This window comes from Gracilinanus agilis, chromosome 4 (genome assembly GCF_016433145.1).
Source record: "Gracilinanus agilis isolate LMUSP501 chromosome 4, AgileGrace, whole genome shotgun sequence".
Classification (NCBI taxonomy): domain Eukaryota; kingdom Metazoa; phylum Chordata; class Mammalia; order Didelphimorphia; family Didelphidae; genus Gracilinanus; species Gracilinanus agilis.
The window spans coordinates 61,042,954-61,110,325 of NC_058133.1; the positions used below are offsets into that span (position 1 = coordinate 61,042,954).

General features: G+C 39.2%; 1 protein-coding gene and 1 pseudogene across 2 annotated transcripts; one reads left to right on the forward strand and one right to left on the reverse strand.

Annotated features, from left to right (window-relative positions):
- Nucleotides 1–36,138: 36,138 nt before the first annotated feature.
- Nucleotides 36,139–48,115, reverse strand: CREG1 (cellular repressor of E1A stimulated genes 1). 2 transcript variants are annotated; one of them, XM_044676870.1, is made up of 4 exons: nt 47,771–48,115; nt 43,930–44,049; nt 42,755–42,939; nt 36,139–37,676 (listed from the first exon to the last, which is right to left on the reverse strand). In XM_044676870.1, coding segments are annotated over exons 1-4 (603 nt in total). In that variant the 5' UTR covers nt 48,068–48,115; the 3' UTR covers nt 36,139–37,675. The 2 variants fall into 2 exon arrangements, with proteins under 2 accessions (XP_044532805.1, XP_044532806.1); XM_044676871.1 differs by lacking the exon at nt 36,139–37,676 and having other exon boundaries at nt 42,754–42,939.
- LOC123248285 lies at nt 41,026–41,206 on the forward strand (annotated as a pseudogene).
- Nucleotides 48,116–67,372: the final 19,257 nt, after the last annotated feature.

Genomic DNA, 67,372 nt, shown 5'->3' on the forward strand with positions numbered 1-67,372 from the left:
GAAGTGTACAGGGACCTATGATTATTATTCGAGCACCAGACAAAACCTCTAAAAAGGGCATCTATTCAGTTGGCCTTGAGATTCTAGAAAAGTTGATCAACAAAAGGTCACAGTTCCTAGCACCTGCTCCTCCATGGAATCAGCCAAAATAGTCCTGGCTAAGGATTTTTCCCTAGGACAGTTACTAGCTAGTGAACGAGGCTTGCAGATGAGCACACGTCCACAAATTTAAAAATCGACTAAATCAGTTTGAGATCTTGAAGAAATCCATTTGTAGGCAAACTGAGACTTTGGCAAAAATTGCCACTATGTCATGTGGCACCAGCAGTGCCTATTGTTGGCTTCTGGCATCTCTCATCATTGAATTTGGCTTCTATATAACGTTGGCCATGTCAGCTTGGTTGAATGGAACAAACAGTTTGCTAGGCTGTTTCCATAGTGCATAGTCAATAATCAGTAATAGATATGGACTGATTGCTGAGCAGGAGCTCAGATTATTGAAATGACTAGGATGTCTGAATACTCAGATTGCAGAACTGGGAGCCTACTTTTTAGTAATCTCAGTGACCAGGTTGTGTCTTCTATGGAACTGGTTTGCCATTGATTAACTTCACATGATAGAAAATTAAGTGTTTTTTGTTTTGTTTTTATAGAACTACAAAGAGTCATAGGCATAGCTATTGGAGACAATCATTGAACATTTTATAGTCTGATCATGTATTTTTTTTTAACCAGCAGAGAGATTTAGAGTTTGTTTGTTTGACATTCTGAGTCTGACCTAACCCTACGCTGGTGGCTCACTCACCATGGGAGATGACATGTGGAACTTCAACTCCGAGTTCTGAGAATTATCATTTTCCATTACCCCCCTCTCTAGCAACTTATAAACCAGATGAACAACAAGCCAGGGAAATTCCCATGTGCCTATAACTCAGCTCTTTATGTTCTATGGATTCCCAAACTCAATAAAATTTTTTTTCTCCATTCTCTTCTTTATAGAAGGGAATTTGTTGAGGTTTACTAAATAACATGACACATTTGCAAGAGTGAGATCAAGCAGAATTCATCCTCCTTCACCAAAGAACATGAATATACACACAAATACACATATGCACTCACAACAATGGCTGAGAGCTGTAGAAATGGTCTGAGGAGCCCTACAATTAAATGTGATTTAAGGAACAGGCAGGGATTCTAGGACATTTCCAGATGGTCCAGATTCCAGATGGTTCACGGTTCAGTCTCTCTCCTCTTCTGGCCCTTGTTAGCAGCTCTGACTCGCACCCATTGCTGGAATTAAGACACCACTGGCTCCCGAATCTTCAGGACTTGCCACCTTCTTTCATTTCTCCCTATCTCCAGACCAAGTTCTCTGTGATCGCTTCTCTTCCAGGCAACAGAGATTGTTTTAATGGAGCCACATATGGTGGATTATGGTTCCCATTGCTCAGAGATAAGAATATGCTATCTACGAGATATAGACAGTCAATTCTCAATTATCCACATTGATGGAGAGGAGTAGTGTTTCATTTAATCCTCTAATCAGTGGAGTGGATTTGAATTCTGAATTCCTAAGCAAAAGTTGGCAAAAGATTTTTTGTGACCTTATAAATGCCTTCCAATGCTTCCTTCCAATGGAAGCCACCTTTAATATTGATTGATCTTCAACTGTGTTCTATACATTATTAGTTTTTCTTTTTTGTGGCCTTATTTGTCTAAAGTGACATTAAAATGGCTTTGCATTTGTTGAGTGTGCATCAGGGACTGGTAGTATGACTGAAAACACACAGTTTGGGTGGTATAGAAGAGCTAATCTGGCATTCAAATTGGGCCAGACTAGGGTTTATCTGTTTAAATCCTAACATTTGTTATTCCAAAATAATCCTTCTCACAAGAAGGGGGAACCAAAAATTGAAATAATGGTCTTTTAAGTGCAGGAATTCTTGGTTCTATGAAAGCCTGTATTAGTGCCCACCTTTAGGAAACATACCCAATTAGGAGATAATTGCTCTTTGCTTTACAAAGCCATTTATTGGAAAGTTTCCTCATATAATTAAAATGTGAACTGATTTGCAAAAAATGTGATTTACATGAAAATCTTCATTAACAAGGGACATGTATGTATATATTGATATGCATATAAATGACAAACTAAAATAAGCAATACTTCATAGCTATACTTTAATGGGAAACCCAGATTTTGAAAAGGACCCATGATCTCATCCATGTGGATGTTCCTTCCAACATTACAGATCATAATCTACCCATATCTGTTGATTCAGCAGACTCCTTTCCAAGTCCTCCCATAAACTTGCCACAGGCGATCCCACCTAATGTCCTGACAACCTTCCTTATGTATTTTTGGCTGCCATGTAAATAGACAGTATAAATAAAGTTCTGGACCTGAAGTCAGGAAGACCTGAGTTCAAATCCAGCCTCAGACACTAGCTATGTGACTGGACAATCATTTAACTTCTACCTTGGTTTCCTCAACTATAAAATGGGCATCATAATATAATTTACCTCCCAGGGTTGTTGTGAGGATCAAATGAGATGTTTGTAAAGTGCTTACTATGGTGTCTGGCACAAAATAGGTGCTTAATAGATATTCATTCTTTCCTTCCTTCTATAAGTGGTTCTTTGATCACAGCAGGCCAAAATATTTGTATATTAGATATAAAATACGAGAGCTTCTTGGAGCACTAAAAGGTTAAGTGATTTGCCGAATATGAATCTGGGGTAGGAATTGGTCTAACCACCTTTGGAGGTCTACTCTCTACTCCCTATGTAACATTATCTCTTAGACCCAAACAAGTAACTCTTTCAAACTAAGTTTGAGTAAAAGTTGCTCCACCTTGTAGAGAAAGTCTTTCAAAGAAAACTCCCAACACTAATGAAGTCTCAAGCTAGGTAGAGGAAGAAAAAGACAAATAACACATAAGCACACACACATACACACACATATACACACACACACACATATAAAATAATCTTACGTATATCATCTATACCTATATGCACACATATATGTATGTACAGTCATTTAATGAGTGTATTTGTCTTTTAAGCCCTGAAATATGGCGGGCCAGATAAAGTGGCTGAATTCCATTTAGTCCATTCAAGTCAATCAACTTTTATTAAGCACCTGCTATGAAGGCAGATTTCACGAGATCTAGTTGATTATCCAGTCTTTGTTACTCCCTCTGACCCCCTTTACTGAATTAGCAGATTGATCGAATGGACCAAATCGACATTTGTCAGCATTTTATAGATGCTGCCTTTGTTCCTACCAAACTGAGTAAAGGAATTTAAATTCACTGCCAATTTATATCGCCGATTTATAATCAACTCATAGACCCGGAACAGATTCTCAGAGTGATATCTCCAAGTAAATTTATCAAGGGTTCTCTTGGACTTTCATTTGGTCTAAAATTTATCGGGTAACACTGGCTCATTAGATTAAAAAAAAAAAAAGAATAGGCATTACAGGGGCAGCTAGGTAGCACAGGGGATGGAATGCCAAGCCTTGAGTCAGGAGAACCTGACTGGGGTTTCAAATATAGCCTCAGATACTATGTGACCCTGAGCAAGTCACTTAACTTCGGTTACTTAGTCCTTACTTCTCTTCTGCCTTAAGAAAGAAGGTAAGGATTAAAAGGGGGAGGGGGGAAGAACTATGTTGAAAACCTCATTTGCCAGAATTGTAGCAAAAACTCTAAAGGACAATAATATTTTAGAAATATTTTAACTTCAATTTAACATCAACAATGAACTATATATAGGATATATATATATATATATATATTTATAAGATTTAGCTCTAGCTGGAACCTCAAAGGTCATTTACTCTAAATTATTATTTATATCATTATTTCAAGCAAACTGAGAGCAAGAGAAAGGAAAGTGATTTGCCCAACATCATAGAGTCATGGAAAGGAATGCGCAAAGGGCTTGGTATAAGAGAACCTCAGTCTGAGTCCTGCTCTTACAATATAACTAGCTGTGATTTGGGGGAATGAATCCTTTGCCCTCTATGGGCCTCAGTTTCTTCCTCTGTAAAATGAAGGACGTAGCCAGATAATCTTTAAAATCCCTTCCACCACTAACATTCTAGGATTCTGCAATTTCGCCTAAGACTAGCTGAACTTACTGGTCTGCAGCAAATGGGCATAACCGAGATCCAAAATCTAGGGTCCCGGGCTTCAAACCCAATCTACTAAACCATAATCAAAGTGGGGAGTTACATTAAATGAAAATACCCAGCAAAGAACTAATCATCTCTAACTTTTCAAACAGGAAGCCATGTTTGTCGAAGTAAATTCTTCATAAGAATCTACTTCAAAAATCGGTCCTTATAAATTACCTTATACATCGATTAATAACTAATACATTGATTAATAATATAGCCAAGGGTCCATTTGACTGGACTGTGCAAAGAAGCAAATCTATATTCTTTTTTTTCCTGCTCCTTCATTTCTTTCTTTTCTTTTCTTTACCTCGAGTTTAAGAATGAACTGCCCAACTGCACAATTATTAGCTAAAGACATAACATGCAAAACCAATGCAGACAGTGGCTATTCACAGCACTGTGGTACCCTTGACCACTTCCTATATTAGCATGCTCCATATTGACAGGTCTCATGCACTTCAAGTGCCTCCCCTCCCCCCTCACTCTCATTACACCTCCTCTAGCCCAACATTCACTCCTTTGATTATCATGATAAATACCTACCTCCTGTAGCACAGGATGTGATCCCACTGCCGTGCCACAGTTTGGGTGGTTGGGTTTTTTGATTGTTTTTTATATATTTTTTTAACAGTTCCAAAGTTTGTCCTAAACCAGCATCCTTGTATGGAATCCTAGCATTGGAGTAACAGATTTCAGGGGTCTTCTGGTCCAGTTCCCCAACAAAAGCCTGAAATCTCTTCTACGACGTCCTTATTAAATAGTCTTTAAGCCTCCTTAGAACTTACCTTAAGGGACGGGGAACTCCTTATTTCATGAGGCTGCTCGTTTCATGTTCAGAAATTCCTCTAATGATTAAGAATCTATCTGGCTATTGAGCTGAAATCTGTTTTCTTGTCATTTCTACCCTCTGCTTCTAGCTCCTAGATTAATCATCTGATCACTCATTGGTGCATCCTCAGTACCCTGACTTTTAAAGACAGCTATCATGCCCTTCTCTGAGCTTTTTCTCCGGGTGAAATATCTTTAGTTCCTTCACCCTCTCATGAAATGACTTTAAGTTCACTCCCTATCGAAGGCACAAGGAAAAGGAGCCTGAGTAAATTACAGTCTAAATAGAAGCTCCCTGGAAAGATTCGTATCAACGGGTAGAGTGAAATGAGTTGGACCAGGAGAGCAATTTACTAACTGACCACATTAATTTCAAGGAAAATCCCTTTGAGAGAGTATGGAATTTTGATCAATGGAGCAGCCAGTGGTGGCTTCAGAAGGTCGGTGATGAAGCACGCCACTCACATCTTGGCAGAGATCACCTTTGCCTGCTTCAGTTTCCTCAACTACAAAATGTGCCCCTGCTTCTTAGGGTTGTTGAGAGGATCCGATCAGATAATATTTGTAAAGCATTTAGCACAGTGCCTGGTACACGGTAGATAATAAATGCTTATTTCCCTCTCCCTCCCCTTTTTCTCCTTCCTTCTTGGTAATGCACTAGGGGTGCAGAATGATGGAGGCAAGAGATTAAGAAGACCATGTCTGAACCACAGACAACTCCAGAGAGTAAATTAACCTCTACTTAGAAAAGAAAGGAAAAAGCTCAGAGAATGACCCAATTGCAATCCTGATACCCATGTCCTGGTAATAGGCTTGCTTTAAAGAATGAGACATACCTTTTTGGTCAATGCCGGCGTATCGGTTAGTTTTGCTTAGCGATATTTGTTATAAGGGAGGACTGGGGGGAAAAAGTGCCGATGGGGGAGAAAGGAATTACCTCTGTCTGGCCTGATTATCTGGCTCTGAGGTTATTTTCTAGATTTTCAGGAGGTAATGATTTCTAAATCAGGAGGGGGAAAATGTATATTTAGGATATATTCTCTGTACACCTTTCATTTGGAGGCCAATATAGCTAAGTTCAAAGAGGCCAACTTTCAGACATTTTGCTGCCAGGTGATTATTTTGGCCTAATCCATTTGTGACCACCCTTTACTATGGCATGGCAGCACTGAGATCTGAATTGGTTCAAGGGGCATCCACACAAGCCATGAATCCCTTAAGAACTGAAGTTTACTTTTCCAATAATTTCCCCCCAAGCTTCTAAAAAATTATTATTTTATTATCAATTTTTATTTTGATATATTATTATCATTTTTAGAGAACACTCCTACCTTTTCTTTAACTAATTATGGCCCACTTTTAGAGGGTGCTTTAAGGTTTACAAAAGCCCTTTCTTTTCTGCAGAAGAACTCAAAACTTATCACCTGATCTTATAAAATTATTACTTTTCCCTTCAGAGGGAATAACAGAATAGAGGAATGGAAAAGAATCATAAACACCATTTGGTGCAACAGTCTCGTGAGATTGATGTATCAGAGAATGCCTCATCCAAGTGGTTCATAGTATAGGCAGGACAGTAATCCACGCTACCCAATTCCCAGTCCAGTGACCCTTCCATTCTACTGTCCCTGGGTTGGGAGGAGGGAGAGAGAAGCATTCTGTTTGTTTTTCTATTGGAGAAACTGAGGTACAGAGTGGGAAAATGACTTGAGTAGAAGAACATGGAGTCAATACCAGACCCCCATTTTTCTAGCTTGTAGCCCATTGCTTTGCCGCCTCAGTGAGGCATAGTTTTCCTCAAAATTTACTTAAATACTTAGAATCTGGATTAGACTAAGTAGACCAAAGTTAGTCTATATGGATCAAGAATTTGCTCATGTTTTCTGATTCTTCATCCTGTGGTCTAGTTCAACTATAAATCCTAGTTATAGACCTCAGAGTCTAAATCTAGAATACCGAATTTAGAATTCAAGGACCCAAGTTAAAATTCCTCTTCTACTTTTTACCATCTTCATGATGCTAGACAAGTCTCTTCACCACCTCTGTGGGCCTCAGTTTCTTCATCTCAAAAATAAGAAGATTGAACTGGATGACATTTAAAGCCCTGCTTGAAATCTAATATTATGAACTCACACTGGATGGAGTCTTAGAGATCATCTATTTCAAAGTTCTCATTTGACAAATGAGGAAATCAAGGCCCAGACAAATCAAAGAATTTGCCCAAATTCATATAGCAAGCCAGCGGCAGGCTCAGCTGAGATCAGGTCTCCTCCCTGCCTATACCAAAAATATATGAGCTAAGTTGCTACCCGCAATCTTCTTTCCTTCTCCTCTGGAAGATTTCACATATTTATTCATATAATAGCCATTAAATCATGAAAATCTTTTTTGTTGTTGTTTTCCACTAAGGATTTTTAAAAGGCTGCTGGGTAGTGCAGGGTATAGAGCACCAAGCCTGAAGTCAGGTTGACTCATCTTTGTGAGTCCAGATCTGGTGTCAGACACTTAATAGATGGGTGACCCTGGGGAAAAAATCATTTAACCCTGTTTGCCTCAGTCTCTTCATCTGTAAAATGAACTGGAGAAGGAAATGACAAGCCACTCCAGTATCTTTGCGAAGAAAACCCAAAATACAATCACAAAAAGACAGATACAAATGAAACAACTGAACAACAACAACAAAATCGTTTTTTAAAAGCTTTCCACTGATCTGGTGTCTTTCAGTTGTTTTCAGTTGTGTCTTTCCACTGATCTACTTTAAAGTAATATAATGAGAAAGAGACAAGTCATAAACATGCTTTCCTTTTCCATGATGGTTTAGGTCAAGTTGGAGAATGTACTGGATGCCCTTCCCTCCCCCTCCTGCCATTTTGATTACTTTAATAACTGTCAGTTTCTTCTCATTAACACTTTCTCTTGTCACAGGGGATGGTATGAGTTGGGTCCTTTGTATTATACTCTTTGACCCGCCATCTTAACTGCTTCATTTTTTAAGGAAATATTATATAGCGTCTTTATGTTCTTAAGAGAAAAAAGGTCTGATAGAAATTTTTTTAATCCAGTCCCATAGAAAATAAAATCAGAATTATTTTAACCTTATGGCTATTTAATAAGTATGCTTATTTTTTAGGCCGCAGCTGAATAAAATGACTGTATTTGATTTATTGCAATTCAAAAAACTTCTATTTATCCCCTGCTATGAAAGCCTGGTTAGTACGGTTCAGTTAACAACGCAAACTAAATTTAACTGATTGATCAAATTGACAGAATCAACTAATTGCCTTAGTACTATAGTATATATAGTATAGTATATAGTATATACATTATAAATGCAGTATTTAGACCTAATTGGCCAAAGAAATTTCAGTCCATTGGCAGTTATTTGCCAATTTATAATCAATTCATAGATCCAAGAGAATAAGAGTTCTCAAAGTGAGATCTCCAGGCTGCTCTAGATCCCAAAATGGTTCTCTTGGACTATTTTTCAACTGGTCTAAAATGCAAGTCACACTGTGAAGAATATCTTTAAAAAGTACATTTTCTTTTTTATTGTGAACTTACTTGTCAAAGGCACAAACATTCAACAACACAAAGGATAAAAAAGAAGATTATATATGAAATGGTGTATTTTGGTTATGTACATTGGTTTAAAAAGAGCATATATTTAGGGGGCAGTGAGGGAACTCAACAAATTGAGAGCCAGACCTAGAAATGGGAGATCGTGGGTTCATGTCTGGCCTCAGACACTTCCTAGATGTGTGACCCTGGGCAAGTCCCTTAACTCCCACTGCCTAGCCTTTACTGCTCTTCTGCTTTGGAACTAATACATGGTATTGATTTTAAGGTGGAAAGTAAGAATTTAAAACGAACAAACAAAAACAGAGCATATTTTGTTTAAGAGGGTAGTAGTAAATCTGCCATTTCTTTCTATGTCCCTTAGTGAATTTCTTTATTTTTTTCCCATTTTATTGATGGGTTTTTCTTTTATATTTGAGTTTTTTCAAACAGTTTTTCAAAGCACACATGGCATGTGCATATATTAGTTTTTAAAACAGTCATACTCATTGTTACTTATTCAAGCAAAAACTCCACAAAACTGTTACGGGGTTTCAAGGATTTTGGAGGGGACTCGACAGCACAGTTAAGTGCCCGAGCAGATCCAAAGAGATTTTTGCCTTGCTCCAAGGAGTTCATGGGCCAAGAAATCTGATAGGTTACAAGGAGAGATTGGTTTTTATATGTCAATGAAACAAGAATGTTTAGGAACATAAGCAAGATCCCATTCTTGTATCATTTTCATTGAGTATCCCCCTTATACATAAACATTTCTCTTAGCCCAGCGGATGCAAGTTGCTTATCCTAGGAAGGTTGTATAATAATTGCTCTTAAGTTTATTTAAAAGTGTTTTTCTTGGAGACCCAGTTAGGTATTACACATACAAACATTCTTATCTATACCCCGAATTGCATATATATATATATATATACATATGTATATGTATATATATATATGTATTTGTTGATACATAATATATTTGCTGATATATAATTATATATAATATATTTGCACATATATATAAATATAACTAAATTTGAAGAATCTGGTCATTGAAAATCAGATGGATTCTTCTTTTAAATATTCCTTGAGTAAATTCTATGTAACAGTCTTAGGACAATAAATTTACTCAAATAGATTTTTTCCTGAGGACACTTCCCTAGAAAACAAATAAATAATAATAAGATACATATATATATATATATATATATATTATATATATATTATTGTGGAACCAGCCAAATCCTTGACATTTAGGGGTCAAGGTAGAGGGATTAGTATTAAACTCCTAAATTTGTGACTAGTTATGCTACAAATCTCCAGTGAGATTTATGAGTAGAATATTATTGGATGGACTTAATCACTCATTACTTGTTTTATGATATAGTTAGATGCTGATGAGCAAAGAAAAACTGTGAATATTCATATCCCTTTTCTGCAAGTCTCAAGGATATATTAGGACCAGGTTCAGCTAATCTCCTGAAGTCAACCATAAGGCAAGGTCCCTTGGCTTCATTTACAAAGGTTATGATAGATCACTGCCTATAGTCCTTCGAGGCTGTCTGTGGGACACACATGATATTCTTAGTCTCTTGTCCTAATTCTCCACCTTGGGAAAAAAGGAGCATCCCTGGGGCATGGATGAGAAGCATTAATAAGGATACAAATACAGAACTGATCATCGCAGTGTGAATCTGTATATTATGTTAAATGCTTCTAGACTTAAGTTTGTTCTCTTCCCCAAGAGCCAACAAAGGGTATTTGGGTAATTATTATTTTGTTTTTGTTTTCTAATTGCTTGTTTGGTTGCTTTGCAGAATTACCTACATATTGTAGCTTTAGAAAGAAAATTTGAGGTGGTGGCAATGCTGTGACAATCACGGTAAAAATGAAACAATATAATTTTTAAGTTGCTTTTTTTTTTCTCCTCAAAAAGGTACAACAACGAAAGACCGTCATTCCAATTCCAGCTTGTGGCCATTTCATGGGGCCATAGCTTTAAAGACAGAAAGGACTATTTATTAATTAATTTATCTATTAATTTGATGCTCTTGTTCTATAGGTAAGGAAACTTGAGGCTCATGAAGATGAAGCAACTCGCCCAGTGTCTTATGGGTAGTAAAATGGTCAAACCAGGCTTCAAATTCAGGTCATCTGACTCCAAATCCAAAATTCTTTTCATCATTTCACACTGCTAACCTCAATAAGGACATTGTACAGACTTGGCCTCTGGGACTAAAATAGCTTTTTTTTTTTTACTCTTTCACAAAATGGATTTGGAGTGTGTATTCAAACTCCCCAGGAGCTCTTCTATCAGGGCCTGGGCTGCTATGGACACCATTTGAAAAAAAAGTCCTTTTGCCAACAGACTTAAGTTAAATCATTTTCATTTGGGCAGTTACAGTTATCGTTCAGACGTTGAAACAATAGGGATGAAGAGAAGTGGACAAGCTGGCCCACACTGGCTTTCTGTTTTGTCTCTAAAAGACAAAGGGTTCATCTCTCTGTTCTGTCCCCATCAGGCAAATCTCAGTTTTATTCTTCGCCATCATTGCCCTCTAGTAAAACGGCCTGCCTTTCCTCTCTACTTTCTCTAGCTTCCCTAGTGATACTGTCCCCTAAACATTTGTCCATCAGTGTCCTGTAGATATTGCGCTTTGGGGTTATAGCTAAGCTTCTCCCTAGTTTGAGGAGGAAAGGCACAAACCAGGCGTAGTGGCAGTATCTGATGGGTAAGATCTTTATAACTCCATCAGCTTAGCCCTAGATCCTGTCATGGCTGCTATGTGCCAATTGATCCATTATTCCCACCCACTAAATTCAACACATTTTTACTCTTCGCTTGGGGATCGTGGAGCTTCCATAAGTCACCTCAATCCGATGTGGCGCTTTCACAGGAAGATATACAGGCAAACAGCTATGCAACGTGACTCATTCACAATATGACAATGTTAAACAGAAAGAAGATTGCTCTTACAGAAAATGTCATGACGCCCAGTTTCCCCTTAACCCTGTTCCAAAGAAATGAAGAGAACTTGGGCCTCCTCATAGAGGCAGAGGTGCCATGATGTTCTCCTAATATCCCAAACTTTCTCACTCATCTCCAAGATACTTGAGAGTGTAGAGTTGGATATCTGACGATGTAAAGTGGTGGCAACTAGATATTTCCAGCTTCCTTTTCCACCTCTCTAAGTTCAAACCTGGCTCATCCCACCCTTGGCAAAAATTAAAACCTTAAACCTATGAGATGGGCAATACCAAATCTACCCATTCACCTTCTTCCCTATGCTCTGAGCCAGAAGCGAGGGCAAACTTAAATAATCCTGGATATTGGAATAAAGTTGCTTGATGGTTTTTTGCCAACGGTGTCTCTAGAATAGGCCATTACCAAGTATCAGGGTGGACATCTGTTTGCCTTTACAATCCCGCCTTGTCCTCTAGCTTCCCAACCCTTCTAACCCCCTTAAGCCTAGGGAATGATAGGAGAGGCTAAGTTATAGGGGGCATGTTGTATTTCTCTCTCTCTCTCTCTCTCTCTCTCTCTCTCTCTCTCTCTCTCTCTCTGTCTCTCTCTCTCTCCCTCACTCTGTCTCTCTCTCTCCCTCTCTCTGTCTCTTTCTCTTTCTCTGTCTCTCTTTCTCTCTCTCTTTGTCTCTCTTTCTTTCTCTGTCTCTCTCTCTCTCTCAGCTGTGGATCCAAGGGGCCAATGGTGACAAAGACTTTAAGAAGTCTAGTCTTTTCATAAACACTTTTTGATAGCACCCAAAAGGAGGCCCTGGTCTGGCTGAAGTGGCTGGCTACCCTACTGAAGACTCAGGAAAAACTGACTGTAAATGAAACACCCTCCCCAGCGTACTACTTCGCCCTTCAACTCTCAACTCTTTCTCTTGACCCATTTAACCTTCCTTGTTCACCCTGAGAATACTATTCACAAAGAAGAACCCAAAGAGGATTGATGACAAGTAGAAGACCCAAATCTAAAGGCAGACCCAAAAGATACATGGCTTCGATGACATCTTCTGCCTTCTCTTGTCCCTTCCCAGGGCCACCACTATGGAGCTCCTGTGGCTTGAACCCTGCTCATTTTCCCCTGTGGACTTTTTCTATATGTCTAGAAAAATAATCTATATCTGGGAGAGGCAGGAGACGTGTAGGAAAGCTCCCTCTTAGAGTGGCGAGCTCTGAAACAATGCCCAACTCTCCTATAATGAGAAGCATAGACGGAGCCCAGGTAGCATCCCACCCTGTCTCCTCCATCACCATTCCCCTTCTCTGATGCCAGAAGGATGGCGATTTGATGCGGAGACTTGTTTCTCTCCCCGCCCTTCTCCAATGGATTTCTAAAAGAGTCCCCCCTGCTATCTGAAAACCTGGCCTTACCTGTAATTGGGACCCGTGCCTGCAGGATGGCAGCGATAACAATCTCCTTCCACTTCATCTCTTTCTTTCCCCCAGGATGGTGCTGGGGGGGACAGGAGGCCAATTGGCAGCCGGGGCTGGGACGATGAAGAGAAAAGCTACCTCCGAGGGCTTTGTTCTTCTGGCTGCCTCCTCAGGAAGTGTGAGGACTAGAAGATCTTTCAGAAAGCACCTGCCAACAGGGAGGCTGCATAACACACGCTCCCCCTTTCGGTTCACAATGAGGAAGCTTCAGAGGTTTGAGGTTTTGGGGGGTGTGTGTGTGTGTGTGTGTGTGTGTGTGTTCTTTTTCTCTCATCTCAGGATTGATGTTTCATTTTCCTTTTTTCTGGAGGGGTGTCAGAAATGGCTAATTGCACACTCCATGCTCTAGGGATCAGGCAAGTTTGGTTCCTGGACAGACATGACCCAGCTGCTTGCTAGAACTGAGAGCTGCCTCTTCCCTGGCCCCCTCTTTTTTTTGCACCTCCCCACACCATTGCCCATCTGACTGACAGAACCTGCTGGGTGGCTAGGAACTAACGGACATGAATAAATCAGGTTTTAGATTTTGCAAGGTTCATTTTGAAGAAAAGAGTTGGCCACTTCAAGGATGAGTCCCAGAGATGCTGTTTCCACCCCAGTGCCCCAACCATGTTCACCAACCCTTTGCACATTTTCCAACATGACAACAGGGATGCTGGTGCCCCCTCGACTTTGTGGCTTAGATCTGAAGAAATGTCCTAGTTTGCTGGTACTGAACGGAGGCAGGCTAACCCCAAGTTTCTTCAAGGATTTGTGAGAATCGAGTGTTCAGCAGGACAGGGGAGTGTTTCATAGACTTGTACATTCCAGCAACATTAGTCCTGATTTCATATTGGAGAGGGAGTTCAGCTTTCATTGGATGTATTTATCTAGACACATCCTGGGTCCAGCTCACTTTTCACACTAGCTAGGATGAGAGGTACATAGTACAGTGGGCAGAGCTCAAGGTCAGAAGCCAGAAAGACTTGAATTCAAATCTGACCTCAGGTACTTCCTAGCTATGTGCCCCTGGTCAAGTCACTTAGCCCTGTTGGCCTCAGTTTCCTCATCTGTAAAATGAGCTGGAAAAAGAAATGACAAACTACTTCAGGATCTTTGTCAAGAAAACCCCAAATGGGGTCACAAAGTGTTGGGCACTACTGAAAAATGGCTGAATGAGGATGAGGTAAAATGGGCCATTTGGAGGTACTCTTGAAAGTTATTGTTTTGAAGGCAGAAGCAAGTCTGTCAAAGACTTGAGTCAAAGGACCTGAGATTGAATCCTGACTGCTAACATAACCTATATTACCTTAATTGGGTCATTGAGCCTCTTTGGGAATCAGACATTCTGAACACTATCTTGCTGAGGTCATTTACCCCAAGACTATTCCAATGATCCACCCTTCTATCTCTTAGCCAGTACCATATTGTTGTGACGATCACTGGAAATCAGACATTCCTTATCTTCAAAATAAGAGTCTTGGACTAGAGAACACGTCTAGGGGACAGATACAGGTTCCAATTATAAACAGAGACTCCCAGCCCTAACTCCATGGTTCTGTTTTTCTTCTTCAGTAGAATGTCAGCTCTTTGAGATTTCAGTTTTGTTTTGTTATAGTGTTTATGGCGCCAATACCCATTAAGCACATAAAAACAATTTTATTAAACAACTAAATAAAAAACAAAAAAATTAATAATTGTTGCGTTAGGTTGGATTGAAGTTGAGTCACAACATGCCACAGAACTAAGTTGTTCTCCATCAGATCTTTGGGACTTAGAAAGGCCGAAGGTCGATTTGACCAGAACATCAATGGCCTTGGGGATGTTGCAAATTAAACAGCTTTTGGAGTCCCTGGAATTAGCTTCATATTGATGAGCAACAGCAATAATGGCTGGGTTTCAGGCTAGAGATATGTCACGTGGGTAGAAGGTGGTAAGGCCTTCCTGGGTCACTTATGTGACTAGATTGACTCCTTGTTAACAAAATGAACATGGATAAGACCTTGGCACTGGCAAGGATGACATCTCCTTGATAAGCCAAGAACTTGACCCCAATGCTGCTTGGTATCGGTGAGTTGTTGCTAATAGATGAACTCTAAAGACTTTGGAATTAGGAAAGCTAGAGAGCTAGAGAGTTGTAGAAAGGAATGAAGATTTAAAAAGCCAGGGAGAGGAAGTTCTGGGTCTCCGGATGCAAGTCAATGCAGCCTTCCAGCGAACAAAGTCTCTCATGGATCCCATTTCTCCAACAGAAGAGGGAACCATGTAGGACCTAGGATGGGGGCAGATGGAGACAAGGATGGAACCCAGAAGAGAAACCAGGGCCAGCCAAGAGGGAAAAGATCTCAACTGGCCTCCATGTGGCATACTTTTTTTTTATTCTTGCCAATTGACCTGAAAACTTAATTTAAAAAAATTAATTTCCCCTTCTCTCTCCCACCTCAAATAGAACACCGTGGTCAAAAAACACCAGCGTCAGACAATCGAGCATCTGAGCTAGAAGGGACCCAACCAAGATGCCGAATCTCTAGCTTCCTTCAAGACTCCCTGGGTGTACTATCTCACACAGGAAGTCGTTAGAGCTTGCTCCTTCCTCCTCAAATCACCATGTACACACTTATCTGTTGACACGTTGTGCCCCGCCTTCCCATCCTGCCTCTGGCAAGTACTTTAGTGGTACTCTGGGCAACTCACCACCTCGTTCTTTCTTCTCTTCCCTAGTGGTGTCAAACTCAAACAGAAACCAGGGCCACTAAACCGTACATTAGGATCCCTGCAGGCTGCATGTTGGTTTAGAAAACCATATATTATCATTATCTTGTACTTTTGTTTATTTTGTTCATTGTTTCCCAATTTAGCTGGGGCCGTATGTGATGTGCCAGCTGGGTGTTTGATCCCTTTGCTACAGGTGACTCTATAAGAGTAAAAATTGGTGAGACCTACAGAAATAGAGGAGGTTTCCTCATTTAAGAATTTCCTCTATCAGTTACAGGTTCAGTCTTTATCTCTTATTTCCCCAAAATAAGCTTATTGAGGGCAAGAATTAATCACCAAATCAGACCAAGAACCTGTTTGTCTTCAGTTGGGAGTCTGATATTCATCCCCACTTCGGCACCCCCCCCCCCAGCATTTATGCCCCGAACCCAACCTCAGCAAATGATCCAGGGAAACATTAAGCTCTTGGTGGCTGTCAGAGGGCTGATTATCTCTACCCCCTAGTACTACCCCTTTCGTGAGTAGTAGTTGCCCCTTACTCTAATTAATTAATCAATCAAGTAATTAATTTTAAAGAGCCAATAACAAATTTCTACATGAGTTTTCTGGTTATAATGATCCAAATTGTCTGCTCCCTCCTTCTCTCCCTCTTTCCTGGAGCTGGCAAGCAATTCAATTTGGGTTCTACATGCATTATTATGCAAAAACATTGTCCCTTACTCTAAAACTGAGGTGTGTAGATTTATTCCATTAGACTAGTATGGCTTATGGTGCCCCTAACTCAGTCCTAGCTTTGCTCTCTCCTAGTTTCAGTATCTCATGGGTAAAGTCTATATAACTCAATCATCTTAGCCCTAGAGCCTGTCATGGCTCCCATATGCCAGTTGATCAATTGTCCCCATCCATTAAATTCAACAGATTTTTACTGTTTGGTTGGGGATCATGGAGCTTCCATAAGTCACCTCAATCCGATATATTGTTTTCATAGGAAAATATAATACTTGGGTTGCCCTAAGAGGCAAATAGCTATGCAACTTGATTCATTTACAAAATAACAATGTTAAACAGAAAGAAGATTGCTCTTACAGAAAATGTCACTGCTCCCAATTTCCTCATAACCTTGTTCTAAAAAAATGAAGAGAGCTTGTGTCTCCTCATAGAGGCAGAGGAGCCATGATGTTCTCTTAATATTCCTCTAAGACTGTGGTGTAAAAATTGACTCAATTAGACTGGTATGGCTTATGGTGCCCCTAACTCAATCCTAGCTTTGCTCTCTCCTTGGATCAGCATTCTAGGACCCATGATCAATTCTTGTTGCTTGCTTATCAATAGTAAAACACAAAGCCAAGCTCAAAGACAGGCTTCCATTTCTTTATCTTGTCTTTTTCTGCCTTATTCCTTTCTGAAAAAGCCTATAGACTAGCCTAAGCCTACCTCCACAGCCCTTTATCAATTTCTGACATTGCCTTGGAGCTCAAAGTTTAGGGGCAATGTCTCTCCTTCCCTTGAGGTCTTTGGTAGAGCTGTGTCTGAGTAGAATCATTTTTTCCTTTATTATTAATTTTTTTATTTTAATAACAAATTTCCACACGAGTTTTCCAAAGTTATATGATCTATATCATCTTCCTCGATCTGGGCTAGTATAACCATTTTGAAAAGCAATTCAGAATTGTGCAAAAAAAAAAAACATGACTAGAATGCCATAATCTTTGACCCAAAAGTTCTTTTACTAGTCTTTTTATCCCAAGGAGATCATCAATAAGAAGAAAGTCCTCATATACAACAAAACATTTATAGCAGCACTTTTTGTGGTAGCAAAAAGTTAGAAGCAAAGTATATGCTCATCATTTAGGAGATGATTAAATAGTCTAGTGGCACAGTAGATAGAGTGCTGGACCTGGAATCAAGACCTGAATTCAAAACTAGCCTCAAATATTTACTAGTTGTATGATCCTGGAAAAGTGACTTAACTCTGTTTATCTCAAGTTTCCTCATCTGTAAAATGAACTGGAGAAGGAAATGGAAAACCAATCCAGTATTTCTGCCAAGAAAACTCCAAATGGAGTCATGGAGAGTCAGATATGACTGAACAAAAACAAGCAAACAAATTGTGATGCAGGAACGTAATGGAATATTCCTTCAGCATGGAGAGGCTTACATGATATGATGAGAGGGAAGTAAGCAGAGCTAAGAAAACCTTGTACCTAATGACCACAGTAATGTAAATGGAAAGAACCACAAAATGCTAGATGTGAGGATCAAAGAGACTATTTTGGCTCAACTATAGAGTATGCTAAGGGTAATAATGTATAATGAGGATAGAAAGATAGCTACTGGCCCCCAGTCTAGGAAAAAAAAAAGACCACTCTCATTCCATACTTCACCCTTACGCAGAGGGGACAGAGGGAAGGAGGGAGAGAGGGGAGAGGGAAAGAGGGAAAGTGAGAGAGAGGAAAGGAGAGGAGAGAGAGAGAGAGAGAGAGAGAGAGAGAGAGAGAGAGAGAGAGAGATAAGAGAAGAGAGAGAGAAGGAGAGGGAGAGAGAGAGAGAAGGAGGAAGAGGAGGAGGAGGAAGAGAGAGAGAGAGAGAAGGGCTAATTTACTTAAGACTGGAATGAAATCCTAGACAGAGCCGAGCATGCTGATGGTGAGTACCTCAAACAACCCTGGCCCCTCTATAAGCATCCTGTCTCTACAAACTCCTCCTTTGACCATCAGGAAGGACCATGGGCTCTTCGTTTATTGGATTGTGTGTGCCGCTATGGAGAGAGATCATGAAAGCAGATATCTTCCTAGGATTCACCAGTTTGAGGGCATTACTTTAAACTTGACTTTAGAGGCTTCTGAGAAAAGGAAGCTAGAGAAGAGTTGGCCATCCATCTTGCACCATGGAGGAGGAAATGGTAGCATCCTTCCTGGACTTGTTTGTGGAGGCCAGTTCCCCTCATTTCTCCCTCCCTTCTCCAGAATTCTGGTGGAATGCAACAGCAAGACTGTGGCACTAGGAATTGATGGGTTACTTGATACCAGCCTCTAAGAGGAGAAAAAGCAGAAGGTGAAAGAAGTTTGATCTCCATCTTCAGCCAAAGGAGCCAGTGTTCATTTAGCTTTCTGTCTCCCTCCAAAGTGTCATAGGTGTCCTGTATCTGCTTATAAACAAAGAAAATCTTGTAACTGCTACCACCTTGTCTGCTGTGATTAATGATGGTTGTGAGTTTTCAGGGAAAAGTTTTAATCATTTTTTAGTGATAGACAGGAGACAGCCCTGCTTCAATACGGACCAAGGTATAGGTGGGAGTAGCAGACACCAACCTGACATACAAATTATGTGACCCTGAGCAAGTCACTTAACCTCAGTCTTTCAGTTTCTTCAACTGTAAAATGGGGATAATAATAGTAGTCTCTGTCTCCTAGGGTTGTTATAAGGGTCAAATAAGATAATATTAATAAAGCTTAGCATAGGACCTGACACAGAATAGGCATTTAATAAATGCTCATCCCCTCACTTCCTTCCCCCTATTTGAAAGTCCCACATGCAAAAAAAGATGTGCTGCATATAAAACCCAGTGGAATTGCTCATTGGCTATAGGAGGGGGTCAGGAGGAGGGGAGGGAAAGAACATGAATCATGTAACCATGGAAAAAAAATTATAAATTAACTAATTAATTAAATGAAAATTTTTAAATTAAAAAAAAAAAGATGTGCTGGATAACTACAAGCTTCCAATCAACAGAAAAATCCAGAAGCAAAGAGGCATAATTTATACATTAGGCTTAACTGAGACTTCTTTACCTTCGGTCCTGACATGAACTGAGCCCTGGTAAGACCAGCCTCTGTGGGGGTGTTTGTGTTCCAAGATACTGGGGCTGCCCCTCACGCTCCTCACAGGTGGGATATTCTGGGCTTTGTTATGCACATTGGACACTCAGCCCTTAACTTCCTCACAGATAGGTCCCACCATAACCTTTTCACCTCTTTTTCAGAGACTGATAATCCAATCAACATGCCTTTTGTTAACTATGAAGTGAAGCTGGATCCTCAACCCTCAGACCCCAAACAAACAGGGGGACCAGTCTTCAACCATTAATTCTATAATGAAATTTTAAACTGTTTATGCCAATTTAAAAAGCAACAACTGAGGTATTTGGAAGAGGAGCAAGTGCAAAAGAAATGGCCTTAGTAGTTCATTAAGCAATGAAGTAGTGAAGTAAATAGAGCACAGTTCCTGGAGTCTGGAAGCCCTGAGTTCAAATCTGACCTCAGACATTAACTGTTGTGACCCTGGGCAAGTCACTTAACCCTATTGGTCTTGTTTTCTGTTATAAAATGAGCTGGAGAAGAAAATGGTAAGCCACTCTTGTATCTTTGCCAAGAAAACCCTAAATGGGTTCGTGAAGAACCAAGAAAATCCCAAATGGGTCTGGATATCACTGAACAACAACAAAAGCTCTCTGAGCAGAGAGCTGGTGTTTGATGGTGCAAATAACCACTCAGATGGATGTCAGACTAACGATGTCTGGTTTTTATTGTTGCACAGAACCAGGCAAATGGCCATCCTGGGAGTGAAAAATGGATCCATAGAGCATGCCCTTCACCGTTCTGGCAATTCTTCAATGTCCTTCCTAAATGTAGCACCCAGAAAACTCAAAATGGAGTCTTTCAGAGTATTCACATCCCTACCACACATAGATTCCTTCCCAGACTCCTTGTTATGACTTGGATGCCCTTAAACATCAGGTTTGGAGCCTATTCCATGTTTATACAGCCATCTACAGCCAAATTTTTGTGCTGGAAGTAGGAGAAAAGAGAAGATGCTCTGGGAAAACTCAGGTTCTGGGAATTATTTCACCATGATTTTAGCTCTGTTGCTCCTGCCTGTTTAGGGCATAGATGCAGATATCCATCTGGTTCTCTAGGTCCCCACTTCTCAACCTCAAACATCTAAGCTTCTACACCTAATTCCTTCTTTATCAACCTGATGTGGGGCAAAGTGATTGGGACTCATCCAAAGAAATGATTGATGGCTCAAACAAATTCAATGATTCCATTGAAAGTAAACAATGGGAGAGAGGGGTTGAGGAGAGAAAGAGAGAAGAGGGAGGGAGGGAGGGAGGAGGAAGAAGAGGGGAGAGAGAAAGAAAGAGAGGGGGAAAGAGAAAAAGAGAGGGGGAGAGAGAAAGAGAAAAGAGAGAGAGAAAGAGAAAGAAGGAGAGAGGGGAGAAAGGGAGGAAGAGAACGAGAGTGAGGGAGAGAGAAAAAGAGAGACAGAGACAAAGAGAGAGAGAAAGAGAGAGAAGGAGGAGAGTAAAAAGTAAAAGTGTGTAGGGGTTTTCAGGAATGCTTTTTATCTTGATTAGTTACTAAGGAAGGGGTCATTTGTTTGGGCAGTTGTTGCTCTGTGTCTCCTGGGAGCTGATGTCGACTAACCATGGTCTACTTTGATCTGTGTGGCTTTACCCATGGTTCACTCTGTTTGCCCACTGAGGAAAGCAAACCCCATTGTAAATGGAATGCTAATGATATGTTAGATACTCTGGGGCAACTTCTGGTCAAGTTTTGCTCTTTTCTGTGCAGACTCCAAAGCAGTGATTGTGGAAATTGAGCATTGCTTGAACCTAGTCCTGTGTACCTGGGAAACTGTACTTGCTGTCCAGAGACCCCAACCAAGGATCTACATTATATCTAAAGACTGACATGAGGAGTTTTCTCATATGTCTTAGATGAAAGGTGGCCCCATTCTAATGAACTAGTTATTGTTTCCATGTTCTTTTGATTGTTAACTACTTGGCAGGGTTTGTGGGACATTTCAGCCCACATCATTCCCCACTCCAAATAGAACAGGGTCCAGAACTGGGATGGGGATGAAGGTCCACCTTCTGGAACTTCTTCCTGCTGAATAGGAGTGCAGGACCAGGGATGAGCACGGGGTCCTGTACTGGGGATAAGGGCCATCACAAGGCTTCTGGGAGTGGAAGGCAACAGCAACAGCAACCAGTGGTTGGAGGTATACTCCTCACTCAGTAGCTACCATCTGGGACCAGAACTGGGAAAGCTGGGAGACAACTAATTTAACAAAGCAATTAACAGTCAAGGGCCAAATAAAAAAAGAAGCAATAGTGAAAGTAAATGGGGTATGAAGGAAAACCACCAGGTGCCCTGGGGAGGAAAGACTTACAGGCATCCCAAAGGGATGCTGGATTACCCAGCAGATGGTAAGGCTCTCTCCCTAGACTGTAGTCCTGGAGATCCGGAAGATGATATTTTGGATCCATTGTGGTATTCTAACAGTCTTAGGGATACAAATAAGAGAAGGGGGAACCAAGTGAACTGCCTACTTAGCCTAAGAAAGAAATTAATCTGATAGTAGGTGAGGTGTGATGTACTTTCAAGGCTAGGTCAGGTGTGTCTAGGAGCAAGGCTTGGGGCTTTGTAAGTCTGTGGCTGGTCAGCCTTTTGTTTCAAGGACACTCTGGACCCAGTGGGGGAGTCTAAACCTCAAGGGGCTGCCTAAGAGGGGGCATCACCAAAAAAGGGATACTTGATGACTAAGGCTGAAAACCAAGCTGTGTCCCCAGAGATCTGGGCTAGCATCCCTTAGGGGTTAGGGACAATAGGGTAGACCTTAAATCCTGCACCATCTAACATTCTCCACTTGGGTTTTTTACTGGGAGGATGGGCATGCTACAAGAGCAGAAGTCCATGCCGAAGAAATGTGTCTATCAAAGGTTGCAATTCTGCTCTGGCCTCTGGGCTGGTGTGGTATTGCTTCCTATGGGCGAACTAACTGGGATCTTTCAGGCAGACAACCATGGGGTCTTCCCTTCCAAGGACCCCCATGTTCTAGACTTGGGGAACAATCTCCTCCTGTATAGAGGTGGGAATGGTGTGTGTGTGTGTGTGTGTGTGTGTGTGTGTGTGTGTGTGTGTGCTATTTAAAGGTTCATCAGAGAATGTGAAGATGCCAGCACAGGAGGAACATCCAACAAGGCTGAAATGTGTCCCCATTTTTAGCAAAATGACTTTCTAGGAGGGATACCAGGCAGGAGGCAATTACTAAGAAGCTGTGCTGGAATAGATCCTCAAAATGGCAGGAGAGTCTCTTCTGGTGCCCCTTGATCCCACCTAGTTCTATGTTCTTTTGACTGGGTATAGCTACTTGGCAGAGTTTGTGGGATATTTCAGCCCACGTCAAACTCTTCTCTTTCTCCAAAGACCCAGATCATGTTTTCCTCAATATTTCTAGTAAAGGAAAAAAGTTGAGGAGGGTTAGAGGTGTGGACAGTCAAGAGACTCAATTTTTCCCTCTCCCCACCCTCTCTTCCCTCAAAGCCCTACTCCATCCTTTACTGTTCAGTATTCCAGTAGATTTCTCTCACCCCACAGGATCCCCTTCTTCATTTCATAAAGGGGATATTAACAGAGATAAATATATTTCATAACCTCTTTTACTGTCATTCTGTTCACTAGTACTTCCACTGGTATTTCTGAAGAAATTTTATCATTTGAGTATTTTAGGTTACAGCATTTTTATTGTATTATCATTTTTTAAAATTGGATCTACTGCTTATTTTTCAGTTCAGGGATGAGAGTGGAGCCTCAGACTCTCCCCAATCTGATTGGTGGTAAGAGGGGGGAAGTCCCGTCAGCTTTTCAGAGGAACAGAGAATTCCCACAACTTGGGGTGGGGGAGCAGGGAGTCTTCTCTAAGTCACGGGAAATTAGGAAATGCAGAATACCACTTCTTTCATTGGGATGGGGAAGTAGGAGAATAGAACTCAGCTAGGTAGAGGCTTTTAGCAACAACCTGGGTGCTTTTCTCCCTCTGTTCAGTAAAATCCTAGGAAATTTGGCCGTGGGAAAGTTGAGAGTCTTCACCACCACTATGTTCTACTGTCAGCACAAAGGAGATGGGAGAGGTCTGAGCAAGAATCCTCCTCACTGCTTTTGGGACCAGGTAACTCCATGAAGCCGTGAACAGGTTCTGGAGCCATCCTGGGTCTCAGACTTGGGGTTAAGGCCAGAAAGCTGGGCTATTTGGGATCTAGTGGCAGAGGGATTCCCTGTCACCTGTCTGGAGCTAACGCACAGGTGGTTGCTTTAAGACTGATGCACCCAGACCAGCAGAGGCAGTGGCAGCTGGGGTTGAAGGCCTTTGTTACTTATGGGCCCAAACAGGCATAGAATAGAGAAGTAGGAAAAGACCCTGATGGTTGAAATGCCAAAGGGTAAGGTCTATTGATGCCTAAGTCCCACTGCTTTTATCTGGGGTGGGGAAGCACCTCCCTAATAGGGTATCCGGTAATTACATGTAATTTTGATTAGGCTCTGGGGTGCCAATAGGGCAAAAGACTGGGGAGTTGTGGACTCTCTTCAGATTAGGGTGAAAGTTTGAGTCAGAAATTTGTGATTCCTGAGCACTGGTTATATGGAAATACCTTGCCATTCATAGGGAGGCTCCAGGCCTGATGCCCCTTTGTTACTAGAAATGTTAGAAGCTGGGAGGGGATTCAGTGCATCAAAAATCCTTGATCCCAAACCAAACCTGTTCCACAAGCAGTTATAGCCAATTTTTCTATTTTTTTTCTCTTTCTTTTTCCTCCTTTTTTTCATTAGTACAAGGAAGATGAACAATGTTTCCAAACTATTTAAGGGTTTGGATATTTATGTCTAGGACATCTTGACAAGGATTCTTTTAGCTGCACTAAGCAAAGCTCCACATGTTGTCGTCCATGAGAAGGGCTCAGAATGCATGGGAGTGAAATTAAAAGTTTGGCTATACAGGAAACTGGGGAAAAATTTTATAAAAAATTGAGAGCCATTTCCCAGTTGATAAATGGCCAAAGGATGTGTACCGGCAGTTTTCAGAAGAAAAAATCAAAGCTATCAGTACTCACATGAAAAAAAATATTCTAAATCACAATTTACTAGAGAAAGGCAAATTAAAACAATTCTAAGGCACCTCCTCATACCTATGAAATTGGCTAACATGACATAAAATGAAAATGACAAATGTTGATGGGGAGATGGGAAATCAGAGACACTAATGCACTGTTGGTAGAGTTATGAACTGGTCCAACCATTCTGGAGAACAATTTGGAGCTATATCACTACTAGATCTGTATCCCAAAGAGATCAAATTCTTTAAAAAGGCAAAAATATTTCTAGCAGCTCTTTTTGTGGTAGCGAAGAATTGGAAATCAGATGCCCCTCAATTGAGGAATGGCTGTACAAGTTGTGGTATGTAATGCCATTGTGCTATGAGAAATGATGGGCAGGATGGTTTCAGAAAAACCTAGGAAGTCTTATATGAGCTGATGCATCATGAAGTGAGCATAATCAGGAGAACATTATACATAAAAAAGTAGCAGCAAATATTGTAATGATGATCAACTCTGAAAGACTTAGCTATTCTGAACAAGACAATGATTCAGGACAATTCCAAAGGACCCATCACAAAAATTGTTTTTCACCTTCAGAGAGAGAACTGATGAATTTGGAGCACAGATTGAAGCATACTTTATTCACTTTCTTAATTTCTCTTAGTTTTTTTGGGGGGGTGTTTTTCGGGGGTGTTTTCTCTTGCAACATGGCTAATGTGGAATTGTTTTGCATAACTTCACATGTATAATTGATATCATATTGCTTACTTTCTCAAAAGGTAGAGAAGGGGCAGGAGGAAGAGAATTTAGAACAAAAATTTTAAAAGNGGTGTTTTCTCTTGCAACATGGCTAACGTGGAATTGTTTTGCATAACTTCACGTGTATAATTGATATCATATTGCTTACTTTCTCAAAAGGTAGAGAAGGGGCAGGAGGAAGAGAATTTAGAACAAAAATTTTAAAAGTGAATGTTAAAAAATTATTATAAATATTTAATATGATTTTATTTAATATTTAATATAAAGAAATACATTTTTAATACATTTTTTAAAATGTTTGGATATAAGTAATTCTGGGAAAGGATAAGTTCCGAGGAATTGGGCTATTGTATTGTCTTTACACATAGAGGAAACCAGATGTCTATGTCATATGGTGTTGGTAAGGAGACAAGTATAGAGGCGCCTTTCTGTGTATAGAGGGGGTGAGGTGGGGAATGGGGATGCAATGGGGAGTCAATATAATTCTCAAGTTCCTTAAGTACCAGGACTTTGTCTTCTCCACTCCTCATCACTTCCTATTTTGTATTCTCCATATAGTGCTGGATATAAATCGGCACTTAATAAAGACTGATGTCTTGAGATATCATTAGTAGACAATTCTAGAAGAGGTTGAAATTCATTTCTAAAACATCCAGTTCAGTCCCAGTTATCTGAGCAAATATGAGATTATCTTTTACAAAGGAAAAATTCTAAGTATTAGTCCTCAGGGACAATTTGGTACTTAGAAACCAGATTTATAATGAAAAAGCAGATCATAGAATCATGGATTTTGAGATGGAAAGGAATTTAGAGATAATCAGTTCCAACAGTCTCATTTATAGTTGTGGAAACTGAGGTCCACAGAGGTTGATTGACTTCCCTGAGGTCAAGCAGGTGTCAAGTGGCAGAGCTGGAGTTTGATTGCAGATTTTGGGGTTCCAAATCCATTCCTAACAAGCTGCTCACATCTTGGAGCCAAGTTCTTTTCTGCCCCAGCTGCAACCTGCAATCAATTCGATCCAGCTCATAATCTGCAATAATAGCAATGAAAAGTGAAGTTTCCTCCTATCTTACTGTCTTTTCTTCCCTTTTCCTCCATTTCCCTTCTCCCTCCTTCCTTTCATTGCCATTTATCCCTCTCTTTCTTTCAAAGAGTTTTAAACTTAGAAAATATCTCAGAGAATAGCTAAGCAAAATGGAACAAGCTAAATAAGGATCCACTCTTTGACAGACCCAATGAAAACCTTAAAAAGCTTCAAACTGTCTGCTATTATCATTAGCCTGAAGGACTGGACGTACTCTTTCTTTAATCCTCCTCTTCTTTCTTATCTTCCTCTCTTTTGCATCTCTTCTTTTCTCTTCTTGCCCTTTCACTCTTACAAATTCAGGCAATAAGGCAACTCTTTAATTATTGGCCAGTGGGCTACCTCCTGAGTGTGGGGATAGGGGCCACTTGATTATTCTGAGACTATATCCTAAACTTAGAGCTGCAAAGTGAACTAGAGATTCTAAAGTGTAAGAAGGAAAATTTGACCTCACAGATATCACTGAGACTGGGTGGGATAAGATCTGTGATTGGAATAGACTTCAATTCTTTCAGGGGTAGAAAAAGAAGAATCAGAAAGGTAATAGAACTACTACTTCTAAGGAAATTCATAAAGCTTTTGCAGAATTAAATCTTTAACAATGCTGCCAAAGTTCTAATGAAAGTTCCTTCTGTCAGTGGTTTACTCTGGTCAAAAAATACACTGTAGCAGCTGATCTAGATGGTTTTGAATGGATCTCCTCATGGCCAAATCCAATGGCCTTTTCTCAGTCTTCATCTTTCTTAAATTCTCTGCAGTCTTGGATTACCCTCTTCTCTTTGATACTTTCTTCTCCCTAGTTTCTTAGGACACAATTCTCTCCTGGATCTCCTCTTATCTGACCATTCCTCAATTTCTTTTATTGGAACTTCACTTAGCCCATGCCATAAGTCTCTCCTCATTCCAATCCATCCTCCACTCAGCTGTTAAGGGGATCTTAAACCAAAGATCTGACCCTATCACCCGTCCAACTCAATAAAGTCTAGTGGTTCCCTATCTCCTCCAGGGTCAAAGAGAAATTCTTCTGATGTCTAAAACCCTTCCTAAAATGCCCCCTACTCCAACCTTTCCGGTATTTTTATACTTTATACCTTCTTTCCCCATACTATGACTTAGTGACACTGGCCACACAAGACATTCCATCTCCCGATTCCTCTAGGCATTTTCATTGACAGCCATGCCTGGAATGCTCTTCCTTCCCATCTCTGCCTGCCTTTTTTTTTTTTTGATATTTAATTCTAGTGCCTTCCCTCCAAGACTATTCCCAATTTGCTCTAGATGTAGCTTTTTGGAGGCAGTTATTTGCTTTTTTCTTCTTTTAGATTGTGAATTCTGAGCACAAGGAGTGTCTTTCACCTTTATTTGTATATCTAGAATATCATTAGTTCCTAGCACATATTAGGTGCTTGAAAAATGTTTATTGATTGAATGATTGATTTGCTGAACTTCTTTTATGTTGGCTTTTCATGCTGATGACTTGTTCAGGTTCTGCTAAGTAATCATGAGTTTCAGACAACTTGTCACACATTTGTCATCTTACACTGTCCAAGTGAAGAAAAGAATTTTTGACACAGAAAGGTTGATGGAGATTTACAAGGAAGTGACAAGGAATATGATTTGTATTTTCCATACTATTAACCAGCTGGTTGCCAGAAGAATCCTCATTTATAATTTCCTTTTTCTTTTTCTACATGAACAGCCTCATACTGATCCACCTTGTTAAGCTTGAATGGTTCTATATCTTAATTGATGCTGAAAGATCAAGATAATTTACTATTTTTGAAAACCAGAGGTTCTCAACCTTGGGGCATTGTTGTCCAGACATACAATGAGAGAAGAACCTAGCATAGGCAGAGTCTGAATTCTATAGTATTACTTTCCCTGGTCTCACTGTCCCACTAAATCTTTGTTCAGAATAAATTTCAGAGCTTCAAAAATTCCATCACGAATGACAAGAGCTCATAAACCTCAGATGGTTCTTGGGATTCTCCCAAAAATGGAGATAGAGACTGACACACCAAGTGAAAGATGAAGACAGAACTCCCAGACAATGTGGAAATGGAGAGAAGTCTATATTCATCCTTGTGATCTCTATAGAAAGAAGTGGTGATGTGGATAGAAAGAAGGATACTGGGCCTAGAGTCAGGAAGTCCCAAGTTCAAATCCAATCTCAGATGCTTATTAGTTGTCTGACCTGGGCATTTAACCTGTTTACCTCAGTTCCTCATCTGTCAAATAGGGGTAATAAGAGCACTTGCCTCCCAGAATTATTGAGAGGATCAAACAATTCTTATAACATGCTTTGTGAACCTTAAATGCTAGTGATGCTGCTGATGACAATGATGAGAGGCAATCATGTGCGTCTAGGGGCCAGCACTAGGTGTTGACATAGAAAGGAAAGAAGGAGGGAGAGAAAAATGGAGAGTTCAGATTTGGGGAGTGGAGTGTGAGGATGGGAGGGAGGGGAAGGTGGAGAAGAGCAGAAGGTGGGAAAGGAAATGGAGATCCTCAGCCTCATTTGGATATGGAGAGGCTTCACTATGACCTCAAATGGAATGAATAGCAAGGAAATGTGTGCTGTGGGATAACACCGAGACATGGAAGAAAGTCAATCAGAGTGAAAGATTTTTTTAAATTCTTAAAGGACAAGAAAGCTTTTGAGTAGTTCAGCAATACGTTCAATTTCTTTATTCTGTTGGTTAAATTAAAAAAATTATTCTATGTCCATAGAATCATCAAAGGTCAGTGTTGGAAGGCACCTTAGAAGCCACCTATCTACTCGAGCCCACCCATAAACTTAATTCTCTCTAGGATATTCCCTGGAAAGTGGCCACCCTGCTTGGATCAAAGACCTCCAATATAGAGGAGCCCACTATCTCAGAGTTGGGAGAAGCAATCAGAAGGCTCTTGCAATAATTCCAGCAAGAGGTAAAGAGGACACAAGTAGAAAGGCAGGGTCAAGTGTGGCAAATTCTGTAGAGACAGAAATCAGAGGATCTGGTGATTGGTTTGATATGTGAGGTGAGTGAACATAAAGGTTTGTGAATGATGCTGAGATTATGAACCTGGATGACTGGAAGCACAATGGGGATGGTGCCCTCAATAGTAATAGGGATATTGGGGCATCTAGGTGGGGCAGTGGACAGAAAACTAGGCTTGATGACAGGAGGTCCTGGGTTCAAATCTGGTCTCAAACACTTTCTAGTTTTGTGACCCTGGTCAAATAACTTGACTCCAATTGCTTAGACCTTACCACTCTTCTGCCTTAGAACATCTGATACTTAATTTTGATTCTAAGAAAAAAAGTAAGGATTTAAAAAAAAGTAATAGGGAGATTGGAGTTTTGGGGGAAAGATAATGAATTCTGTTTTGGAAATAATGAGTTTGAGATGCCTGTAAGACACACAATTTGGTATACCCTAAAGACAGTTGGTGATATGAGACTAGAGTTTAGGAGTTAGATGAAAGCAGGATAGAGAGATCTGGGGACCATCTGCATAAATATGATCATCAAATCTGTAGAAGCTGATGAGATCACCAGTAAGAAAGAAGTAAAGCCAGGACAGACTTGGAGATGACCCATGGTTTATAGTAGGAGTAACCAGGAATAAGATTAAACAAAGAAGATGAAAAAAAGAATGATCAAACAATAGAAGGAAAGCCAGGAGAGAACAGTCACAAAATTTCAGAGGAGGATCCAGGTCATAATATATTTCAGTCCTGACTCATTGTGACCTGTTTAGGGTTGGTTTGTTGGTTTTTTTGCAAAGACACTGAAGTGGTTTCCCATTTCCTTCTCCAGCTCATTTTACCGATGAGGAAACTGAGGCAGGTAGGGTTAAGTGACTTGCCCAGGGTCACACAACTAGTATCCAAGGCCAGATTTGAACTCAGGGAAGATGAGTCTTTCTGTGTCCAAGTCTGGTGCTCTCTTCACTGTGCCATATTAGCTCCCCATTCGAGAATAAGGATCCGGGAGATAGTAATCGACATCCTAAAAAGTTGCAGAGCCAAAGAAGAATGAGGCTTAAGAAAAGGCCATTAGATTAGGCAATTGAGAGATCACTGATAACCTTGGAAAGAAAGTAGTTTTAGTTGAATGATGAGGTTGGAAGCCTGATAACAGAGAATTGAGAAGAGACTAAGAGGAAAGGAAGAAGTAGAGTTACCTGGTGTAGACAGACTTCTCAAGGAGTGTAGCTGAGAAGGGGATGAGAGACTGGACAACAGCTAACAGGAATGACCAGATTAAAGGAGGTTGTTTTGTTTTGTTTTTAAGGATAGAGAGATTCGAGCATTTCTGTGGGCAGCAGGAAGAGATTAAAGATTAGAAAAAGTGGAGATGATAGGAAGAAATGGAATCATGGGTGCATGTAATGGGGCCACTTCAAAAATCAGACAGAAGTGGAGGAGAGAATGGGGAAAGATATCCAAGTGACTGAGATAAGGGGAGAAGAGGGAACTTTCAGGAAATGGAGGAAAGTAAGGTCTTCGGCTGGAGGGTGTAAGGAAAGAGTACTATGAGAGGCTAGAAGAAGGATGAAAATATTTGAAATGGCCACTTTGGCAAGTGAACTTAATAAACATAGTGTCATTACTCTTCGGGTCCATTCAGCAGCACGTGAATAAGAGGAAGGAATTAGATAGTGGAAATAATCTAGGGTTTGGGTTCCACAAGATGTGACCAGCAGGAGCATCAGGGGGACAAGAAATTCAAGACTACAATAGAATTTAGAGTTGAACTGTTTCACCAAGGGGTGAAGATGGGGAAGAAAGAAAGTGTGAAAGGAGTACAAGCACTTTCTTGGAATAAGATGCCCAAACAGTCGAAATAGCCAGGGGTCAGTAGATCAGTTTTCCTGCCTTGGGCAGGGCATCCAAATGATGAAAAAGAAAGCCTTTTCATTTTTTCTAAACAATCCTTCCCTCACTCATGAAATGGGGGTCAGGGGCGTGGAGGAAAGTGAATAGTCTACTGATGAGTTGCTCCTTATCCACCCATGGAATGTGTGTATATTAATTTGTTCTGAGAAGACAGATGCATATTATTTCAAATATGCAATGTGAGGCATGAGACGATTTTCTTATGTGGCTTGTGTAATCCATTTTATAATTGCATGTGATACACTGAGGTTAAGAAAACAATCGCTAATTGGTTCAGCTGAAATTCTTCACTCTTACACATGCTATAGTTAGCAGTGAGCTCACCAACAAAAAATATTTACTCCAGTGTGCTAACATGATGCTTCATTACTTAATGAAGCGTAGGGTATTAAGCTAATATTTGAGATCTCATTTCCCAATGTCTCTGCCAGGTTTCCTGGACTTTTAGGAGCCTTTACTGAGATTCACTTATTTTTTTCAGGCTCAAGGAGCCATCAGAAGCTGAGCCACACAGAACCAAAACCTTAACTTTTCTAGTCTGCTGGAACTGTATGTGGAGTTCACTGCTCTCTCGTGTTTAAGTAACTTCTTGGCCTACAAACACGGGACTCGTGGCCAAGCCTAGGTCAAAGCCATGTCTAAGTTCAAAGATATAAGCACGTTGGTGAGATCTCATTAAAATTAATTAAATCCTAAGTCATAACAGTAAGAAACCAATTAATGTAGTGTCAAGATAATTGGTGTTGGAAGCTACATGGTGGTTGACAAACAGTTTATAATTACCTCCAAAAATGTTAATAACCAGTTTCATAAATAAAAACGTTTTATTTTATTGTTTTACTAAGAATTAAAAATTTACTTTTATTCGAGAGGGAAAATCCCATCTACCAGACAATATTGCAGAAAGATAAAATGGTGCTGGAAGTCTGTTGCTCTCACAATCTGAATGTATACAAGGCTTTATAATCTCTAATGTACCCGAAATATATATTTTATAGTCTAAAGCTGTAACAGCAAGCACAGGCTATGTTATTTTATGTGAATACCTCGGTTATCTTTCAGTGTGTACTGTTGCTATTGGTTCATTCATTCAAAGAAACAATGTCATATCTGCAATATGCAGAAGCACATTCTGCTATGCACTAGGAGTTATAAAAATAAAGCAGTCTCTGTGTCAGTCTACATCACTTTAAGCAAACTCTCTATATTAAAACCTCGATCTTCTTTCTAAAAGATAATTATAGTGATTATTCACTTTATAAAAAGATTCATCATAAAGTTAAAACAATCCAGTTCATAAACTAAACAAGAAAATAGCAAGGCTTCACATTTGTCCAGTATTTCACTTCCAGGCCTGTTATCTAAATAAAGCCATTTGCTCACAAGTCATGGGATGGGCTTGTACGGTATTCTCATTCCCATTTTTTCAGCCCAGAGAGGCTCTGTGACTTGTCAGTAGTTACACAGCTAGTAAGTAGCTGAGAAAGGAGGGCACAAAGTAAGGAATATTTTGTCCAATTTACTAAAATATTAAAAGAACATCAAATTCTCCTGTTTATTTGCTGTTGTTCATAATTAGAAACTCCATCCTGGCCTACCCCAAACATAAACTTTTGGTACCTAACATCTAGCCATCCTAGATTTCTTTCATTGTCCCCGGCTTCTCTCCAGTCCCAGCTAAAGTCCCACCTGCTCCCCCTTAATGCTGGTGCCTTCTCTCTCCACTATCCCAATCTAGGCCTACTTTGTTCGTTTATAGTTGCTTGAATGTTGTCTCCCCTGTAAACGCCCCCAGAACAGAGACTTGTCTTTCTGTGTTCATGGTGTGAAGTGCCCAGCACCTGCTTGTTGCTTGAAAAATGTTTGTTTAATCAGCTTGTTGGCCAGATGCATTAAATGAGTATTTCAAAAGAAAAGTGCTTTCTTTTCTTCAGAGGATGAGAGGTCCAAGTTTCCAGGCATTCAGAGCAAGTTTTAGATGCTCAAAACCCTTTCTAGCTGGCAGGACCTGCCAAAGTTGGAGTTCCACTGGCATTGCCTTGTAGAATGCACATCATTAGGCAGCTAAGTGGATAGTTTAATGGAGGATCTACTTCAAATACTTGTCAGTTGGGTCTGACTCTGTGACCCCATTTGGGGTTTTCTTGGCAAAGATACTGGAGTGGTTTTGCCATTTCCTTCTCCAGTCTACTTTACAGAGAAGGAACCTGAGGCAAACAGTTAAGTGACTTGCTTAGGGTCACACAAGTACATGAGGCCAAATTTGAACAAGTCTTCCCGACTCCAGGCCAAGAGCACTCTATCCGCTGTATCACAGTATTGCATTATTTCTTATTAAAACTTTGCTTCCCAAAAGGTCTATACAAGCAAATAGAAGTTACCCTTAAAAAACCAAAATATCAGAAATGTAGCAAGAAAGCCAAGTTGAGAGGAAGGTAATGAAAAATAGGAGGAAATAGCTGGACACATACAAAGGAAAAAACAGAGCAAACAGTGAATAAGTAACCAGCAATAGGCAAACAGAATCACCTCTGCCCAAGTCCTACAGAACTCATATTCTAGCCTTAAAAAGGGGCTTATGATCATAGCTTGTTGTACTTAAGAGACCTGATAAGGAAGATTAAGGGTTAAGGTTTTCCCTAGTCCTACCCTGGATTTTTGCTCCATGGACCTACATAAAACTACACAGAGGCAAAAGTTACACTCTCACCAGTTACAGGGAAGAAAAGCTCACAATGTGAGCATCTTTCTATCACTCAGCCATTCCCAATGAATAGGATGTATTTCCCTATTATTTCTGATGACCAAGAACAGAATAAAACTGTGCTTTTCCTTTAGAGCTCAAAACTTCAAGTTATTCTAAGATCTACTTTGCATTATAAAGTTCATAGATTCAAATTCAAAAGTAGTTAAATGAGGGGCAGCTGAGTAGCACAGTGGATTGAGAGGCCTAGATACAGGAGGTCCTAGGTTCAAATGTGGCCTCAGACACTTCCCAGCTGTGTGACCCTGGGCAAGTCACTTGACCCCCACTGCCCATCCTTAACACTCTTCTACCTAGGAGCCAATACACAGAAGTTAAGGGTTTAAAAATGTAAAAAAAAAAAAAAAAAAGTAGTTAAATGGGAATCTTAAAACATCTTACTACCATCCTTTCCTCAGGGTTAATCCTCCCATCCCCTCACGCCCTGACTTTTTTTGCTAAGCATTTTGGTGAAGTTGAAACTATAGGGCAAATAAAAGCAGCCACGATGGTCCTGGACTCAAAAAAACCTATTTTTAAGTCCAGGCTCTTATATTTTCTAGTTAGTTAACTGACTATGGGCAAGTTGTTTAACTTGGATAAGAATTTAACAAATAAAAGATGCCTGAATTGAATTGCTGAATTAACTCCTGAGCTCTACATACTTATAAATGGGAGATGACTCAAGGAGCACTTGCTAAATGCCTACTATTATGCAAGACACTTTTGCTAGGTGCTGGGAATAAACAAAATGGGTCCACAAAGATCCTACAGCCTATGGGAGGGAGGGGATACAACATACACAGAAAAGTAAGCAAAGTAATTTAAGAGGTAGAGTGCTAAAAAATGAGGGATCAGGGAAGGATTCTTGGGAGAGATTCAGGTGCCACCTGAGACTCATGAACCTTGGAGGAAGAGATTTATACCTGTAAGTGGTGGAGTGGGAGAAACATTCCAAGAACATGAGTCAACCTGAGGCAAATGGAAGAGGGCCATGGGGTGTATGAGTGTGAGGAATAGCTCAGCATTCCAGTTTGACTAGAACTACAAATATGATATGAAATAAATAGGGAGGAAAAAGGGGAAGAGTAAGTTGGAGCCAAACTGTAGAAGGGATTAAGTTCAAGGCTCAGGAGTTTGTATTTCATCATTGGGGGGATAGGGAGCCAACTCAAGATGTCTGGGCAGAATCAGACCCGTGCCAAAGGAAGATTATTGTGGCAATTAAGTGGAAAATGATTTAGAAGTTAGTAGAGGCTGTAATAGAAAGAACAATTAGTCCACCCCCTCTGAGGATATCACATCAAGTTTTCCATCATGTTATAACTTTGATACTCGCCTACTACTTCTTCTCAATTCTAAATCACTCTAATGTCTCTAAATTGTTCTATGAGCCCAAATTAAGGGTTATTCAGCATCCCTATCTTTCAATACTTCACCATAAGCCTCTGAAAAATGAGACGGTTGTACTAAATGATCTTTAAAGTCTTTTTCAGCTCTAAATCCCCAAATCTAGCATAAAATGCTTTCCTCTACTCAAAGACTATGGTCTACAGTACCCTCTGGTGGCCAATAAGAATGTATTGCTTCAGGTTTTTATGGTCTTCCTATTTAATTAAAAGAAATGCAAGCACCTGCTGGTTCACTTTACTTTTATGAGAAAAATGAAAACTTAACTGAGTTCCAAAAGGCTTTTTATATGGTAGAAAGAGAGGACTAGAATAGATGTTTCCAAGGCAAAGCTAACAATAAATGAGAAGGAGATAACCAGCCTGGTCATCTTCATCCTAATTCATATCATAAGGTAACTTTACTATAGGCAAGGTTCCATAACAACATGCTAGACTCTGGCTTTTCCATAAATTTCAGGATATGATTAGCTTTTTGGCAACAAAGAAGAAAAGCATCCTGTACTTAATCAAAAGATCATCAGCCAAGCTTTGAAACAGTAATTTATCTTCTCTGGCTGTCAATGTAAGAGCCTGGTGAAAATGAAAGCAAAAAAGGGATTGACAGAGAGCCCAGAAGAAAGCAAAAATCAGTAGGAAGATCTTTATACATGACAATAAATCAAACACACTTTTCATTAAAGAATATATTAATTTTAATTATTAGTGCTTTGTTTGAAAAGACAACTTTATAAAGAAAATCTATAGAAAACATTTTTAAAGCATTAGTTGAGCATGATGAATGCTATAAGTAAATTTTGTAGTTTTCAAAGACATTCATTTTTTTTTACTTTGCAGTTTCAGAATTTAGCATTTAACACCTAATATAATACACACTTTGAAGGCATACTTGAAGAGTCTGAATACCTGAAATTACTTCTGTATATAATAAATTAATAATTGTTCTCCCTTTAAGACATTTTAAGGAAGCTAACTGGTAGGCTTCTAAAAACCCATTTCATCTGAAGAGCTCCCTAAATCCTTTCAGACATTGTATTTCCCCGAGTTACATAAATTTACTGGAACCTTAAAAGCAACCAATTTACAATACAAATATTTGTTGAATAGCTATTATTTATTGCAAGGCAGAATTCAAGGTAAGACAAATCTATAAGGACTTGACTTTCGTTAATGAAATTCTAAAAGGACCTTATATGGTGTTTATAAGGTTTCGTCCCTATTTCATTCCCTTGATTATGGCTTAAACAACTTAGTAGTAATAAAGCATTTTAAAAATCAGTCAATAACAGAGCTATGAAGAGATCCCAAGTATTGTGATGCTACTTGCACAAACTTTCAAATAAATGAAAATGATTATTAGAGATTGAGGAAATATTTTAGTCTGTGACATTTATGAAGAAAATGAAAATGATCTTAAAGCGATAACCAATTTTGTACAACTCAAACAGGAGATAGGAACTGTCCCTGTGATCTTAATTGTTGTAAGGAACTCCCAGACAAGGAAATTTCTTCTACCAAGGCTTCTACTAAAGAAGTCTGAATGACCCTGTTTGCTAAAAGTAAGAAAGCATAAGCAACAAATTTCATATGCCTCCTTGATGCTATATTACTGTCAAAGCAATTTCTTCAGTGTCCAACTTTGTTCCTGTAAAACAAGAACCCCCCCACCCACACACTAACCACCATACATAAGCTGATTAGCTGTCTGAAACTCCATTTGGTTTTAAATAAAGTTTTTCTGTTTGGCAAGATTCAGGCACATGTCAGTGTATGAGCAAATTAATCCCTTTTCATCCTATTCAGATAAAACTATCAGAGGCCTTAATAGGTAGTGAATAGTAGAGGTTTAGTGGGCAAAGAGTTTTCCAAGAATAAAGGACACATGCTGAAATAGCTTTCAATCTCCAAAGACAATTTAAATGTGTAACTTTCATTTCTGGGAAAACTAATAATACTCAGTGGAACCAGGATTCATTAATGACATTATTTCTTTAAAAAAACTTGCTCAAATTTCAAAATATCATAAAAATATTTAAATCTAAAATTCTCCCAGCAAATCTCTGACCTAAATATTAAGTATGTAAAAATAAGCTTTTTTTCCCCTTTCTTTTACAAAATTACACCCAGACTACAAACATACATAGCAGTTTCTCTATGTATCCCAAAGTGGCTCAAGCATCTTGATGGAATTGATCATATTCCTCTTTACCTGGGGAAGGGAGAAAATAATTTTTTACTCAATCAACTGAGTTTAAAAATACATGTATTTTAAAATAATTTATTCTAGGTCAGAAACAGAGTACTTTCAAACCAAAGTATTATATCTCTACTTAAATACATCTTATCTATGAAGCAATATTGTTTTGGTTATTATTAATCCAAAAGATAATGTCCCACCTGGTGGGCTGCTCTGGTTACTTTGATTCAATAAGCAACTCCTTTCAAAGCTGGGTGAAAATAATGGTTAGAGTACTAATTAACATTATGAATATGGTCATGAATAGGTGATAATCAAGGAAAAGGAGGACATAAAAAGAACAGTTTATTAAACTACCAATAACAACACAATAACCATGAAGCAGATAATACAAGTATTATTCCCATTTCAGATTTGTAATCTGAATATTCCCATACAGATTTGGAATCATAATAAGTGGCAGAGTTGGGCCTAATACTCACATCCTTCTAACTGTAAATCTAATGTTTTTTCCTACTCTACCAAGTTCTCCTAAAACTCTAGGTCTTTATTTCTATATACATATACCTCTCTACTTCTCTCTCTATAGCTGTTTCCTTTTTCCTTTTCCCTTATTTCTCCCTCTTTTTTTCCCTTCTTCCTCACTTTAATCATTTTATAACTAAAATCTTTAAAATCATTGAATTTATTAGAAAAAATATTATCTAAGGGGAAAACTAGGTGGCTCAGTGGATAGTCAAGCCTGGAGACAGGAGGTCTTGGGTTCAAATCTGAACTTAGACATTTCTTAGCTTTCTGACCCTAAGCAAGTCAGTTAACTCCAACTGCCTACTCTGAACTGATCTTTTGCCTTAGAACTGATACTTAGGTTAGTATCAATTCTAAGATAGGACATAAGGGTTTAAAAATATAATAATATAAATAAAATATAATTGTTTTAGATGAAAACATCTAAACATTTTGTTTTTCCCTGTCACTCAGAGAAATTTTGCCTGCTTTTACTTTTCTGTTGGTCAGTGGTCTTGTGAAGATGGGATTAACTCTCCCCTGTCCATTTTTAGATTTAATCACCAGAAGCGAATACACCCCACTTATATTCAAGTATGGGGAGATCTGTGACCCACGTGTGTGTGCGATGGTGGGTGACAAATCAGAATCGACTGACTGCCCCCTGGGCAGTCCTAAGCAAAGCTTTAGCTTTAATTGGTCCATGTAAAAGTGGAAGGAAGGCACAGGAAGTGACGAAAGGAAGGGTCTTTAAAAGTGGCAAGAACTTCCTGTGATGAAGTCTTTCACCTTCAACTTGAACTTGAACTTGGGACCTTGGACTGCTCTTGGATTTTTCCCTTAGAACTACCATGTGGGTGAGTGAAAAAGACTCCTTTTTCTGGCTTTTCTGAGAGGTACTAGCCTCCGGAGAGGCCCCTCATCTTGAAGGAGGTCTTGTGGCTACAACCCTTGTGTAATTTACCTCTGGGCCCCCTTTGCTGGGGCCTCTGAAGCCCTGCCTGATTTGGACCAGGCCAGAGTAATTATCTTCTCTCTCTGATTTCCTTACTTTCATTCTTTCCCTCTATTTTAAAAATAAATTGCTAAAAAGTCATTCTGACTTGAGTAATAATTACAGCGACCACATTCCTCATAAATTTAGTCCAACCCTTTAATATTTTACTCCTTACAACCTACAATATTAGGTTCCTTTAAAAAAAAAACCCACTTACCTTCCATCTTAGAATCAACACTGGGTATTGGTTCCCAGGCAGAAGAGTGATTAGGGCTAGACAATAGGGGTTTAGTGACCTGCCCGGGGTCACACAGCTAGGAAGTGTCTGAGGCCAGATTTGAACCCAGGATCTCCTGTCTCTGAATCCACTAATCCACCTAGCTGTCCCCAATAATAGGTTCTTGATCCCTGTTCTAAAGTATTTTGACTCATCACTCGAGGGAAAAAAAATGAGGCCTACTAAGCAGACTTCCTCATATTGACCTTGTAATGGCAAAAAATCATGGGTTCTTTCTTCTGTCTTTGAATGGTTTGTCTTGGGATCTTAGCATTTACTACCCTCAGGGATAGCAAGTCAAAAAATTCAGGATGCTATGAAATGAATTGATGAAAAGCTCTAGCTTATCACTCTCTTTTCTTTTCTTTTTTTTTTTTAAACCCTTACCTTCTGTCTTGGAGTCAATGCTGTATATTGGCTCCTAGGCAGAAGAGTGGTAAGGGTAGGCAATGGGGGTCAAGTGACTTGCCCAGGGTCACACAGCTGGGAAGTGTCTGAGGCTGGATTTGAACCTAGGACCTCCCGTCTCTAAGCCTGGCTCTCAATCCACTGAGCTCCCCAGCTGCCCCCAGCTCATCACTCTCTCATGCCCCTTTATTCAAAGAATTTCCCAGTCCTGTTGTTTCCAGCTTTGTACCATGTACTATACTATCTTGAGTCCTTTCCTGTGAGGCTGACACTGCCTCATGAAGGCCCACAGCTCCTTCCTGGACTGCCTGGTCTCCCTGCCTCACCTCTCTCCCCGGCAGCCGCCTAACTGAGCCTTCCCCTAACATTCACTGACACCTCCCAGAACAAAAACAAGGCCTCACTTACTTGGCTTTTCAGCCCTGCCCAGCCTGAACTGCACTTCCTCAAATGTGATGGTCCATTTCCCAACTTTGCCTTTTCTAATATGTCTCATGTCGCTCCTCATCGTCACCTTTTGGAATCCTTCAGGCTCAGCTAAAGTCCCCCCTTCTACAAAAAAGCTTTTCCAGGTCCTCTCTAGACTATCTGATTAACTCTTAATTTATCCTGTATCTATATTTTCAGGTTGTTTTCCCATTAGAATGGGAGAGCTTTGAAAACAGGGACAATTTGTTTGCTTTCTTTGTGGCACCAGTGCCTCAAACATAGTAGGTACTTAATAAATGCTTGCTGATTTAACCTGACACTTGAATATTCTTCCTTTCTTTCTAGTTAAGTATTAGCCTTAACAAATGGTACCTATAGTGATTATTACAGAGTAAACTTTTCTTAAAGTATTACATCTAGTCAAAACTAAATTCTAATTTAAGAAGCTTTTTATCATTAGGAAAAATTACACACTTTTAAAGATAAATATTTATGCTTGGTGAAAAAGGGGAAATGGTGTATGATGTGATTTAGTTGCTGTAGTTTTCAAAGAAATTCATTTTTTCCACTTTGCAGTTTCAGAATTTAGCATTTAATTTCTAACATGTAATACTTATTTTGAAAGGATACCTGAAGAGCCTACTGAAATTATCTCTGTATAAAGTAAATAAGTAATTCCCCACTCAAAAGAAATCTTTCATCAACCAATTTTTCAGATTAACTTTCCTTTAAAAAAATGTTTGATCACTTCTCGGCCTTTTGGCTAAGATCAAGTGTAGTAAAAAAATGTTTGCTCTCCTCTTTTTCTACATCACAATGAACTACTAGTCCAGGATTAAATTCATTTTCAATTTTCTTTCTACCATGCTGGCCCAAATCTTAATCCCTATGCTCCTTTTTTGCCAAGAGTTGAGTTGATTTATATTCCGGTTGAATTATTTTGCATATGAAACAATTCTATAATGTGTAGAGATGGTGTGAGGTTATGGAGAGAGCCTGGGACTTGGAGCCAAGAGACCTGGGTTTAAGTTCTGGTTTCAGGTTTCATTAACCCTTTAACTACAGGCACATGCCAACCTCTCAGCCTCTGTTTCCTCATCTAATAAATGAGAATAATAACATTCATACTCTGTACCTCAAGGGACTATTATGAGTATATAAGGTACTCTGTAAAGTATACAGTGTTCTATGTTTATTTTTGTTATTAGGACAGTATAAAGTACAATTCAAAATAAAAAAATGTTGTAAATGGCAGCAGCTATTCAAAATTCAAGTCATTTTAAATCAAACACAAATTAAATGCCTACTCTGTGTAAAAACATTGTATTGGCTGCTAGTGATACAAAGACGAAAACAAAATAGTTCCTGCCTTCAAGGAGCTTCTGTTTTATTGGAAGATAAAATAAGGTACATAAGTTAAATAAATACCAAATAGGTAATTTCAAGAGAGAGTGTGTTAATCCCTGAAGAAATCAGGAAAAATCTTCAGAAGATGGCCACAGAGCTGTGAGAAAACCATTGGTATTCCCAACTTCCTCCTTTCCTTCAACATGAGTACAGTAACTCTTCCCTAAATTCTATGGAATCTGATCTTATTCCCTAGTTCCTGTTCCTCTGCCAAAATGTGTTCTCCCCTTTCCCTAGACCCTCTCTCCTCATTGAATTTTCTGCCATGGTTCTTTTTATTCTGTAGTTCTTCCTTAATCTGACCCAATATCCTGATATACTAGCCTACTGACTCAGTCTAATGACCTAAAACTTCAGGAATATTCCTGTAGTTTTAATAGATTAGATAGTTCTTAATTAAGAGATTATCTCACTGACTAGAAGAGCCAGATTGAGTAGCTCAAAAATAAGCACTTCCTCTTTTCCTCCTTCGGTGATTGTGATACACTTAGGAGGAGGAGGGAAGGAAATTTTTTTTTAAACCATCACTTTCCATCTTAGAATCAATACTGTGTATTGGTTCCAAGGCAGAAGAGCATCAAGGGCTAGGCAATGGGGGTTAAATGGCTTGCCCAGGGTCACAGCTAGGAAGTATCTGAGGTCACATCTGAATCCAGGACTTCCCATCTCTGGGCCTGACTCTCAATCCACTAAGCCATTTACCTGCTCTGAGAATGGAATATTTGAGACTTTTCTTCTTCTGTAATAAAACTCAACAAGGGCTTTCAACTTTAAGCAGTTCTGGGAGCTCAGACAAGAAGTACATAGTCTATTTTTTTTTAATTTTTTTTTTTAAACCCTTGTACTTCGGTGTATTGTCTCATAGGTGGAAGAGTGGTAAGGGTGGGCAATGGGGGTCAAGTGACCTGCCCAGGGTCACACAGCTGGGAAGTGGCTGAGGCCGGGTTTGAACCTAGGACCTCCTGTCTCTAGGCCTGACTCTCACTCCACTGAGTACCCAGCTGCCCCCAGTACATAGTCTATTACTAGAAACAGTAAATTATCAGAAAGAAGGTAGATACTTACTAAGGTTTGGCTTTATAATATTCTTCAGGTGTCACTGTTTTGGCTCCACCAAAGTAGTCTATGGCCCAGATGTTGTTTATAGACAATTTGGCAAAGAACCAGTTATGATCTGAAGGCCATGATTCCATTTCAGGGTGACGACTGAATAATGACTTTTTTGCAAAGGCCATTTCTGTATCATTCACCTAAAAATTATCAAAGAAGGTTGTTATGTTTTTCTCTGTTGGAAATAAAAATCCTTACAGCTTAATGCTTTATTCTCTAATCTATTAAGAATATATAGTTCTAAAAATCTGTAGTGATTCAGTTGTAAATCTTGATTTTGAAGCCAAAGGAGTAAGAAGAAATAAGATAAGGGAAATTTTTAAATGATAATTCAGTTTTTAAAACATTAAAGTTATTTGGAGATCATTATGACAGATATAAAGAAATGGGAAAATACATCAGAACTGATTATCTCCATGGAGGATGGGAGGTATTATTTAACATAGGCAATTTGTACTAGGTGCAACAGTTTAAATTTATCACAGCTCCTCTATCTTTAAAATTCTTAATACAAATATGCATGTTTAATTTATTACATATACATAGTTTGACTAAACAAAACACAATACTGACAGACATTAACTATAGAAAGGGCACTTGAAGGAGGGGTACCAAAAAACCCAAACTAATATACATTTGGAAGTAAATACTTAAAATGTTTCAGCAAAATTCAACAACAAAATACTTATTAAAAGTGTAGAATTGGACTGAACAACATTTAGAAAATCCATTTTCCCTCTGCTATTTTTGCCATTTTCTCCTTTTCCAATATGATATATTCCCACAAGCGATTCCCAACTGCTCTTCAAATAAAGATTGCCCCATCTCAAAAGTACTACCAAGGCTTGTTAATCCAGCAGCCCAGGTAATTTTAAGATAAACACTGGTGACTTTTTACCTACAAATTTTTGTCTCTTCATTTCCACCTGGCCATCATTCACTATTTGTCAAATTCAGTACCAGTAATGCTGCATCTATGTTGTTCTGCCTACCTTAAGGAAACTTTTCCTCGACAATCTAAATTACAAATCAATATAATTAAGTTCACTAAGTTCTTATTTACTTGAATAAAAAATGAAACCACATTCCTTTAAACCTATCTTTCTTTTTATAGAATAATAATGACTTACCTTAGTGATTGTTCCTGACAGCATTATGTGAGCACAAAGAGGACTCTGAGGATCAAATCCTTCTTTCTTGCAAAAATCAGTCTGTGCCAAAGACATTGTCAAAGTGGCATTTGGATTCACCTGCAGAATGACAATGAAGACTCTGAAATCTTTCTGTTAAATGATATCTGGAAAAGGAATAAATTTCACAGATGTCATGTAACCTCCAACACTATCACACATTTTTAATAGTCACTTCTTTCACTTTCATGCTTCAAATAATCACCAGTAGAGACAACATCTTCTGCTCGTGGCAGGCATGCTTCTTAAGACCACAGTCAGCGATCTCTGAAAGATCATGGAGAATGGCAGAAGTGCTACAAGGATGGAGGACAAACATGGTCCCAATTTTCAAAAACAGAAAACAGATTCTGAGAAGGCAATAATTATGAAAAGGTAGCCTACCCCTTTATCAAGACCAGGTTGTGCCAGAATAACCCCATTCTCTTTTTTCTGACAGAGTATGTACCCTTGTTGATCAGGGGAATGCTATAGATATAGTATCCTTGGGTTTTATTATAAGGGCTGAAGAGATATGAACTGGATGACAGCATATAATAAGCATAAGGATGAAAGCACAATAGGCTTGGAAATGAATAAATGACTGTACCAAAGAGCAATGGGTCAACATTTAATTTAGAGATGTCTAATGGAACAGGAACCTATTACTGGGTCTGTGCTTTTTACCTTTTTTTTTTTAAAGCCCTACTTTCTGTCTTAGAATGGATACTAAGTATTAGTTCTAAGGAAGAAGAGCAGTAAGGGTTAGGCCACTGGAGTTAAGTGATTTGCCCAGGATCACAGGGCCAGGAAGTGTTTGAGGTCATATTTGAACTCAGGACTTCCCATCTCTGGGCCTGGCTCTCAATCCACTGAGCCCCCTACTTTTTAACATTGTGATCAGTTACTCAAGTGAAGTCATAGATGACAGGCCATCAAATCTGCAGGCTGTCTGAAGGGAAGAGAGTTGGATGCCAGAATCTGGATCCAAAAAAGAATTTGACATGCTAGTCAATGGATCAAATAGAATAAGTTAAAGTTTAACAAATAAATGTCAAGTATTAAAACACAGGTTCCCAAATGCCAGTTTCACCACTACAGGTGGGAAGCAGCACACAGATGAGTCCCTGGGAAGAAGATCTAGTGGTTTTACTTGGCTTGAACTTTCTCTGCTCCAACAACATGACAAGGCAACCCAAACCTCTGATGCCACCACCCTAGAGTCTAGATGACAAGTGATAATTTGCCGTTGGAGGGGCTCACTGATTCAATTGCTCAAAGGCCATCTAGTTCAATCTCATTTTATAGGTGAACAAACTCAGTACAGCAAGATGAAATCACCTGCCCACCATCAAGTAGCTTCCAGAGAATAAAACCAGAATTGGAACCCAGATCCTTGACTCCAACTCTTAAACTCTCTTCCACTACCCCAAATGGCTTCACTGTAATACAGGCAGATAGGAAGAGCCATAAGCACCCAGAGACGTAGTGCTCAGAAGAGGCCACATAATGACTTAGAAAACCACAGATCAGCATTCTCTATGTTGTGCTGTATTTTCATTTATGGCATTAACCATTTCCCAAGGACATCCTCCTTTGGTGAGCTGGCTGCTTCTGCTCTGGCCACTCCACTGGAGGGAATTTCCTCATCCAAGCAATCACAGGTTCAAATTCTGTCTTTTCAGACTTAGGCTTCATTTTCCACATATATAAAATGAAGAAGCTAGGCTAAATCACTTCTAAAGTCCCTTTTCACTCTAAATCCTTTGTGCTTATGTATGATACTCAGGTAAATAAAATAAGCTTCCATTACATTTTCATTTATACAGAGTCTGACAAGAAATAAAATTGTAAAATTTGCAAATTGCAATTTTTTAATTGTAAAAACTCATAAGATTGTAATACCTTAAAACTCCTGCCTTATTGAAATCAATGAAATAAACTTCATTAAGGGGTAATAATTACAATAGAAATAAACAAGTTTTGCAACTAGGTCTAATTAATTGAATTTTTTCAAGTGTTGCCCCTTTTTTATGAGCCTAATTTTAGTCCTTAATCAATCCACAAACGATTGAGCATTTGTTTGATATGCCTGACAATGTGCAAAGTGGTAGGGATATAATAAAAAGCAGAAACAGCCTCTGTCCTTAAGGAACTTATTTAATTCTTTAGTCATAACTCTCTCTCTCTCTCTCTGTTTGTGATGTTAAACTCAGTGCAGTTGCCCAAGTAGCTAATTCTAAAATTCATCAGTACAAAGTGGCTGAATCATCATGTACTGGGATAGCATAGGCAGGCAGAACCCATCATGTGACTTTAAAGTAGAAAAAACTCCAACTGTTTATTCCTGTTGTATGATCTAGATAAGACCTGCTCTTGTGAAACTAAAGGGGTTTGCTAAGCAAGTCAAGTTCATAGCTCCTGTCTATTGGGATATAAGACTAGTAAAATGTGCCACTGCTAGATAAAGTCACAGTTTGGGTCTCAGTAGGTACTGGTTTTCTGCAGACTTTCTTGACTTTTTTTACATTTAACTCTGAAGCCAGGCATGAGGAAGCTCTGGCATCCCCAACTCAGCAGTTAATTCCCCCAACCCCCAGAAGGATCACCCTACCCACCCTTGGGGTCAACATGTCACTCAATAAGGGTCCTGAATCACAACTACCATGAAGGCTACAAGTGGTGTTGTGTGATCCCACTTTTCCAAACAAAAACTATTTATTAAGAACAAATTATGAAGGTGCTGGAGAGATGTGGCACCTGCCCTTAAGAAGCTTAGACAAGTTACAAAAGACTAAAAAGTTCAAACAACTCTTCAATACATGTAAAGAAAAAATAAAAAATAAAGAAAAGTCACCACGTCTACTAAGAGTGGTCTGGAAAGGCTTCATGAAAGAGAAGAGAGAACATGTAGGGGGCTCAGTAGATGAGCACCAACCCCGTGTGACCCTGGGCAAGTCACTTAACCCCAATTGCCTAGCCCTTATTGCTTATCTGTCTTGGAAAAGATACTTAGGTAGTGATTAAGACACCCAGTAAAGGGTTAAATTTTTTTTTAATTAAAAAAAAAAAGTATTGAGATGTGGATTGAGTCTTTTAGAATAGGTGGAAGGTCTTATTTAGCAGACCACCACAATGAGTTGTCTCGTTTTATTTTTGTTCTAGTGTTGTTTTTGTTGTTTTGTTTAGGGGAGGTCTGACTTGTGATTTCAATTTTGTAAATTATCCAAATGGCAAGTTATCAATAATATAGTGAGCCCAGACCTGGACACAGACAAGTAGACCTGAATTCAAATCTTTCTTCAGGGGGCTGCTGGGTAGATCAGTGGATAGAGAGGCAGGCCCGGAGGTCCTGGATTCATATCTGTCCTCAAGACACTTCCTAGCTGTGTGGCCCTGGGAAAATCACTTAAACCCCATAGCCTAGCCTTTGCCACTTTTCTACCTTAGAATCAGTATTGGTTCTACGAGGGAAGAGAAGGTTTTGGGTTTTTTTGTTTGTTTCAGAAACTTACTAGCTGTGGGGCCCTGGCCAAGTCACTCACCCTCTCTCTGCCTCAGTTTCCTCTATTGTAAAACGAGTGTTTAAATAACATCTAGCTTTCCAAGGCTGTTGTGATGACCAAATAACAGCTGTAAAGTACTGTCTGCAGAGTGCCTTCCCTTCGAATCTCTCTTTCCCCCTCGAGCCCCGAAAGAAGACGCCCCTGGAGCTCGGGCCCAGGGCGGGCTCTCTGAGACCCTCACTGTGGTCGACTCTTTCCTCGCTGCCTGCACGGCGGGGTGCCTCGGGGAACCTCACCTGCAGGTCCCCCACGGACAGCTGGAGCGGGCTGAGGTAGAAGTAGGGCACACCGCTGCTGGCGCCCACGGGCCCGTCGCTGAGGGAGAAGATGTTGGCGAAAGGCTGCCCGCGCACCGCAGGCAAAGTGGACTCTGTGGCCAGCGCGCCCCAATCGCAGACGTGTGCTATGAATCGCGCCACGCGCGCCACATCCTCGCGGGGCGGCAGTTCGAACGCCTTCGCAGGCCCAGGGGGCGGCAGGAGCAGCAAGGACAGCAGCAGAAGGGTTGAGGACACCTTAGTGGGAGAGTGCATGGTGCGGGGCGGCCAGACCTAAGCGAGTCCGAGATCAGCGGGCGAGCTAGGCTATCTCCGGCCGAGGCCAAGCAACCGCGAAGCCCCGCCCCTGGGTTGGGCCAATTGGAGCCGAGCTTGGGGAGTGGGGCTGGGCCTGGATGAGCGCTTGCTGGGCACGTGATCTGATGTTTACGGTCTTCCTCCGGCTCGAGACCACGCCTAGGGGGCGGGGCTGGGATTTGGGGTGTAGAGGCTCTTTCTTTTTAGGGATCTAACCCCTTTGTCCAGTGTGTGACCATGGAAGGCTGTCTTTCCAGGCATGTTCAGCTCCCACTTCCATGCCTGGTGTACAGTAGGCGCTAGATAATTGTTTCCAGCCATGTTAACTCATGTTGGCAGCGGCGACCCTTTGGCTAACTAAGGCTCCGTGCCCTCTATGGACTGGGGGTGAAGCAAATGACTTCCGGGAATAAACTGGGCACGATAGCCTCACACAGTGGCACTGTGACAGACACCGGTAGCCCCGAAACCTGGTACCAACAGTGGCCAGTCTGGGATAGCGGAGGGCTTCACATAGCACCCAAACCCCTTAACCTGGCGCACCCCATGCGTTTATCTTCCCCAACCCCCCTAATTCCAGTGTCTTCCCCTCCGTCTATCATTTCCTCTCTCTCCAGCACGTAACTTGTTTTGCATATGTTTGCCTATGATCTCCCTGAAGGCAGGGACGGACCTTTGTCTCTTTTGGTATCCCCAGCACTAAATACAGTGCTCAGAACATAGTAGGCGCTTAATAAATGTTGGTTGAATTGAACATTTTTATCTAATCAGGTTTTCTTAAAGTTTTCAGGGAGGGGGCTGGTTGTGAACACCTTGAGCCGTCAGATGAATCCCCGGTATCCCTAGTAATGTTTATTTTTAAACCCTTTCTTATTGTCTTAGAATTGATACAAATATTTATTAGGTCCTTATCTTCTCCGGAGGCAGTAAAAGGCTAGGCAATTGGTTTCAAGTGATTTGCCCAGGGTCACTCAGGAAGTTTCGGAGGCCAGCTCTGTAATGTTTTTAAATGCACAAAATAAAACAGTTAAAATAAACCAATTAAATTAAAATATAATTATTTTAAGGGGGAGGGAGATGTTCAGGGACCCCAAGTGAAGAACTCCTAATCTGAACCTTTTATATATCTTCAGTCTTGAACTAAGACTGTTCTAAAATTTCGTTAGCCAAAGGGTAAAGTAGTATTTTATTTGGTTTCTTCTTAAATGACTGTATAAGTGCTTCAAAGGGATCCTAGCTCTACCACTTAATAACCAAGCAACTTTAGACAGGCAAGTCCCATTGAACTACAGTGAAAAGCAATGGATTTGGAGTAATAGATCAAGAAATTGTCAACGTGGAGTCTAGAGACCCCAAACTTGTGGCCTAGTGAGATCTGATGAACCCCAAGTTTTAGAATAACTTGTAAGTTGGAGACCCCCAAAGCTCGTGCTTATTCCCTGTTCCCGTGAGAATCCACCCAGAAGGGAATCTCAGGCTAGCAGTTGCAGACTGAATAATGGACCCTAAGGTAAAAGCTAAGTGTCTCTTTAACTTAGTAGGCAGTGTGTCAGTCTTGTAAGCTGAAGGTCCTGAGTTCCATCCCTGAAAGGAGGATGTGGTATAATGGGAGAAGCTTCTAAGGCAAAAGAATCACTTAGTCTGCCCAAGCTTTGGGGGCCTCCAACTTACAAGCTATTTTAAAACTTGGGGTTCATCAGATCTCACTAGGCCACAAGTTTGGGGTCTCTAGATTCCACGTGGACAAAATGAAAGGGACCCCTGGGGTTTTTTCTAGGCTACTCCCAACTCCATTTTATTGTAGAGGAAACTCAGACCCAAGGTGCTTGGCACATAATAGGTACTTTATAAATGTTTCTTGACTGACTTGACTCTTCTGAGCCCTATCCACACACCAATCAGCTATGAAATTGATCTTCCTTAAAGAAGAGCCATTTTGCATATGTCTCCCCTATTCTATAGACTCCAGTGCCTCTATATCTTATGTTTTATGACAAATGGGCTCCTTATCCATCTGTATCTTGTAAAATCTAGGTTTTAAAATAAAATGAAAATTGTATTTACAAACCAGTCAAGTGATTGACTGATTGACAAGCAGGCCTTTATTTTCTTCTTTTTCTTCTGGGCAAGTATGTTTTAAATTTTGAAATGTATAAAGAATATCATTTCATAAATTATTATTCAGAGCTCTGACTTGAAAAGTTATTCTTTTTATATATCTGAAATAGAATATGAATTTGAGGATCTTGCATTGATTTATTTTTTTAAAACTCGGTTTTAACTATGACCAAATAACTCAATAAGAAATTTTTTGTTATATAATGAATTTACTTTATTTTCATTTTTTACTAGGAAATATAATCACTTCTTCCTTTACCTCAAGTTACATTCAAGTACTTTTAACACAAGGAAGCCAGCATGTTTTGCAATAATACAGTTGCCCTATGCTCTGCCCTTGTATTGTTGCACAATTTTGCAGACTTCCTTTTTTTTTTAATAAAAAAATGGTTGTTGACTTTCTTCTTATTAAAACTGCTTACTATTGTAACAATCTGGAAAACTACATAGTTCCTTGTGCATATTTCTTGATACAAATAATTGTCTATGAAGCTTATCTAACATTTAAAATCACAAATAGTGGGCAGCTGGGTAGCTCAGTGGAGTGAGAGTCAGGCCTAGAGACAAGAGGTCCTAGGTTCAAACCCGGCCTCAGCCACTTCCCAGCTGTGTGACCCTGGGCAGGTCACTTGACCCCCATTGCCCACCCTTACCACTCTTCCACCTATGAGACAATACACCGAAGTACAAGCATTTAAAAAAAAAAATCACAAATAGTCCAGGAGGACTGGATCATTTTGTCCTCTTCTAAAGGACCTGTCTACCCTGGACCCACACACCACACATTTTTGCCTCCACTTCCATGCCCCATGGGCTTAAATTTTTGGCTCATCTAGGGTCTTCCTAAATGAGGGAATATCAGTGTATAATATGAAGCAGGTATAGAACAGATATTTATTTGCCATATAAAAAAAAGAAATGTTTAACACATGGCACTTACAAGCATCTTGAACAGGATTCCGTAACAATAAACAATTATTGCTATACTCTTATTCAGGGCAGTGAAGTGGCACAGTGATTAGTTCTAAACTTGGAGTAAGTCATTGAACTGAGTTCAAAACTGAACTCAGATACTTCCTATCTGTATGACCCTGGGCAAGTCACTTAACCCTATTTATCTTAGGTACTTCATCTGTAAAATAAGATGGAAAAGGAAATGGCAAAGAAAACCCCAAATGGGGCCAGGAAGAGTCAGACACAGTGGAAAACACAACAAAAACAATTTCTCCCAAAGCCAATCAAAGAGCCTTCTCTTCATTCAGTTAGCCAAACAGAATTCCTGCATAATGTCTCCACTTGTTCCATAGTCTCTCCATGGCAATTCCTTTTCATCATAATGAGTCTCCCAGAAGCAAACACCCTAGCATTCTCCATTTATTATGTAGCAATCCAGGTCTACATTAATCTTGATATTATTTTGAGAGTGCTCAAAAACTGACTCTTGTATTGCTTTTGATTGATTTCTGTAACCTTGAGTAAAATTTAACCTCAACCTTGACAAATTCCTAGCCCTTCCCAGAGGTTACACCCAGGAAGAGGAGTCAGTTATTTCAGTCTCCTAATTTTACCTAAAACAATCAATTAACATAGGTATCAAACAACCATAGAAACCTTAGGCCATATGAACTTCTGATGGGGCATTATCTTAGAATCCAGCAGCCTGTATCTCAAGATGATTACCTCATAGGGCCAAAGTATCAGACCACTTATTTTTCCCCTTCCCCCATCCTGTTGTAACCCCAATAAAAGTAGCTATATAATAGCAGCTGAGGATTAAGCTCTTGACCACCAGAGCTGACTCACTGTCTGTCTACCTCATGCCAGAACTTTCTTTACCTTATTCTCGCCTTATGATCTCTTTCCATTAGTCCTTAACCTGTGATCCATTTTCTCTCAGTCCTTGGTTCCCCTTTCTGAGTGTCCTACCTACTAGGAATCTTTGTGGAGTCAGTGGACAGCTTCATATTACATAGAAAAATTGTACCACTGGACTAAGCTGATGGGATGTGGACATTGCCAAACCCCTGGGACACTAATACAAGTGCAGAATACAAATATATAAGAGATGACAATCCCTGCCCTCAGAGTATATTATATATTATTTGAGTTTGTCACCAATGCTGCAGAACATAGTTTCTGGCTCCTACCAAAAGGCAAAAGGCCCACTATAGTGCTCAGACTGGGCCTGGATTTAGTGAATAACTTAGACAACGACCAATTAGGAGAGTGGGGTTCCAAGGTGGAAGTTTCGGGCTCTTAAGTTCTCCAGAGATCGGAAGAAATAATGATAATGTAATAACAAAAGACCTCAATATAATTTTAAAAATAAATGTATTAAAAGAGCCAGAGGAAAGGCTCCCACATTTTGTTTAGATCTTTTAAATATTTGTAAAGACGTGGACAAAAACTCACCTTATAGTAGGAAAGGATGTGGAAAAGTTGCCTCCTTCTACATCAGAACATGGTTTTATGACTGTAGGTGTGTAATTTATCTCTTAGATTCTCTGTTTCTTCATCTGTAAGATGAGAGGGTTAGATCAAATGATTTCTTAATTCTCTCTTCTAGCCCTAAAGTCCTGTAATGTGGCTGTCTTGATTATACTGGTAAACAAGATTGTGTTCTCTTCATAATTCTAAGCTTGATTTCCCTTTAGTCTTTATTTTTTCAAGCTGAAAAGTATTTGTCTTTTTAAATTTTGCTCTCATGCAGCAGCCTTTCCCCGCCTCTTTAGTCATTTTAGTACTATAAGAATTTGTTAATATAGTAGGTGTTGATTTGGGTGTTTTCCAACTTATAAAAGCAGCTCAAACTATAATATGGTTCTTTTACAGAGATGGAGTAATGCTATTATGTGGGGACAAGCCTGTAACATGAATAACAGCAATGTGGATAGGAGTAAATTTAGACCTATTACAGAACTTTTTTTTTTTTAATTTGGGACTCTTACCATTCTTCCTGCGATTAAAAAAAACTAAAAGCCTATATATTAACCTCACATGACCAAAATCTGTCCCAAGGGATGTGAAAATTTACTTATGACCTTAAACATTCCCTAGATAAAAAGCCAGAGGAAGAATCTCAATTGTCCTTGATTCCTTTATAACATGTAAATCCTCCTCTTCAATCAGCCTGTTTGTGAATCCTCTGAGTGGTAGTTTAATCTCTGACGGGACTTGGTTTACCTATAGAGTTTGTTCAGAGAAGTGTATTTCCTATGGGGAAGTATGTGATTATGACTCTATTTACCTAACAATGTTCAACTTCTTATTGCTGGTCTTTTGTTTTCAAAGAGGACCAGTGACATCAGGGAGTGATGTCCTGACTGGCAAGTGAATTGGATTTAAGTGAGGTAGACCTATGCAAAGTCATCAAGCTCACTCTTTCTTCCAGAGTCATTGAAGTCCAGTGGCAAGACAGAAGTTCAGAATAACTGGCCCCAGGACGCCATGGATGACCTTGGCATCTTTGACCCCTGACCTAAGCATTCCACTGCACTACTTCCACCACCTTCACGGCCACTGGAACAAAGTGTTCTCATTCACCCATTCCTCCGAGGGAAGTCTTCACATGTTTGGTGTAGACATCCCTCTAACTCACTGAAGGGTTTGAGGCTTGTCAGTCCCTGTCCACCTGGTTTAGCTTGTCTGCCATGATGGTTGCTGGCAATGCTAAAACTTCTCAGAGCCACAGGTGAGAGTGGGGTGTGTGGAGTGTATGGGGAGGACTCTGGTGTGAGAGTTTATGTAGCCCTTTTCAGGGTTGCTTATCTACCTTTGGTTCAACTTGTATGACACTGAAGGAAGTATGAGATTATGGATCTATCTTCTCTTTCATTTTACTTAACTTCTACCTTTTCCTTTTTAAGGAATGTACAGGATTGTCAGATGTGAGGAGAGCTTAATAAATACAGATTGAAAGACCTGGAAATTGAGGGGATGTCTGTCAACTGGGGAATGGCTAAACCAATTGTGGTAGATGATTATGATGGAATACAATTATTCCATAAGAAGTGATGAGCAGGTTAATTTTTTAAAAACTTGGAAATAAATACATGAGATAATGATGAGTGAAATAAGTAGAACCAAGAGAATATTATATATGGCTACAGATGTAATAGTTGAAGATTAACTTGTGAATGTTCATCTCCAGAGGAAGAATTGAGCCGTGGAAACACAAAAGATACAATCTATATAACACACACATCTTCTTGCCAAATGATGACTTCTGTGGCGTGGGGAAGGGAGAGGGGGCTGAGGTACCTGAAAATAAATTCTATTATTTAAAACTAAAGAATTTTATTCCTTGTACTTGTATCCTAAGGCCCTACTACATATAGTAGGTGCTTAATTAAAAAAATGTGTTGACTGATTGACTAATTAACAGATATCAGATCTCTATGCCAGCTGTGAGTTATTGGTCGGAGCCATTCAGTCATTCTAAACACTTATTAAGCTCCTACTATGAGCTAAACACTGTGCTAAGAATTGAAGGTACAAAAAAAGGTAAAAGACAGTCTGCTTTGCTCACAATCTAATGGGGGAGACTTCGTATGAACAACTAATCGGCAAACACGTGATATATAGAATAAATTAGAAATAATCAATAAAGAAAAGGCATTAGAATTAAGGAGGAGTAGGGATGACTTCTTGTGAAGAAGGTCTGATTTTGTCTGGTTCCTGAAGGAAATTGAGGAAGCCAGGAGGTAGGAGAACATTTCAGGCATGATTCTATGCCAGTAAGATGATTCTATCACTCTTAGTCTTTGAGGCTCCTCAGTCTAAGCAACAGCCTCTCCAGAGCACCCATTGATGAAACCAAAGAAAAGGGAAGATTTTTAAAGGGCTGAGTGTGCAGATGAGATGATTTTTGTACCAGTATGATGTGATGACTGATACTGCCAGACATGCAGTACGCATAAGTAAGGATAGATTCAGGGTATGTTCTTTGGAGGCTTGACCAGAAATCACAGCCTTGTAGCAGTCAGTTGTAGCCCATTTGAAGGAAGAACTAGATCTAGCAGCTAAATGTAGATGCTGATATTAAGGAGGAACACTCACAGCTCAAATATCACAGGGCCCCAAATCCAAGAAAGATGGGAAGGTAGCCCAAGAGGAAAATAATCCTGTAAAACTCTCTGTGACTAAAGGAAGAAGTTTGGAATCTGAGTAGCCACCAAGTATATTCAAAAACATTACAAAAGAAGAAATTAAAGACTTACTGGACAGCTTTTGTTGTTCAGGAGTTTCAGTCATGTCCAACTCTTTGTGACCCCATTTGGAGTTTTTCTTGGCAAAGATACTGGAGTGGTTTTTTTTGTTTCCTTCTTGAGCTCATTTTATAGATGAGGAACTGAGGCAAATAAGGTTAAATGACTTGTTCAGGATCACACAGCTAGTAAGTGTTTAAGGACATAGATTTTAATTCAGGTCTTCCTGACTCCAAGCATGGCACTAACCTAGCTTCCTGGACCCACAGCATGATTTCCTAAAGAAAAAAGAAGTGCTTAAAAATTGTGACTGCCTTATTATTTATGAATGATTTAAAATAGTGGTGTCAAAATCAAACAAAAACAGATCCCTGCAGATCTGCCCCATATTGATTTAGAAAACCACAGATTGAGATAATCTCTGTTGTACTGCATACATGTGGGGTGTATGATAGAAGGGCTTGCTGAGCCCTTTTCAGGGCTCTTCATCCACCTTTGGTGTCCACCTTTCAGCCAACTCGAACCTTTGGGTCCAAGAAATTGTTACATGCCCAGCAGCCACATCCCAATAAAACTGTCTTGGCAGAGAAGCTAAACCAGGTGAGTTGGTGAGGTGGGAGATGTCCACCCCAAGCACGTGAAAACTTCCCCTGGCAGAATGAGTGGGTAAGAACAATTCATTCCGATGGCCATGAAGGTGTCTGAAGACCTTGGTCAGATACTGAAGAGGTCAAGGTCATCCACTGCATCCCGGCCATTGTCAGTTGTCCTGATTTTTGTCTTCCCTTTGGACTTGGAAGAGAATGAGGCTGATGACTTTGTGTATCTCTGCCTCACTTAAATCCACTTATGAACCAATCAAGGCATCACCCCCATGTCATTGGTCCTCTTTGAAAATTAAGGACAAATAGTAACAACAATTGTATTTTAATTTGTGTTAAACATTTTCAATTACATTTTAATCTAGTTTAGATAAGTCTCTGCATTTTGTAGGCCTCATTAGGCTAGCAGGCCTCAAGTTTGACAATTCTGAAAAGAATTAGGACACCGAATAAGACAGTACTTCAGGAAGTCCATCCCAAGCCAGTGTTCCAGCAAGGTTCTTGTGGCATACCTACCTTCATAGTTCAGCAAAGGTTAACACAATAGAATTGCGATGAGCTGACTTCTTCAAGCAAATGAAATGCTGTGCACATGTCCTATTTCTCATCTACCAATAATAATGCAATTCAGGCTCCTTATTTCCTGAAAATCAAGTGTTCTAACAGGATGTGATGAGAAAAGTTGGACGTCTGTTATACTTGAGGGAAAAATGAAATGTGAGTAATGATAAAAATATAAGAAAAATCAAGCTATTCTAAAATTACACATATATTTTGACATTGTGGAAGTATAACCTAACTAAATCAAAAATTTAAAAATTACAGAAGGATATTTAATCATATTAATATTGTTAATAATAATACTTTAGTAAAAGATAGTTTGTACCACTAAGAAAAACAATTTTAAAAATCATGATTTAATTTCTATTATCTTTAAAAATGTTCTATTTTACATGCTTTATAATATCCATAATATATTAATACAATCATAAACATATATTTTATACATTTCCAAATACTGGGGATGTGGGCTCAACTTTTTTTTTTTTTACTGATGATGGTGCTCAATCAAAAATATCTGGAGATCAATGAGCCAGACCAGCCATTATGCCTAGCATTTAAAAGCAATCATAGCCTTACCATATCAAAATAGACTGCAGTGTCCTCTAGTGGTGCCACTCTCTGTCCCTGAAATGTAACCCACCTTGGATTCTGCCTCCAGTTAAGAGGTGAGTAAGTACCTATTAGTCAAGGATTTATGGGGAAAATAAAATTTAGTAAACTGGGTTTAGAAGTGCTTTCATGTAGGGCCAAGTACTTGAGGCAAAATGAAGAAAAAAGTCAAGTAGGCTAGCCTTGTCAACGAACATTTAACTAATTAATACATATTTGTTGCCTGCTGCCTTCGGGTAAGGCATTTCATCCTAACTGAATTACAAGACACTATGAACCAGAAGTAAGACTAAAAGAATGCATAGTAGCTTAAGAGTTAGGAGATCTTGCTTCTAGGATTTTTCCTTTCCCTGACTGTGGATCTTATAGAGGTCACAAATTCTTTGGTATTTAAATTTTTTTTTAAATTGTAAAATGAAGAAGATAGTCTAAAAGATCTCTGTTCTTCTTTCTGGCCCAGAAGTTCTAGAATTTTATGAACATGTTAGAATCTGACTTAGGGAGGCCAAATAGTCTTTATTTGTTGACTATCACAGATTTTTGGGGCACTTATACTGTATCATATTATTTTCTTATTGTTTCATATTTGGTAGACCTCAGTTTCCTTATCTGTAAAAATGAGAGTTGGATATGATGACCTACAAGGTCCTTTCCAATTAGAAATTAGTGATCTAATGATTTCATTAAATGGCACTATTAAAAAAGATAGAATCACAGCATTGGCATAGACCTCTGAGACCATTTGACTCCTTATTATGATTAAAATTATCTTGAGAGACTAATTTGGGGGTTAGAATATGAGCTCATTAATTACATCAGATTTATTGGTTAGCCAGGCATGATAACCAATAAAGTGATATAGGCCTCCATAGTTGTCTCATGACCAAGGACTACCTGTCTAATAAATAGATTTTGGGGGGCTCATTATTCACCTCCTCCCTTGATCATCCCAGGACATCTTTAATTGGTGACAGCTAATTAAAAAGTGGTCTATCATCCTATCTACTTATACCTCCTCATCACTGTGTCATGGGAAACAAAAAGAACACAGGGAAAGAACCCTTGTCCCTTTCAGTTATTAAACAAATTCTATTAAAAAGGAAGATATTCTTGGGGATTCCGAAAGACAAAGAAAATGCAAAATGTAGCAGACTAGGTGGTATCTCTAACCTAGATCCTAGACAGAAGAATACACAGTAATTCTCCCTAATATACAGGAATTAATACAGTATATGAAAAATAAGTTCCTACAACCTGAACAAGAATCTCTTCTATAACATTTCCAGACTTTGCCTGAAGGTGTCCAGTCTTGGGAGCCCACTATTACCTGAAGCAGGCCATTCTACTTTTGGAATGCTTTTAATTGTTAAGAAGAGGTTTTATACATCAGACCAAATTCTGCCCCTCTACCACTTCTGCACAGGGGTTATAAACAGAACGAGTCTAATCTCCTTCCTCTATGACACCACTTCAACACAGAAAAACCTGAAAAACCACTCTAAGAGGCTTCAAGTCTTCCCTTTTCTAATTTCTATGTGGAATGATTTCTAATCTCCTTATCACATCTTTATCATCTTTTTCTAGATGCTTTCCAGTTTATAGGATCTTAGTTTCATAGAGTTAGTGGTAGAAGGAAATTTAAAGGCCATCTATTCTGATCCTTTCATTTTACAGATAAAAAAAACAAAAACAAAAACAAAAACAAAACAGAAATCCAGAGACTGTGGCTTGTCCATGCTCACACAGCTAATAAAGAGCAGAAGATGAATTTGAACCCAGGCCTTCCTGACTCTAAATCTAGCAACTTATTTACTATGCCATGGTTATCAATTTCCTCCCATAAATGTGAAGAACAGTAATGAAGAGAATACTGCAGGTGTGGTTGGCCCAAGGCAGAGTATGATGGGACTATGAATTTCTAACTCCTGGACACCCTGCCCCTCTAAATGTAGACTTTGAACCCAGTGGTTTTGGAGGCTGCCACAGTGCATTCTTCTTGACTCCAATTTAGCTAACAGATCACTGAAGCAGAAAGGTTTTGTTCAGAGAAATTGGTGTCTATTGATGCCTCTTACTTCTTGTACTTTAGAAATTGATATTTTGAACTGAAGCGTAAGTCTCTAAATTTATTCAAATTTCATCTGTCTTCATCAAAGTCCTACTCCAATGCCTCACTGTAATATAGAGTTTGCCCTTGGTTTTGTAAGGTTTGCCAGGTTCTGTTATGCTAGAAAGGCTTTGAGTATACTTCGGGCCACAGACTGTGCTTGCTTTCCAAAAACCAGCCCAACAATAAAGATGCTCGTCACCAGTAGGCTAGCCATTTGGTTGGTGGGCTCTTTAACCATAAAAATCCATAAAGTAAAGAAATATACTAAATATCCCTCAGACCTATATAGTTCCCTTCTGTTTCTGTAGTGTTGGTAGCAAACTGGTAGAGAAGGGAATAGAAGTAGAGGATGATAAGAATCCTAGTTTTTAGACCTTCTATAAATACTGTTAGCTATCCCTACTCTAAATGTGAGGTCCTTGTCTAATGATCAACAAATTGGATATACGATGGTAGGAATGGAATTGAATCGATCTTGATATTTCTTACTATAAAGCAGTGGTTCCCAAACTTTTTTGGCCTACCACCCCCTTTCCAGAAAAAAATATTACTTAGCCCCCTGGAAATTAATTTTTTTAAATGTTAATAACAATTAATAGGAAAGATAAATGCACCTGTGGCCATCACTGCCTCCCTGGATCACTGCAGCACCCACCAGGGGGCAGTGGCACCCACTTTGGGAATCACTGATATAAATGAAGCACGAATGAGTGATTGAATTAAAAAAACAAACAAACATTTATTTAGTGCTGACAATGTGTCAAGCAACATACTAAGCTCCAGGAATATAAATACTAAAGTCTTTGCTCTCAAGAAATTTCTATTTTAAACTAGCCATATTCAGAGGAAGAACTGTGGGAGGAGAAACACAGAAGAAAAACAACTGCTTGAACACATGGGCTGATGGGGATGTTATTGGGGATGTAGACACTAAATGATAACTCTAGTCCAACTATCAATAATATGGAGTTAGGTCTTGATCAATGATACATGTAAAAATCAATGGAATTGTACGTCAGCTAAGGGGGGTTAGGGGGGGTCTGGGGGAGAGGGGAAGAACGTGAAACATGTAACTAGGGGAAAATATTCAAAATAAAAAAAAGAAATTTCTATTTTAATAGGGAGTCAGAATAGAGGTGGATTGGTGTCTGAGGAAGGGAGTTTAGGGCTGTGAAGCCTCTGAGTCAGTGAATTGATCTATAGGACAACTCACTAACATGTCCTTTCCAGAAGCAGTGATAGTATTGACTTTCCCAGGGAAGTGGGAAGCTGTAATGCAAGGGTGGCCCAGGGAAGATGGTTGTATAGTATGTCCACCACAGCCTGGTCTGGGGTTGGCTAGATATGGCAGGTTAGGCGAATTTCCACTGGATTACTCACCAACTAATGCAACTCAGCCACTAGGGCAGGAGTTCTACATCTGAGTAGATTAACTGCCCAAAGGGCTATTGGCATGATTCCTGGATTCTTGTCTAGAGCAAGCTGGGTTCGGGGAGGTCAAATAGCAGCAACAGGAAAGCTCATGCCAGTGGATGGCGAGATGCGATGTATGTTCATCCAAAGACTAAAGGAAGTTGCCAAGCGGAAGAATGACTGGCACATTCTTGGATGCAAATAAGAGATGGAAGAACTGGTTTTATTGTGTGTCCAAAGGCACCCATGGTACTTCGTGAGATATTTCATCATTTCCTATTACAATGCTCCTGATGAGTATTTGCAAAAAGATCACCATGAAGTCATTGTAGTTTAGGCACCAATATTTTTTTGCAGAGGATTAGGAATTTGCCAAGTTATCTAGATAAAAATATATGTATCCAAAGGACAGAAGCAAAGGCAGGTACCAAAGGATCAAAGTAAGAGCAGGCTACTATCTTATAAAAAAGAATCTTAGCTGTGCTAAGCACAGAATGATCTGAGACTAGTGAAGAAAGCGAAAGACAGCAGTAAAGATCATATTTGAGGTTTAATAAAATCTATTTGGAAAGAGATTAAAAAGGAGCACTTCTTGAGCATGGACAAGGAGTAAAGGAAGACAAGACTTGTCTTAGTTCCATTTTTTCTACCACTGAGAATGACTCCTACCAGAGTTGATAGAACAAAAAATTTTAATATGGAAATGATACCCACAATAAGTCAAGAAAGGCCTCTACTGTTGTAAGAAAAACCAAGTGGAGGCCCCTGGTGCATTCATATTATCTAGTTCAGATGAACCAAACACCTGCATACTGTAAGGACTGATAAATGTTATCACTGAATATCTGAAAGGCTATAGGAGAGACCTTATCAGAGAAGAGAAGACACTCTCCCCATTTTCACTAAAAGGAAGAAAATAAGAATAGACTAGAGGCCAGTGAGAATGGCAGTGATGCCTGGAAAAATCATACAATGGATCTGCAATTGAGGTAAGGGGGACCCTTAAGGAGGCGCCCTTTCAATGGTGGGACTCTGGCTCTGGGCTCGGGAGGACCAAGTTCTATTCTGGGGGAGTGTGACAATAAAGAAAGGGAATCCGAATTTTTCTTGTGCTCTCTGATTCATTAAGCCCCAACTATGGAATTCCAGAGAAAAAACTCTTAAAGCTTTGGTTTGACTCATGTTTAGGGTTTCATGCAGGTCTTAAAGTGTATTAATATGGTCCCTTCTAGAAAAGGCTAATCAATGAACAAATTTACGAGATATTTTTTGTAAAGCACATAGCATAGTTCCTGATACATAGTATGTACTATACAAATGTTCGCTTTATGATTATGATTATTATATATTATATAAGGATAGGGCAGCTAGGTGACCCAGTGGATCGTATGGAATTGGGAAGATCTGAGTTCAAATCCAACCTCAGACACTGACTTGCTACGTGACTCTGGGCAAGTCACTTAACTCTGCTTGTCTCAGTTTTCTCCTTTGTAAAATGAGCTGAGAAGAAAATGGCAAACTGCTCCAATATCTTAGCCAAGAAAATCCCAAATAGGATAAAAAATGGGACATTCCTGAAATGACCGAACAACAATAACAAAAAGGGATCAAATAGCAGTTTCTTTCCTCTACCACGAAATAATGCTCAAACACAAAACACTTGTAAACACATTTTAACACATAATTTAATAATATGTTATTGGACTCTTGGATAGTGGACTTGTGCATACTCGCATAGATCGCTATGGTACTACTTACTGCTGAACAGATTTCAAATTTACCCTTTCGCTTCTGACCGATACTGACCGCACAATTCCTAAGTCCAGCTCCCCAGCCATCCAACACATGGCTTAGGCTTCAGAACTTTGGAAACAGAATCCTCCTGGTAGCAATTCTCTTTTCTTCCAAGAACTGGCACAGTGACAAGAAGTCACTAAGAACTCCCAATCATTCCAAATTCATAATGTGACCCCCAGGGCTAGAAATGTCTCTCTCTATGCATTGCTCAGTCCTTTGTGCTTAGGAAAGAATCCTGAAGTATAGGATGGAGCCAGGACTTTGAGGTCCAGACAGATTTGTCTAGGCAAACACAAGTTCTATGACCCAATGCTGTTTAACACTTTCAGTAATAGCTCATCTAAAGACATAAATAACATTCTTGCCAAATTTTCAGATGACACAAATGGATAGAGGAATAACTAACACATTCGAAAAGGATCTTGCAAGATCAATGCTATTTAAAGATGTGAAAAAAAATAAAAATAAAAATAAAAATAAAAATGTGAAGACCATTCTTAGTTCTTCCTGTTGTAAGTTCTTGGTGGCTACTCTGAGACCAGCCATTGAAGCAACTGAAATGGAAATAGATCTAATTTTATGATTGTCTAGTCCAGTGATTCCCAAAGTGGGCCCTACTGCCCCCTGGTGGGTGCTGCAGCGATGGGGGTGTGTGTGGAGTTATGGCCACAGGTGCATTTATCTTTCCTATTAATTGCTATTAAAATGTTTAAAAAATTAATTTCCAGGGGCCTGAATAATATTTTTTTCTGGAAAGGGGTTGGTAGGCCAAAAAAAGTTTGGGAAACACTGGTCTAGTCCATATCTCTCCATTTCCCCCCCAAGAATAATATGAGATATTTTGTCAAATCCTTTGCTAACATCAACATAAACCATATCTATAATATTCTATTAAGTAAAAGAGGCACAGCCTTGAGAAATAAGGAAGTTAGGGCCCCCTTTGCCCTGATTATACCGTGTGTGGAATATGGTGATCAGCTCTAGACATGAGAGTTTTAAGAAAGACATTGATAAGCTAGAGGAGAATATCAGGATAATAAGTACCCTTATATAGCTGTAAGTCACAGAATATTAGCTTAATATAACAATTATAAATATAATAGTTATAAATACAATATGTAAAGACATTATAAATATAACACATGAATATATTATAAATATAACACATAATATATTATAAACATAATATATTACTATATTAGAAATATAATGCATAAATATATTCTAAACATGAATATAATACATAAATACATTAGAAACATAATATATGCTATAAATAAAAATAAATATGTATATATTTTGTTTTGATAAATATACCATCTATGCTTCTATGGAAGTCATTGGCAAGAGCAGGGTCAAGAAGAGCTTCCTGGGGTGCTCTACTAGAGACTTCTTTCCAGGCTAACATGTTTTATCTAAAGAGATATTTATTTATCTATCTAGTTTTTATTTGTTTATTTTATTTTATTTTAAATTATTATTTAATTTATTTATATTTTAAAGTATCTATCTAAGCAGAAATTGTGGGAAGTGTCTTGACAGTAACAGTCTAAATATATAAATATAATTATTATAAATGTAATAATAATTATAATAATAAGGTCTTCTAATACTGGAGGTGAGGATCACCAGAAAGGAAATAGAGCTACTTGGTTCCCATGAGCATGACAGAACACATTTCAGAGAAAAATTATGCAGTATTACAAAGAATGTCTGTCATTAGAAAAAGATACCACCCCCAAAAAACTAATAGATTGGAAGACCAGGTCACCATTAGCATCTGCATGAGAGAACAGGAGAAAAGTCCCCAGCAATTTGGGCAGATCTCCTGTGTCAGATATGTAGGAATTGTGGGAAATGTATGGAAGGATGCTGGCAAGAACCACAGAGAAGCCCATTTAGAAATCACATAGAAGAAGCAAGCACAGGAATTATGATCTCCATCAATGGAGGGAAAAGCCGCATTACTAAAATCACAGATTCAGTATCATTTTCATATTATTGGGGGGGGGAAAGGCCACCAGGTGGCGCCATACTACCTGTACGTTGTTAAACTAGTCACTTAACCTCCGTCGGCCTTAGTTTTCTCAGCTGTAAAATGGGGCGCAGAATAGCACCTCAGGATTGTTCTGAAGATAAAATAATATTTTTAATGAGATGATATTCGTAAAGCACTTTGCAAACCCTAAAGAACTACCTAAATGCTCGTTAGGAGTATAGAAGGGAGAGAAGGTACAAGCGCATCTCCTTTAGTGAGTGTCATTTTGGTTAATAAAACCACATCTTTTCCCCAATACTGAACCATTTGAGGGTACCAGGGACATTGCTAGGAGCCTTTATTTATTTATTTATTTATTTGTTTGTTTGTTTGTTTGTTTTTGCCGGGTCTTCAGTAGCTGTGACTACAGAGTGGGTTGGGGCTGCAATGCGGGAGAAAGCAGAGCCCGGGCAAGTTTCCAGTGGGGTTGCTCCCCTCTGTCATGCCATTGAAGTTCCACCTAGAAGCGGGCTCATGGCTCGGGAAGCCATGATGCTCATGAAGCTCTTGGATGTGGTGTCTACAGTTAGGACACGAGCGGGAAGTTGAGTCATGGTGGCTGTGGTTCTGTGCTCTGCTCGCACTACTTCCGGTCTCTCCAGAAAAGCACTTGGCTCTTTCCGGTCAGCTGACTTATCTGCCAACCAGATGCGTTGGTTGGAGGTCGGTGGTGGCAGGATAAGAGGATTTGCATTTTAATAAACAACATATATATTTTTAAATTTTAATTTCATATAAAAATTCTTTAAATTTGGTTTTTGAAATTTTCGAATCCCAAATTCTCTCCCTTCTCCCCTTGAGAAGGCAAGAAATTTGCTATAGATTATACACGTGGAGTCATTAAAAACATATTTCCATATTAGCCATGATGGAAAAGAAAATACATAAAAAAAAAACACACAAGAAAAATAAAAAAAAGTTTTGAAAAAGTATACTTTGATCTGCATTCAGACTCCACCGGTTCTTTCTTTGGAGGTGAATTTTTCATCATGAGTCCTTTAGAATTATCTCAGATCATCACATTGCTGAGAATAGCTAAGTCGTGGGCAATAAAACTGACAAACCATTAGCAAACAACCAAATAAAGAAGAGAGAAAAATGCACATATGCAAAACACTGAAGAAGAAAGGATAAGGATAAAGAAGAAATAAAAAATGAGACAAGACATCAATGAATTAACCTGCAACAGAACACTTGGCCTGGATAGATTCAGATGTGGATTTCTCCAAATTTTCTAAGAATATATAACCTTTGTGTTATATGTTATTTGTGGAATAGAAAAAGATGGTCTATTGCTTGATAGTTTTTATTAAACAAATATTTTAGAACCTGGCAAAGACAACACTATAAATAAAATTATAGATTGGTTCTCTTAATGAATATGTGAAAATATGAAATAAGCTATTATATTTGTAAATTTTAACTTTATTATTGATTTTTTAACATTTTATTTTTAAATTTGAATTCCAAATTCTCTGCCTCCCTACTTCCCACTCTTATACCACTAATTGAGATTAGCAAAATAGCCATTATACATATAAACGTTTGCAAAACATATTTCCATGTGAGTCATATTGCCAAAAAAAAGCAGAAAAAGAAAAAAGAAAATTACAAAGATAGCTTTTAATTTGCATGCAGAGTTTTCAGTTCTCTCTTTGGAGATGGATAGCATTTTACCATGATGAATCCTTCAGAATTGTCTTGGATCATTGTACTGATCAGTGTAGCAAGTCTTTCACAGTTGATCCGTATTACAACATTGCTGTTCATGTGCACAATGATCTCCTGGTTCTTCTCATTTTACTTTGCAACAGTTAATATTAGTCTTGCTACATTTAAAAAACAAATATATTTTATTTTACCAATTACATGTAATAACAAATTTCCCCCTAAATTTTCTGAAATTATATGATCCAAATCCTGTCTCTCCTTCCCTTCCTTTCTCCCTCCCAGAGCTGACAAGCAATTTGATCTGGGTTATACATGTATTATCCTTCTAGCCACATTTTTTTCTGAAATCACTCCCCTTTTGTACCATTTCTTATGGTACAATAGCATTCCAATACAATCATATACATGCCCCAACTGATGAGAGTTCCCTAAATTTCCAATTCTTTGCCACCACAAAAAGAGCTGCTATGAATATTTTTGTACATATAAGTAATTTTCCTTTTTCTTTGATCTCTTTGGGTATAGACATTGTAGTGGTATTACTGGGCCAAAGGGTATCACAGTTTGATCATTCTTTGGGAATAGTTCTGAACTGTTCTCCAAAATGATTAGACCAGTTCACAACTCTACAAACAATGCATTGATGTCTCTATTTTCCCTCATTCCCTCCACCATGCATGAATTGTTTTTATTTACATAACTATAGATAGTTTTTATTTCTTCTGAAAACTGCCTGTTCTTATCCCTTCGCAATTTACAATTGGGGAATGGCTCTTATTTATATAAATTTGACAATTTTCCCTATATATTTGAGAAATGAGACTTTTATCAGAGAAATTTGCTGTAAACATTTTTGATAGTACTTTATTATCTATGGTACCTTTTGACAAAACATAGTTTCCTTAATTATCTCTTTAAATTGGATCTGTTTTTTGATTTTGCTTTGTCTAAGATTGTGCTTGCTACTTCTGCTTTTTTTTATTTCTGTCAAAACATAAAAGATTGGTTCCGGGTTAAGATGGCGGCAGAGTAAGAAGCAGCTCTTAACCTCTCCTGACCGAAACACACAAAACTCCTCAAGGGGACATAAAAACAAGTCCAGACGAACGGAGGAACCCCACAACAGGGCACAGC

What these genes read in the sequence shown, in the direction of transcription:
- CREG1 (XM_044676870.1), bottom strand. Translation starts at nt 48,067, where the DNA reads ATGCACTCTCCCACTAAGGTGTCCTCAACCCTTCTGCTGCTGTCCTTG. An exon ending in TGTCCGTGGGGGACCTGCAG is followed by an intron (nt 44,050 to 47,770) that starts GTGAGGTTCCCC and finishes GTCATTCTGCAG; the next exon opens with GTGAATCCAAATGCCACTTT. An exon ending in TGTCAGGAACAATCACTAAG is followed by an intron (nt 42,940 to 43,929) that starts GTAAGTCATTAT and finishes GATAATTTTTAG; the next exon opens with GTGAATGATACAGAAATGGC.